At 34.9% G+C, this 72089-nt stretch overlaps 5 protein-coding genes across 7 annotated transcripts; 4 read left to right on the forward strand and 1 right to left on the reverse strand.

The window, feature by feature from the left end:
• Positions 1-34887: 34887 nt before the first annotated feature.
• On the forward strand, positions 34888-40983 carry LOC139850104 (serine/threonine-protein kinase BLUS1-like). The gene is made up of 22 exons (XM_071839694.1): positions 34888-35297; positions 36458-36712; positions 36797-36921; positions 37010-37054; positions 37176-37257; positions 37461-37529; positions 37608-37778; positions 37869-37934; positions 38108-38176; positions 38270-38427; positions 38591-38833; positions 38945-39066; positions 39168-39262; positions 39328-39366; positions 39456-39512; positions 39606-39710; positions 39795-39846; positions 39927-39982; positions 40069-40127; positions 40252-40303; positions 40418-40502; positions 40594-40983. Exons 1-21 carry the CDS (start codon positions 35133-35135, stop codon positions 40481-40483), a joined length of 2151 nt encoding a protein of 716 aa, XP_071695795.1. The 5' UTR covers positions 34888-35132; the 3' UTR covers positions 40484-40502; positions 40594-40983.
• A 1600-nt stretch (positions 40984-42583) lies between these two features.
• On the forward strand, positions 42584-44573 carry LOC139850314 (uncharacterized). Its single transcript, XM_071839900.1, has 6 exons — positions 42584-42819; positions 42937-43152; positions 43272-43351; positions 43872-43947; positions 44035-44139; positions 44225-44573. The coding sequence occupies exons 1-6, from the start codon at positions 42706-42708 to the stop codon at positions 44363-44365; spliced, it is 732 nt and encodes a 243-aa protein (XP_071696001.1). The 5' UTR covers positions 42584-42705; the 3' UTR covers positions 44366-44573.
• Positions 44574-46420: 1847 nt separating this feature from the next.
• Positions 46421-55331, forward strand: LOC139847542 (uncharacterized). Its single transcript, XM_071837221.1, has 6 exons — positions 46421-46739; positions 53492-53792; positions 53906-54064; positions 54488-54783; positions 54866-54994; positions 55086-55331. Exons 1-6 carry the CDS (start codon positions 46536-46538, stop codon positions 55092-55094), a joined length of 1098 nt encoding a protein of 365 aa, XP_071693322.1. The 5' UTR covers positions 46421-46535; the 3' UTR covers positions 55095-55331.
• A 106-nt stretch (positions 55332-55437) lies between these two features.
• LOC139850475 (uncharacterized) lies at positions 55438-56736 on the reverse strand. Of its 3 annotated transcripts, none has more exons than XM_071840047.1 (3): positions 56395-56736; positions 56026-56320; positions 55438-55676 (listed from the first exon to the last, which is right to left on the reverse strand). In XM_071840047.1, exons 1-3 carry the CDS (start codon positions 56689-56691, stop codon positions 55477-55479), a joined length of 792 nt encoding a protein of 263 aa, XP_071696148.1. In that variant the 5' UTR covers positions 56692-56736; the 3' UTR covers positions 55438-55476. The 3 variants fall into 3 exon arrangements, with proteins under 3 accessions (XP_071696148.1, XP_071696150.1, XP_071696149.1); XM_071840049.1 differs by having other exon boundaries at positions 56026-56304; positions 56391-56736; XM_071840048.1 differs by having other exon boundaries at positions 56026-56311; positions 56395-56733.
• Positions 56737-60187: 3451 nt separating this feature from the next.
• LOC139847648 (MYG1 protein C694.04c) lies at positions 60188-62968 on the forward strand. The gene is made up of 7 exons (XM_071837369.1): positions 60188-60513; positions 60652-60798; positions 60978-61076; positions 61522-61713; positions 61818-61937; positions 62021-62092; positions 62561-62968. Exons 1-7 carry the CDS (start codon positions 60274-60276, stop codon positions 62783-62785), a joined length of 1095 nt encoding a protein of 364 aa, XP_071693470.1. The 5' UTR covers positions 60188-60273; the 3' UTR covers positions 62786-62968.
• The last annotated feature ends 9121 nt before the right edge of the window (positions 62969-72089 follow it).

Raw genomic sequence — 72089 nt, forward strand, 5'->3', positions numbered from 1 at the left:
TCATTCGACGAGCTTTGTAATTACAAACTCGGTATTTTTAATCACTTTTCTACGCTAATCACCCTCATGAATTTAAATTATAGTATGATTTCATGTAAATGAGGGCATTGCATGATCTTAAGTGTGGGGAAGGGTTATAAATTCTCTCAGGTTTATACTTGGTTTATTTGCCAAATTTTGTGAAAATTTGAAAAATTTTCAATTAAATGAAGTCAAAATCATGTTTATACATATTTATGAACGGTGAAAACTAGGTGATAATACCGAAATTATCGTTACCTCGAAAAGGACATAAATTGAGAAACAACCCAAAACGCTTGAATTCAGTTAAAATGGGATAGAAGAGAATAAAAAGGCAAAGAAAGAAACTAAGTGTGGGAAGAATGTACCAAGTTATTCAATTTAAAACATATATCACATATTTTTGTACAAGATTATTGCAGGTACTTTTGCTTTGGACGATACTAATCAGTTTTACCCGGTTTACTGTAATACATTTGAAAGAAAGATGGATCTACACGATGAATCAATTCCATCATTAAAAGAAAGTAAAGTCTTCCGAAAAAGACACGCGCTTCTTGATTTAGGTCATGAAGTTGTCGTCCAGACCAGCTGTAGGTTGACGAAAAATCTAGAAAAGTCATCTCTAAAATCAGCAGGAAATCCACGGACCTCAGCATCAAACAGGGTTGCCAAGTGGTCAGATTTATCCTAACCATGAGAAGGATTTATCTCGTACAATGGGGAGGCACCGTGCAAATTATCTTGATAAGACTAATGAATCAGATCCCCAGAAAAGGATAATCTCCTTAAAGAATAAAAATCAGCTTTTAAGACTGATAATACTCAATCCTAGAGATTGACCTTAAAGATTGAGAATTCAAACTCATGGAATTCGATGATATCTAAACTCGAGCATGAACGAGAAAATATTTTGATAAAAAATACAAACCGATTTGTTTTCTGAAAAACCATTTTCAATGCGTTCATTACCATTGAACGTAAAATCCTAGGAATTCAACTGGAATTCATTAGGTCACCTGAACCAAATCGGGTGTCAACCGTAAGAACGGTGGTTGCATAGCATGGTCGGAGACAGGACCTTGTGCCAGACCGAAAAATTATAGGATGATCTTTACTATTGCTCCTACCAAGGATAGTACTAGCATCCGACACGTTAAAAGACCATAATCAAATGCATGTCATTAGACATTGCCTTAACAGTTTCTTGTTCATCGCTTTCCTTTACAACCGGACGGTAGTTTACCGAAAGGTAATATACGGAACAAGTAAACTGGATGTGTGCTTTCCGATACCGGGATAGCAGTGGATTACACGAACCTAAAAGTTTTAGCCAAAATATTGATCCACAAATATATTTTGCAACACCGATGATGGATCAAATCAGAAAACTTATCTAGGGTAAAAGCTAGAATGAATTTTCAAAAGATCAAATGTTTTCATAAAGATCCAATTTCCTTAATGGATCTAAATTTTTATAGTCATGTGGGACTGTAAACCATATCGTTACTACCATTGTTTATACCGCCATATCAAAATCACTGATGTACAAAGTGTGAAGAATAAAGAAGTGATTCTAGTATTTCAAGACTATATTGCTTGAGGACAAGCAACGCTCAAGTGTGGGGATATTGATAAGGCTAAAAAGGAACATATATTTCATAGCATTATCCCCCAAGAAAGACAAGATTTTAGTTGCAATTGTTCCATTTTCAAGTGATATTCGTTTATATTAAATAAGTGCGAAGACAAAAGGCAGATTCGACAAATTGAAGACAAAAAGGTCCAAAAAGCTCAAAAGTACAAGATACAATTAAAAAGGTTCAAATTATTGATGAAGAACGTCTAAAAATGACAAGAGTACAAGTTGCGGAACGCAAAGTACACGATATAAAATAGTACGAAAGGACGTCCGAAAATCCGGAACCGGGACCCGAGCCAAGAAGAAACGCCCGACGCAATGGACCAAAAATATCTAGTCTACTATGCACATAAATATAATATAATATATAAATAATTATTAAAATTATTTATATTTTATATATATTTAATAAATATGTCGATGAACAAGAAGACAAAAGATATGTGAGCTGTCCAGCGTGGCCATGCGAGTCGCATGGCAAATAGGCATAAACCCATGCGAGTCGCATGGCAGTAAAAATCTAGCCAAATGCCTATAAAAAGGCAATTTATGCACGAACTCAAACACATCTTTTTCTTTTCCTTCTCTGTAAACATATAACATAAATAAATAATTATAATTTTAATTATAATTTTAATAATTATGATTTAGTTTAGTATTGTAACAAATGATTTACGGGTTTTAAGTCAAGACTCTGCCCGTGTAATACTACGATATTAATACCCACTGTAAGTTATGTCTTTCCTTTTTAGTTTAATGTCTCGTAACTAAGTTATTATTATGCTTATTTGAGCCGAAGTAATCGTGATGTTAGGCTAAAATATTAAGACGGGGTTATTGAACTTTGTACCATAATTAAGGTTTGGGCAAAAGACCGACACTTGTGGAAATTGGACTATTGACTATTAATAGATGGGGGGTATTGTCTAATTGAGTGACAACTCATTGGAGTCTGTCGAACCTATCTTCAAATTAATTAACCTAATAATTAATAATGATTATGGTTGTCCTATTTAGTGACGTTCATATGGAATCTGTTATAATCATTTAATTAATCAATTGGGTTGGGTAATTGATTATTCATTCTGATCAAGTGGATGAATTAATATTCATAAACTAATTAAAACAGGGGTAGATTACATACAGTGATAACTGGTGTAATTGTTGATAGAAGTGATAACTGCGTCACAGTTTAAATCCTTAATCAGTTGGAATATTTGACTTCGGGTATAAGGGTAATTTGACGAGGATACTCGCACTTTATATTTATGACCGATGGACTATTATGGACAAAAACCAGATAGACGTATCAAATAAACCAGGACAAAGGACAATTAACCCATGGTAATAAATTAAAATCAACACGTCAAACATCATGATTACGGAAGTTTAAATAAGCATAATTCTTTTATTGTATTTCTCATCGTATCTTTATTTACTATCATTTTAATACTCGCAATTTTATTTACTGTCATTTTATTTATTGTCATTATTTTACGCACTTTAATTATCGTCATTTATCTTTACGCTTAAAATATAGAATCGACAAACCGGTCATTAAACGGTAAAACCCCCCTTTTATAATAATATTACTACTTATATAATTATATATATTTTATATAAATATAGTTAAAAATATAGTAAGTATCACCAGCTCCCTGTGGAACGAACCGGACTTACTAAAAACTACACTACTCTACGATTAGGTACACTGCCTATAGTGTTGTAGCAAGGTTTAGGTATATCCCATCCGTAAATTAATAAAACTTGTGTCATATTTTGTAGTATTTTGTATTAAAAATAATACTATTTCGTACCCTCCCGCTGCACACATCAGTGTTCATCGTAATATATTTTAGTTTTTGTAAGTCTTGCTTGAGGACAAGCAAGGTTTAAGTGTGGGGATTTGATAACGCCAAAATTATACATATTTGCTGTCGTTATTTCGATCCGATTTTGTATCATTTTATATGTAATTGTTGTACTTGTGTATTGTAATAAGTTAAAATGTGTGTATAATCCATTGCGAGTGTTGAAGCGAAGATTTATGGAAAATATTGCTGATTTTAGAAGATTATGCGCACCTGCACCGTTTTGGCCATAACTCGGTCATACGAACTCGAAAAAGGGTTAATCCGGAGCCCAGACATCCGTAACTCAGAGCTCTACAACATCATATTGGAAAATTAACAATAAACAGTACCAAATGCAGCTCATCTGCTATAGATGTGACGCATCTGAGGCCAAAATAGTCCCGACAGCTTTAAATGCGGCGTATCTGTGCCAGATGCGGCGCATCTGAGCTAGATGCGGCGCATCTAACTCAGATGCGGCACATCTGAGGTCCTGCCGACAGTTCTGGGTCCTAAAACGAGCTGGAAACCACTAAAAATAAAGGGATGCGGCGCATCACCTTTAGATGCGGCGCATCTGATGCATTTCTGGCCATTTTACCTAACTTTTGAGCCTATTTAAGAAGAGCTTTGGTTACACATTTGAGACACCACAATATAGATCAGTAGTAGTTCGAGAAAGGGGTTTCCCCAGCCATTCTAAAGGGTTCTTCACCCTTTTGAGCATCAAGATTGAAGAAGGGATCATACGCTACGATAGGTACTCTCGGTTTCATTTATTTTAGTGATAAGATTATGAATTCCTATTGTTTTGATTGTATCGTTGTAACCTTCATTATTATGATTGGCTAAAGCCTTGTGTGTTTACTTTAATGTAAGATTTATGGTTTGGGATTGTTTTATCTTTTAATGTTAGTTACTATGATGTTTGATTGATTAAATTACCATGTCCAACCAAAAAAACCATAGTTATGCTAGTTTGGTACTTTCCTTCAATTACATAGATTGTTAACTACATGTGACACTAGGAACACAATCTATGCTTCAATACTTTTAGTAATCTAGACGGGTAAACATATACTTAATTGACGACTTTGCTATATGTTTAGATCGGTAATTAAATAAGTACTAGAACTACATAGTCATGAATTTACCTTAAGTGATTGTTGTAATTTAGGTTTTACGTGAGTTTAATCGGGTTGGGTCTAATTAATCTAATCAATCTAAATCAATTATGTTCTTCCATAGATCCATTGTTGTAAGTATCCATTTACTCTAGTTCAATTATACAAGTTATGAATTGGTTTATGTGAGTTTATCAATGTTCATGGCTAGTACTTCAACACCTAGTAATTTAGACATCTACATGTGAGTGTAGGATGGTAATTGAATGGTAACTAGATTTTACAATAGTGTAGTTTATTTAGAGTGATCTTAATAAACTAGGTTTTATGTGAATTTAACCAAGAAAGAGTCTTATTGATTAAACATAGGTAAAGAAGAACTAATGACAAGGTTTATGTGAATTTACTAAGTTTATAGTTCTCGGTTTATAGATATTGTGAGATTGATATGAACCATTTTCTTGTAACTACAAAATAACATGTTTAAGTATAAAAGAACAATCCTTATCATTTATCAAGCATTGAAGTAAACATCGCCTTCTCATCCTTGTTATTTATCTCATTTTATTTTCCGTTTGTAACTTAACAATTCTACAATTAAAACTCCCCTTTTTCTTAGAATAATTAACTGTTTTTGAAGTCCTTAAAACAAACTTCTCCCTGTGGATCGAACTGGTCAATTTACTTGCTAGTTACTACATGATCGGGTTTTAGTTGCCTGTATTATGTGTTAATTATTAAGCATATTGTCTACATTTTAAAGGTTACGTCTTAACACATCAACTTTTTGGCGCCGCTGCCGGGGATGTTCAGCTATTGGAACTCTCACCTTTTGGTGGATGTTCAGCTTTAGGGTCAACAACCTGAGAATTCAAAGTACTACTATCCTTAACAAACTTAACAGGGGTGAGCTGAGTGTTTTTCTTCCTAGATTGTTTCGGTTTTCTAACACTCCTTTTCTCAGTCTTATGAATCTCACTCATATTTGCCTCATTCTTTGGATTCTTCAAAATAGTAATGGGCTTAGTCACAACCACAAAAGGTTTCTGTCTTTTTTGGTGTCGACATCGGTGTCGGACTCCGTCTCATAAACTACATATAAGGGCTTCTTATCCTCACCATTCTCACTTTTAATCTCAACATGATTTTTCTCAGGCTTACCATACTTTGGTTCTACAACCGGATCCTTACACTTCTCAACAGGCTTATTGACAAACTCTCCCAAAAGCGGTGGTGCAACCTGATTATAGCCTATCCCTTGATTTTTAGGATGTTTCAAAGTTTGTGTCACGTATGACATTCTTTGCCAATTATCAATCCTAGCCTTTTCTGACTCATATTTTAACTTGTATGAATCTTTTTCTGCCTTAAGTGCTTCTATCTGGCTCAAATACAGGTGAACCACTTTCTCATCATCTACAATAGTTGATTTTAGATGACCTACCTGATTCTCTAAGGACTTAATAACATCAACATAATCTTTCTGCTTATTAAGGTAGTAGAGAGCATCATCATAGTTCTTCCTATTTGTCTGATTTTCTATATCCAAGTTCTTAAGTTCAAGTCTAAGTTTCGGACAAGTTTCACAAGTAGCAGGTATCTAATTAAGCTTAGAAACTACACATTCAAGTATAGCTATTTCCAGTTCAAGGTCAGCGCATTTTAAACAAAAAGAATCTGAATCATTACATACCTTGTCATTACTGGATGTGTTAGTCATGAATGCGTAATCTTTTCTACCAACTTGTGAATCTGCATCTGATTCTGACTCTGATTCTGAACTTGTACTGTCCGAATAATCAGCATCATAGCCTCCTTTGCTCTCAACTTTTGCAGGACTATCCGAACTTGTCACCGTGACTACCTTCTCATCAGTACCTTCAACATCATCCTTGATCAAGTGTGCAAGATCTTTTCTAAACCAGGTACCCGTGTGACAGCTTATTCCTGAGGATTCATCATCATCTGAGGAATCGGTAGTGAATTCAATATCTGACAAGTCCTTAGCTTTGCGGAACTTATCATACAACTTATCACTAATTCTCTTCCTAAGATACATCTTCATTACTGCTTCTACCCTTTTCATTCGTGCGTCACATTTGCATACGTAACATGTGCAAGCAGGATCATCTTTACCTATACAACCAGCATTTCTTATGATAATCCTTTCTTTTTCTATTTCAACTTCACTCTTACCGACAAAAACCACGTTAGCTTTCTCAGAATCAACAGAGATCGACCAATCACACACTTCATCAGCATAAGTAGTAGTCAAAGCTTTGGATTGACCACTATAAGTTGCTTCCTTGTTCACTGTTGGACCAGCATGTCCAGGAGTCACCTAAATTGAAGTATTATGAAATGGAATATGAAAACCAGGCTTAGGTGGTCTTGTACATGTCCTCTTGAAATGACCAAGCTCATCACAGTTATGGCATCTCACTTTTGACATATCAAAACCAAATTTAGTATTGCGGTTCAAACTCAAAGTACTCTGACCCGTCCTTTTCAAATACTTTCTAGCACGTCTCACAACACTTCCCATAGCATATAAGATATTCATTCTCTCAATCTCATCCTCATGGATCTGATCATAGTCTTCATTCTCCAGATGACCATTAGTTATCTGCCCACTGATCATATCATTGTAAGAGTTAACCACGATAGATGCTAAATCCATATCCTCCTGAATCAGTTCTAGAGGCCTTTTCTTGATATTTTATATCTTAATCACAGGTGATTGTGTCTGTTGTAGAACGCCGGAATCAATCAATTTAGCAGTTGACTTTTGTGCTTGAGATTTGGCATTGAAATAACCAGATTCTGATACTGGAGCCGAGGTCTGTGATGCATTGGTGGAAATGTAAGCTGTTTGCAAAGGAGCATGATGAAAGGACCCGTTCATATACATTATAAATGATTCACAATAGTTGATTACATCGCGAGGTATTTGACCTCTATATGATACATTTTACAAACATTGCATTCGTTTTAAAAGACAAACTTTCATTACATCGAAAGTTGACAGGCATGCATACCATTTCATAATATCCACTATCCAACTATAAATTGACTTAATAATAATCTTTGATGAACTCAATGACTCGAATGCAACGTTCTTTGAAATATACCATGAAAGTGTGACGATCGCTCCAAATCCATATGGACAATACGTCATTCATTGATTTCATTGCGAGGTATTTGACCTCTATATGATATGTTTTGTAAACATTGCATTCTTTTGAAAAGGAACACCATAAATGAATATTTAAATCAAAGGTTTTCGACATCTGATGATTTCTACATATAGACAATCACCGTAAATAATAGTTTACAATAGTACTTCCGTTGACAATGCAGTCAAAATAAGATACATGGTGATAATTTGGTGAATGCAACGTTTCCTTGGAAAGTATGCCATGTAAGACTCCATGCACATAGCTTGTCTAACATATAAGCAACAGCGGAAGACTTCTAGGAAACCTGAGAATAAACATGCTAATAAGTGTCAACACAAAGGTTGGTGAGTTCATAGTTTTAATGTTTCGCATAATCTGTGTATAAAGGTGGATCACAAGATTTCAGTTGTTTCATCCAGAAACGTTTATCAAAATATTCTACAAGATTGAGCACCCTGGTAACTAAACTTAACGTATATATAATTTGTACCCTTTGTATAATCATCTTAATAATACACGCAAACCAACGTGTACGCTTCTCAAATAGCATACGTCCGTTAAAAGGCTAGTGCTCTAGCTCGGACGGGGATATCAAGCCCTATGGATCCATATACTACTACTCGCGCCCACCAGTTCTTATAACCGGCAGTTACTAGTTACCAAAGCTAAGGGATTTTTGGTTCAAACTCAGTGTAGAATTTAGTATGTACTTGTATCCATTGTGTTTAAAATAAATTGCATGTATTCTCAGTCCAAAAATATATATTGCAAAAGCAATTAAAAAGGGATCAATGAAACTCACCTTAGTAGCACATAAAGTTGTTCACCAAAACGTGACCGAAACTCGGAATATCAAATAACCGTAGATCTCAACCTAGAGAACATATATTGGTCAATAAATGTCTATCAAGCTAGGTCAGGTCATAGTGTATAACAATCCTAATGCTCGAGATTGACATACAAAAGTTATCCAAATCGTTTCAAAAAGTCAATTTTGACAATAGTTCAACAAAATGAGACATACCTTATATAAGGATTCATTTACTCGGTTGGTAATATTCAAAAATCCAAATTATCAATCTCGTAAACAAGTTGTTTAAATCTTAATTGTAGATTCAAAAGCAATTTCAATTAACGTTAATCATAATTCAGTTGATCATATCTTTTAATCCGTTCATCGAAATTATTCGATATCTAAATGAAAAGTTATTGATTTTTCGCCAGCTTTCCAAAAACATGTATATCATATACCTTTTACCAGTAATATATGTATTTACTTCATGATTCATCATAACTGTTTAACGACAAAATTTAGCATACAAGCATGCATAAATATATATACTCGAGCACTAGACATGGATACACAATTAATGTATAAAAGATAAAATATGAGTGCTTACGTATCAATATTGAGATTCAATATTGTAGGAAAGTACGTAGACGCAACAGAGATGATAAACACTAGATTTGATTCACAAATATACCCTCAAACATTACCCATAACCTCCTTGACAATAACCCATAATTTCGGAAGCTCTATCCCGCTCAAAAACCCATTTTGAAGGTGACACGCTCATAACCTCGTCGTAGTATTTTAGGTATATATACTACTAATAATAATATTATAATAAGATTAATAATAATAATATTAATCTTAATAATAATAATAATAATAATTGTGACGCCCCGTACTAAATCATCATGTACGGACCATCATCAACAGGATCATTACAAGGTTAAGTACTATATGCGTTTTCAAAACAGAGTTTGCATTCATTAATAAAAGTGACGTCATAACAAACGTCGAATGTTTTACAATCCAAAAGTAAGCTTCACTAAGTAGAAGCATTAAACAAGTGTACGTGACCACAAAGGTCGTTACATAACATAGTTCCAAAAGTATATAAGTTTGAATGCAAGATAAGTAGTCATGCGATAACAACTCTAAGCAGCGGGTTCTACAGCACGACTAGTATGATAGCGGAAGCGACTTCAAGCACCTGAGAAATACACGCTTAAAAAGGTCAACACAAAGGTTGGTGAGCTATAGTTTAAGTATAACAGTAATGTAAGTAGGCCACGAGATTTCGGTGCTACAACGAGCGTTTCAAAAGTATGTAAAAGTATATGCTTAACCGCGGGCACCCGGTAACTAACTTAACGTTTATGTACCCCCTGAAAGTGCACTTGGCAAGTGCGTATAACCTCGAAGTATTAAACACTCGTTAAATGCTAGCGCGACTAGCCCGAGTGGGGATGTCACACCCTATGGATCCATATCTAAGATTCGCGTTCACGGTTCAAAAACCAATGACTAAACGTTACCGAGCTAAAGGGAATGTTTCTGCCGTTATATAACCCACACATATATAAAGTTTAAGTACTCGTGCCTATTATGTAAAACATAAAATGCGCATGTATTCTCAGTTCCCAAAATAAGTTAAAGTAAAAAGGGAAAGCTATAACTCACAATGATAAGTAGCGGTAAAATAGTAGTAATGTAGAGTCGGGAAAGTGTGCAAGTAATCGGTCCAAAAGTCCTCAACCTAAGTCAAATAGTACTAAGTCAGTAGCTTGTCTTAAAAGGTTTATAAGTATGTAAATAAGGTCATAAGGGTCATCATCAAACATCATCAAATGAAAGGTATAAGTATGTTTTGTTCATAAAGGAAGTTTTAAAACGAAGGCTGACTTCGGTCAGTCACCACGGTCTCTATACCTACTGAAATAAGGTGAGACCAGTGGCCATGGCTCCGTATATGAGTCCCTTAAGTGTGGTAAAAATCTAAGAAGCAAACTCGTCTTAGTTTGACCGTGGCGACGGTTTAAGTGCGAGTAGGTCAGAATTTTCTGCACAACGTTAAAGGACCTAGTGACGATCGGAGGGCCATAAATCCTAAACCGTAACTCGTATTAAGACGAATCCTAAACGAAAAATTATCTACTCGAACAGAGATAACTGAATATCACAGTTACAGTAGCCCAGGTGTTCGGGTATGACTCAGAAAACAGTAAACAGAAAACAGGAACAGGAAACAGAAAAGTAAATGGACCTAGTGACGATCGGAGGGCCATAGACTCTAAACCGTAACTCGTATGAAGACGAGTCTTATATGAAAAGTTATCTACTCGAAAAGTTCTATCCAAAAATCAAGGTTAGATCAGCCCAGACCTACTGGTCTGTTACGAATTCAGCTGATCAGAAAGTTGGACAGAAACAGTAAGTTAAGTGAGTTCCGGTGGTCTTGGTGCTTGATGTTCATCATGGTTCTCATCCTTGATGCATATAGCTTCAAGTGTACAACTCATGAAGGTGTTTACATCATCTTTAACCAAGTCTTGACCATCATAACCCACATGCAAGTTTATGTAAAGTCATTAAGTTAAATCATAAGTACTAACACTTGAATCCTTACTTTAGTGAAACCATAAGTTACAAAACTTTGATTATCAACTAGTAAAGTGTAATTAGAGTGCAAGAATGAAAGTGATAAACTAAATAAACAAGTACCAAGTTCATGAGTTCCATACTTTTAAAGATTCAAGCCTAGGTCTTGATCTTTAGAAAGTAAACTTTAAGTTTACTAACATGGATGCATGTATGATTTTTAGAACTTATGAACTTTAATTCTTTAAAACACTAATTGTAGAACCATAAACTAGAGAGTTTAGATCCTTGGATGTTCTTGAATAACAAGATAATATGAAGAACAAACTAGGAAGTTTGGTTCTTACAACAAGTAAGTAAACACTAACTAAGAACATGTAACAAAATAACAACAATGAACAAGTAACTAGTCAACAACATAAAACAAGTGATGATGATGATTATGCATGTGTGTGTGTTCGGTTTTAGGGAGAAAAAGAGAAGGAAAAGATGTCTTGCAACTTACCAAGTTAGAGAGAAAGAGAGAAGAATGAAAGCAAGTAAGAGTGTGTGTAATATGAAAGTGTAATGCTAGTAATAAGGTGGTCAAGATTTTTGAAAACCAAACCCCACTCCCCTAGGCCATATGGCCGTGATTCCCTCACCACCAATGGGGAAGGTGGTGCCCATCATGTTTATGCATGCTTCCTTGACTCAAATTTGGTAATTAGGGGTGTTTTATGGAAAAAGAATGGGTAATTAACATGCATTTAGATTCCTTACTAGTTAGTTAATCCAATTAAGTCTAAGTGATACCTACATAAATAAAATGGGCTAATAAGTCCATTAAGGTGAGGTAGGGTGGGCTTATAAGCCTTATTCATGAGTCCATTAGCTTTGTTAAGCCCAAGTTCAAGTATTTAACAAATAAATCCAATTAAAGCCCAAATAACTAACTAGTCACCATAGTTAATTAAAATAATTAATAAAATTAATTATGAATGTAAATAATACTTGAAAATATTATTCGTGCAAGTTCCGGGTGTCACAAAGACGTTTCGGGCAATTAAAGTCAAGTTCGGGCAATCATGGAAACAAGTAAATGTAATAACATACATTTGTTTAATCACAAGTATTAATAATAATAATTATTAATAAATAAAAGTTGGAAAAATTCAGGGTCGTTACATTACCCACCTGTTAAAGAAAATTTCGTCCCGAAATTTTAAGCTGAATCTGAAGGTGATGGAGGAGGTGGGAAAAGGTGAGGATACTTCTGTCTCATTTGATCCTCTCGTTCCCAAGTAAACTCAGGTCCTCGTTTGGCATTCCATCAAACTCGGACAATCGGAATCCTATTGTGTTTCAACTCCTTGACTTCACGTTCCATAATTTCAACAGGCTCTTCCACAAAGTGAAGTTTGTCGTCAATAGTAAGTTCCTCCAATGGTATGATCAGTTCAGGTGGAGCAAGACACTTCTTCAAGTTTGATACGTGGAAGGTAGGATGAACTGAGCTCAATTGTGTTGGAAGGTCAAGACGATAAGCAACGGGTCCAACACGCTCCAAAATTTCAAAAGGACCAATGTACCGCGGGTTTAACTTTCCGCGCTTTCCAAAACGAATCACACCCTTCCAAGGTGCAACCTTCAACATAACGCGGTCACCAACGTTGAATTCAAAGTCTTTACGTTTACTATCAGCATAACTCTTTTGGCGATCACGAGCTACCTTGAGTCTGTTTTGAATTTGGGCAATCTTCTCTGATGTTTCGTGGACTATCTCGGGCCCGGTGAGTTGCACTTCACCTAGCTCGGCCCAACAAAGAGGATAACGGCACTTGCGGCCATACAATGCTTCAAAAGGTGCAGCTTTAATGCTCGAGTGGTAACTGTTGTTGTAAGAGAATTCGGCGAGTGGCAAATGCCTTTCCCAGGCCTTTCCAAAATCAATAACACATGCACGTAGCATGTCCTCCAAGGTTTGAATTGTTCGTTCACTTTGCCCGTCAGTCTGAGGGTGATATGCAGTGCTCATGTCGAGACGAGTTCCCATGGCTTCTTGCAAAGAACGCCAAAATCTAGAAGCAAATCGAGGATCGCGATCGGAGATGATCGATAAGGGTATACCGTGTCGTGATACAACTTCTTTAATATAAAGTTGAGCAAGTCTCTCCATTGTATCGGTTTCTTTCATTGCTAAGAAATGTGCAGTCTTGGTAAGACGGTCAACAATAACCCAAATGGTATCGTATCCGCCCACTGTCTTTGGCAGTTTGGTGATAAAGTCCATAGTTATCATCTCCCACTTCCATTGTGGGATTTCTGGCTGTTGAAGTAACCCAGAAGGTTTTTGATGCTCGGCTTTAACCTTTGAGCAAGTCAAACACTTACTAACATAAGCTGCAACGTCTTTCTTGAGATTCGGCCACCAATATTGTTCTTTAATATCATGGTACATCTTGCCCGCTCCGGGATGAATCGAATACCTTGACTTGTGGGCTTCATCCAATATGAGGCTCCGTAAGTCTCCATAGCGTGGTACCCAAATTCTTCCGGCATAACATCGGAGTCCGGATTCTCTAACCTCGAATTTAGAGACGAGAATGTTCAAATATTCATATCGTAAGTGCTTCTCTATGAGAGCCTGTTCTTGGGCTGCTCGGATTTGGTTCTGGAGATTGGAATGAATCGTGATGTTCAATGCTCGAACGCGAAGAGGTGCCGATCTCTCCTTTCGGCTTAAGGCGTCAGCAACAACGTTGGCCTTACCCGGATGATAGCGAAGTTCACACTTGTAATCATTTAGCGTCTCAATCCACCTTCGTTGTCTCATATTCAAATGTTTCTGATCGAATATATGCTGGAGACTCTTGTGATCGGTGAAGATAGTGCATTTAGTTTCATAAAGGTAGTGCCTCCACAACTTGAGCGCGAAGACAACGGCTCCAAGTTCAAGATCGTGTGTAGTATAGTTTCGTTCGTGGATCTTAAGTTGACGAGAAGCATAGGCGATGACCTTCGTGCGTTGCATAAGCACACAACCATAACCAGTTTTCGAGGCGTCGCAGTAAACAACAAAGTCGTCATTACCCTCAGGAAGTGATAGGATAGGCGCGGTGGTTAACTTCCGTTTCAAGAATTGAAACGCTTTCTCTTGCTCGTCTCCCCAAACAAATTTCTTTCCTTTATGAGTGAGTGCGGTTAGCGGACGTGAAATCAGAGAGAAACCTTCGATAAACCTTCGGTAATAACCGGCAAGACCCAAAAATTGGCGGATGTGAGTCGGAGTAGTGGGGGTCTCCCACTTGCTGATAGCTTCGATCTTGGCGGGATCAACTTTGATGCCCTGGTCACTCACAACATGACCCAAAAACTGAACTTCCTTCAACCAGAATTCACACTTGGAAAACTTTGCGTAAAGTTGCTCACGTCTCAAAAGTTCAAGTACTAATCGGAGATGATGCTCGTGTTCTTCTTCGCTCTTAGAGTAGATGAGGATATCATCTATGAAGACTATAACAAATTTGTCCAAGTACGGCTTGCAAACACGATTCATAAGGTCCATAAATACAGCAGGTGCATTGGTCAGACCGAATGGCATTACAAGAAACTCATAATGTCCGTAGCGGGTTCTAAATGCAGTTTTCATCACGTCACTTTCCTTCACCCTCAACTGGTGATAGCCGGATCGTAAATCGATCTTTGAGTAAACACACGATCCTTGCAGTTGGTCAAAAAGATCGTCAATTCGTGGGAGAGGATATCGATTCTTGATTGTTAATTTGTTGAGCTCACGGTAGTCGATACACATTCGGAAGGATCCATCCTTCTTCTTTACAAACAACACAGGCACGCCCCACGGCGAAGAACTCGGTTGAATAAACCCTCGATCAAGTAACTCTTGTAGCTGGCTTTGCAATTCTTGCATCTCGGAAGGTGCAAGTCTATAGGGTGCGCGAGCTACAGGTGCAGCTCCTGGCACTAAGTCGATTTGAAATTCTACTGCCCTCGGTGGCGGTAATCCCGGCAATTCTTCGGGAAAGACATCGGGAAATTCGTTCACAATACGCACATCTTCCACTTTCTTCTCCTCGGTTTCTACGGTTTTCACATGAGCTAGGACAGCAAGGCGTCCTTTCTTCATTATTTTCTGTGCTTTAATGCAACTGATGAGGTTCAATTGAGAGCTATATCTCTCTCCATAAATGATCAATGGCTCGCCATCTCCTTGCGGTATACGAAGAGCTTTGTCTCCACAAATAATCTCGGCTCTTATCTTAGTCAACCAATCCATGCCAACAATAACATCAAAACTTCCCAACTTAATGGGTATCAAGTCTATCTCAAAGTCTACACCGGCTATGTTGATAATAGCCCCTCGGCCAATTTGGTCAACTTTTTCAAGTTTTCCGTTGGCTACCTCGACAAGCATACTTTCCTTTAAAGGAACTAACGACCAATCTAACTTATCACAAAAATGTCTACACACATAGCTCCTATCGGCACCAGTATCAAATAGGACAGAAGCTAAAAGATTGTTGATTTCGAATATACCTGTCACCAAGTTGGGGTTGTCACGTGCGTCCCTTGCATTAACATTGAAGGCTCTAGCACGTGGTGGTCCGCCATCTTTACGCTTGTTTGGGCACTCGTTTCTGAAATGGCCCGTCTTCCCGCATTCATAACACTTCTTAGGCCCATTGTGGTTGTGGTTTGGCTTCACATTCAATGTAGTAATCTTGCAATCCTTGCCAACATGCCCGGTCCGTTAGCACTTCTCACAAACAACATTACAATACCCGGTGTGGTGCTTGTAGCACCTCTTGCATTGTGGTAGGGTTCCCTTGTAGTTCGGGTTAGAGCTTGTGCCGGGGTTGGTGTTGTTGTTTTGCCTGAAACCTTCATGTTGCTTCGCTTGGTTTTGATCATAGTTTCTACCTCGGTTGTTGTTGTTGTGGTTGTTGTCCCATTTCCTCTTCTCGCCACTACCAGTTTCAAACTTAGCCTTCTCCGGCTCGTCAAGGATGATTTGATTCAAGAGAGTATGCGCCATGCGCATTGCTTCGGGAACACTTGGTGGCTTGGATGAGGTAACATTGCCCTTGATGGACTTAGGAAGTCCCGAGAAGTATTTTTCCAAGCGCTTAAATTCGGGGGTGACCATGGTCGGGCACATAAGAGCCAACTCCAAAAACCTACGATTGTAACTGTTAAGGTCGTTCCCTACGGTCTTCAATTGCATAAATTCAATTTCCATCTTTTGGATTTCGGTCCTCGGACAGTATTCCTCGATCATAGCAGATTTAAATTCTTCCCAAGGCGTAGCATACGCCTCATCAATTCCTTGCGCTTGGGCCATGGTATTCCACCATGTAAGCGCGCCATCGGAAAGCGTGCAAGATGCAAATTTCGTTTTGTTAGCCTCAGAGCAATTGCTAACCCTGAATACCGATTCTAACTTTTCGAACCATCTTGTGAGACCGACTGGTCCCTCAGTGCCACTGAAGTAGTGCGGCTTACAGCTTTGGAATTCCTTATATGTACACCCAATTTGGACGGGTGGAACAACCGGTGGTGGTGGTGGTGGAGCTTGGGGTTGCCTTTCAGCTAGAGCAGCAGCAACATGCTCGTTAATCATTTCCTCAATTTGTGCTGCGGTAGGGGTTGATCTCCCGTTGGCCATGATGTTCTAAACAAACATTTTGACTCAAGTCAAAATCCAGTATGCAAATAATAATAATATAGTGTATAACAATCAACATGAAAACAGCACAACACATGTTGATTAAGTAACGCAAGCAGATATAAGTACCACAAAACCATGATAATGTAAATAGAACACTTGTGCAAAAAGTAAACAACACAAATTTCCATTCATTAAAGATAATAAGTTCCATACATTACAATAAGTTCATACGATACATAAGTGAAATATGAAATTCCAAAAGAGATTACAATACAGAATCTAATACAAAGTCCTACGGTGATGGTGGGTGCAAGATGTCCAAAACCTGAGCCAACTGCTCCTCAAGCTCAGTAACTCGGGCCTGAAGAATCTCAATCTCCCGCCTCAGTCCCTCATTAGAGGAAGATGGTGGGGCAGGTGGTGCTGGCGGTGCAGGTGGTGCTGGTGGTGCTGAAGTAGATGGTCCGGCTCTGGGTGGAGATGGTAATATCAGTGGGTCAGTAGGGTACGGCACCAGCCGTTTACGAGCAGTAATCCTCTGACGCCGACCAAAAGCGTCAGTGATAGTACGACCCGGAATAATGCCAGCGAAGCGATACCGCTTCTTCGGCGGGGTTGAAGGTGCCTGAATCGGTCTGTCAGCGGGATCCTCCTCATCACTGGAGTCATCAGATGAGGTGTCGTCTGAAGGAGCATCGGTGGAAGACCCGTCGTCTGAATCATGTGGTGGTGACACGGGTGGCTAAACTGGATATCCGAAGGCGGCCAACATCTGTCGGTGTCGGCCTGGCGTAATCACGGCTAGGTATCCGTCGGGAGTGCGTCGGCAGGGAGTGCGCCAGTGATTACGAAAAGGACCTTCCCCGAACTCCGCGGGGATCTCCATACCACCAATGCGAGCCAGTTGCCTCGGGGGTCTGGAAGAAGACGCTGGGGCAGGTGCACTAGAGCTAGCTCCGGAAGTGGAAGCACCGGGATCGCCAGTGGGTGTCGGGGCCGGAATATCGGCAGCAGCAGCAGCAGCAGGTGTAGCAGTAGGTGGGACAACGGGGTCTGAGCCTGTACTGCCCGGAATGCCAGCAGGTGGAATGTCCGACATCTGAACAAGGAAAAATAAATTTTCCATGTCAGTAAGTCATAAAGCACGCAAATAATTGGCCAATAGTTTAAATCATGTATAACAGTAACTAGCATGGCAATAACAGCAAATCGTATGAAAGTAGCATGCAATCGAAAGCAAATAATAGCATGCAGTAGTGAAAACATGTAGTAACATACGGCATATAGCAGTAAAGGTAAGCAGCAACATGTAGTAAACACAGCGGAAACAAGTAAACTAGCAAGTTGTAGATTAGTCCTATTAGTGAATCCTACTCGGGTCGGTCTTAGACTCACTAATGCATCCTAATTCCCTACAACCAAGGCTCTGATACCAAATGTGACGCCCCGTACTAAATCATCATGTACGGACCATCATCAACAGGATCATTACAAGGTTAAGTACTATATGCGTTTTCAAAACAGAGTTTGCATTCATTAATAAAAGTGACGTCATAACAAACGTCGAATGTTTTACAATCCAAAAGTAAGCTTCACTAAGTAGAAGCATTAAACAAGTGTACGTGACCACAAAGGTCGTTACATAACATAGTTCCAAAAGTATATAAGTTTGAATGCAAGATAAGTAGTCATGCGATAACAACTCTAAGCAGCGGGTTCTACAGCACGACTAGTATGATAGCGGAAGCGACTTCAAGCACCTGAGAAATACACGCTTAAAAAGGTCAACACAAAGGTTGGTGAGCTATAGTTTAAGTATAACAGTAATGTAAGTAGGCCACGAGATTTCGGTGCTACAACGAGCGTTTCAAAAGTATGTAAAAGTATATGCTTAACCGCGGGCACCCGGTAACTAACTTAACGTTTATGTACCCCCTGAAAGTGCACTTGGCAAGTGCGTATAACCTCGAAGTATTAAACACTCGTTAAATGCTAGCGCGACTAGCCCAAGTGGGGATGTCACACCCTATGGATCCATATCTAAGATTCGCGTTCACGGTTCAAAAACCAATGACTAAACGTTACCGAGCTAAAGGGAATGTTTCTACCGTTATATAACCCACACATATATAAAGTTTAAGTACTCGTGCCTATTATGTAAAACATAAAATGCGCATGTATTCTCAGTTCCCAAAATAAGTTAAAGTAAAAAGGGAAAGGTATAACTCACAATGATAAGTAGCGGTAAAATAGTAGTAATGTAGAGTCGGGAAAGTGTGCAAGTAATCGGTCCAAAAGTCCTCAACCTAAGTCAAATAGTACTAAGTCAGTAGCTTGTCTTAAAAGGTTTATAAGTTTGTAAATAAGGTCATAAGGGTCATCATCAAACATCATCAAACGAAAGGTATAAGTATGTTTTGTTCATAAAGGAAGTTTTAAAATGAAGGCTGACTTCGGTCAGTCACCACGGTCTCTATACCTACTGAAATAAGGTGAGACCAGTGGCCATGGCTCCGTATATGAGTCCCTTAAGTGTGGTAAAAATCTCAGAAGCAAACTCGTCTTAGTTTGACCGTGGCGACGGTTTAAGTACGAGTAGGTCAGAATTTTCTGCACAACGTTAAAGGACCTAGTGACGATCGGAGGGCCATAAATCCTAAACCGTAACTCGTATTAAGACGAGTCCTAAACGAAAAATTATCTACTCGAACAGAGCTAACTGAATATCACAGTTACAGTAGCCCAGGTGTTCGGGTATGACTCATAAAACAGTAAACAGAAAACAGGAACAGGAAACAGAAAAGTAAATGGACCTAGTGACGATCGGAGGGCCATAGACTCTAAACCGTAACTCGTATGAAGACGAGTCTTATATGAAAAGTTATCTACTCGAAAAGTTCTATCCAAAAATAAAGATTAGATCAGCCCAGACCTACTGGTCTGTTACGAATTAAGCTGATCAGAAAGTTGGACAGAAACAGTAAGTTAAGTGAGTTCCGGTGGTCTTGGTGCTTGATGTTCATCATGGTTCTCATCCTTGATGCATATAGCTTCAAGTGTACAACTCATGAAGGTGTTTACATCATCTTTAACCAAGTCTTGACCATCATAACCCACATGCAAGTTTATGTAAAGTCATTAAGTTAAATCATAAGTACTAACACTTGAATCCTTACTTTAGTGAAACCATAAGTTACAAAACTTTGATTATCAACTAGTAAAGTGTAATTAGAGTGCAAGAATGAAAGTGATAAACTAAATAAACAAGTACCAAGTTCATGAGTTCCATACTTTTAAAGATTCAAGCCTAGGTCTTGATCTTTAGAAAGTAAACTTTAAGTTTACTAACATGGATGCATGTATGATTTTTAGAACTTATGAACTTTAATTCTTTAAAACACTAATTGTAGAACCATAAACTAGAGAGTTTAGATCCTTGGATGTTCTTGAATAACAAGATAATATGAAGAACAAACTAGGAAGTTTGGTTCTTACAACAAGTAAGTAAACACTAACTAAGAACATGTAACAAAATAACAACAATGAACAAGTAACTAGTCAACAACATAAAACAAGTGATGATGATGATTATGCATGTGTGTGTGTTCGGTTTTAGGGAGAAAAAGAGAAGGAAAAGATGTCTTGCAACTTACCAAGTTAGAGAGAAAGAGAGAAGAATGAAAGCAAGTAAGAGTGTGTGTAATATGAAAGTGTAATGCTAGTAATAAGGTGGTCAAGATTTTTGAAAACCAAACCCCACTCCCCTAGGCCATATGGCCGTGATTCCCTCACCACCAATGGGGAAGGTGGTGCCCATCATGTTTATGCATGCTTCCTTGACTCAAATTTGGTAATTAGGGGTGTTTTATGGAAAAAGAATGGGTAATTAACATGCATTTAGATTCCTTACTAGTTAGTTAATCCAATTAAGTCTAAGTGATACCTACATAAATAAAATGGCCTAATAAGTCCATTAAGGTGAGGTAGGGTGGGCTTATAAGCCTTATTCATGAGTCCATTAGCTTTGTTAAGCCCAAGTTCAAGTATTTAACAAATAAATCCAATTAAAGCCCAAATAACTAACTAGTCACCATAGTTAATTAAAATAATTAATAAAATTAATTATGAATGTAAATAATACTTGAAAATATTATTCGTGCAAGTTCCGGGTGTCACAAAGACGTTTCGGGCAATTAAAGTCAAGTTCGGGCAATCATGGAAACAAGTAAATGTAATAACATACATTTGTTTAATCACAAGTATTAATAATAATAATTATTAATAAATAAAAGTTGGAAAAATCCAGGGTCGTTACATTACCCACCTGTTAAAGAAAATTTCGTCCCGAAATTTTAAGCTGAATCTGAAGGTGATGGAGGAGGTGGGAAAAGGTGAGGATACTTCTGTCTCATTTGATCCTCTCGTTCCCAAGTAAACTCAGGTCCTCGTTTGGCATTCCATCGAACTCGGACAATCGGAATCCTATTGTGTTTCAACTCCTTGACTTCACGTTCCATAATTTCAACAGGCTCTTCCACAAAGTGAAGTTTGTCGTCAATAGTAAGTTCCTCCAATGGTATGATCAGTTCAGGTGGAGCAAGACACTTCTTCAAGTTTGATACGTGGAAGGTAGGATGAACTGAGCTCAATTGTGTTGGAAGGTCAAGACGATAAGCAACGGGTCCAACACGCTCCAAAATTTCAAAAGGACCAATGTACCGCGGGTTTAACTTTCCGCGCTTTCCAAAACGAATCACACCCTTCCAAGGTGCAACCTTCAACATAACGCGGTCACCAACGTTGAATTCAAAGTCTTTACGTTTACTATCAGCATAACTCTTTTGGCGATCACGAGCTACCTTGAGTCTGTTTTGAATTTGGGCAATCTTCTCTGATGTTTCGTGGACTATCTCGGGCCCGGTGAGTTGCACTTCACCTAGCTCGGCCCAACAAAGAGGAGAACGGCACTTGCGGCCATACAATGCTTTAAAAGGTGCAGCTTTAATGCTCGAGTGGTAACTGTTGTTGTAAGAGAATTCGGCGAGTGGCAAATGCCTTTCCCAGGCCTTTCCAAAATCAATAACACATGCACGTAGCATGTCCTCCAAGGTTTGAATTGTTCGTTCACTTTGCCCGTCAGTCTGAGGGTGATATGCAGTGCTCATGTCGAGACGAGTTCCCATGGCTTCTTGCAAAGAACGCCAAAATCTAGAAGCAAATCGAGGATCGCGATCGGAGATGATCGATAAGGGTATACCGTGTCGTGATACAACTTCTTTAATATAAAGTTGAGCAAGTCTCTCCATTGTATCGGTTTCTTTCATTGCTAAGAAATGTGCAGTCTTGGTAAGACGGTCAACAATAACCCAAATGGTATCGTATCCGCCCACTGTCTTTGGCAGTTTAGTGATAAAGTCCATAGTTATCATCTCCCACTTCCATTGTGGGATTTCCGGCTGTTGAAGTAACCCAGAAGGTTTTTGATGCTCGGCTTTAACCTTTGAGCAAGTCAAACACTTACTGTAGCAATAGTGTTTTACTGTAGCAAATAGTGTTTACTGTAGCAAATAGTATTTTACGGTAGGAAAGTCGTTTTTACTTGTACATATATATATATATATATATATACATATAATTGTTCATGAATCGTCAAGAGCAGTCAAATGTAATTTAATACATGAAATAGTTCTAAAATTTTAAGATTCAACTTCATAGACTTTGCTTATCGTGTCGGAAATATTAAATCATTTAAAGATAAAGTTTAAATTTGGTCAGAAATTTCCGGGTCATCACAGAAAGACTCCAAGTAATATCTTTAAAATGGGCAAATGCACAGCGGAAGATTTCTTTAATACCTGAGAATAAACATGCTTTAAAGTGTCAACCAAAAGGTTGGTGAGTTCATTAGTTTATCATAATCATTCATTTTCATCATTTTAATAGACCACAAGAATTTCATTTCCAGTTCTCATAAATATACGTCCCATGCATAGAGACAAAAAGCATTCATATGGATTGAACACCTGGTAACCGACATTAACAAGATGTATATAATAATATCCCCTATCATTCTGGGAAATCCTTCGGGCATGATAAAAACAACATCGAAGTACTAAAGCATCCGGTACTTTGGATGGGGTTCGTTAGGCCCAATAGATCTATCTTTAGGATTCGCGTCAATTAGCAGATCGGTTTACTAATTCTTAGGTACCAAGCAAAAAGGGGCATATTCGGCTTCGATCATTCAACCATATAATGTAGTTTCGATTACTTGTGTCTATTTCGTAAAACAATTATAAAAATTTCGCATGTATTCTCAGCCCAAAAATATAAAGGGTAAAAAGGCAAATGAAACTCACCTATTGTATTTCGTAGTAAAAATACATATACCGTCATGGAACAAGTGCAAGGTTGGCCTCGGATTCACGAGCCTAAATTAAATATATATATATATATATATATATATATATATATATATATATATATATATATATATATTTTTATGTTTGTCAATATTTGTCTAATAAATTAGGTCAGGTCATAGTGTACAACAATCCTAATGCTCGAGACTGATATGCAAAAATCAACAAAAATTAATTTGACTCAAAATGATTTCTAAAATCTATACATGATTATAATATATTTTAAATATCATCGTTTTATATTTTTAAATATTTTTAAAAGATTTAATAGAGTAAATAATATAATTCATTTATTAATAAATAAAATTTTATATTAAAATTTATATAATAAAATTTACTTTTATATATATTAAGTAATAAAATTTATAGAGTTCAATTAATATCATAAAGATAATATGATAGGTATTATTAAAGTAATTTATTACACGTAGTAAAATATGTTTGTATCACATATTTATTTGATAAAATAATATCTATAATAATAGTAAGTAAAAGTTGTATTATTTTGTAATAATAATTATTATTATAAAAATATCCATATTTATAATTACTAAATGACATTATGATAAAACGATAATTCTAATTATGATAACTTTAATATTTACAATACTTTTTAATATTATTTTTAAAATAATAATTCTATTTAAAATGATAATAATAATGATATTTTATAGTAACAATGACATTTTTATTAAAATGATAATTTTTGTTAAAATGATAGTTTTAATACTAATGATACTTTTAATAATAATAGTAATAATAAACATAATAAGAACGATAATTTTATCTAAATCAATATCTTACAATATTTTAATTTCATCAAGATACTCATACTCATTATTTCCTAATCTTTTTATTTAATAGTTTTTAATCGACTTTTATATCGTGTTCATAATAATGATAATAATAGTAATCAAAATAATTAGGTGTTACTAATATTAGTTTTAATAATACTAATAATGATAATTACTATGATATTATTAACGATAATACTAATAATTATTTTAATGATAATATAATAATAATAATAACAATAACAATAACCATTTTTAAATAATGATATATATATTAATAATGATAATAATAACAATGATAATAATAATAATAATAATAATAATAATAATAATAATAATTATTATTATTATAATTTTAACGATAATAACGATAGTAATAATAATAAAAATAACAATTTTTAATGATAAATCCTTTTATTGATAAAGATAATAATAATAATAATAATAATAATAATATAAAACTAGAACGGCGATAATAATAATCATTTTTTTAATAATAATACAAAAATTCGATTGACTATAACTTCAAATTCGTTCATCGAAACTATTCGATATCTAAAGGAAAAGTTCTTAATTTTTCGCTAGCTTTCCAACGATATGCATATCTTATACCTTATCTCAACCGCATATATAACTAATTCAGGATTCAACATAACCTAACTAAAGGCAATATCAAAAGTACAAGCATGCATAATCCTAAATACTTGAGCACTAGTCAGGGATACACTATTAATAAAATAAAAATAAGTTATGAGTGCTCACGTATCAATATTGAGATTCAATATTGCAGGAAAGGTATGTAGACGTAACGGAGATGATAAACACTAGATTGACCTCATGAACATACCCATGAACCATACCCATCACCTCCATAGCTATAACCCATAATTTCCTTAGCCCTATCCTACTCGCAAAACTCATTTTGAAATCACGCGGGCAGAACTTCGTCGTAGTATTTTATGTATAATACATAATAATAATAACACTTAATATTCCTAATAATTATAATATGATTAATAATAATAATAATAATAATAATAACAGAGGGAGTAATATATATCGTGTATATGTGTGTGTGTAAAATTGAATGAATTCGTTTGCTTTAAAGACTTGGCCACCAAAACCACCCCATGCGACCGCATGAGGTTCCTTCAATAAATTCATGCGATCGCATGAAGGAAAGTTCCAGCTCATATGCACTTCAAAAATGTTGCCGACACTTTTATTATTATTATATATATATTATATTTAATTTATATAATTACTTATATATTATATTATATTTACGTTTATGGTAAAAATATAATTTTTACAAAAATGACTCGTACGTTGTCACTCGACTCATGTACCACTTTCAGTTTTTCGAGCGCATTTTTGTACGTGTAGAAAACTGATACTTTGTGTTTTGTGTAACGTACCTTTATATATGACAAGACTCAAATCAATGAAAAATTATTTTACTCTAAATGTAACTTAATCATTTAAGCGTTTTGGTCATTTACTTTTATAAATCAAAGTCTCGTTATTTATTAAAGCATATTTAATATTATTAGTTTAAATCAAAACGTTTTATGACTAAATTAAAATATACATAATATATAGGTTTGAAATATTTATCTAATAATACAATATTTAGATTTTCAAAACTAATTATATTTCAAAGTATAATTTAAGATCGTTTACATAATCGAAAATATTATATCATATAACGTTTACGCTTTAAACTTAATTTGATAAAATTCTTTTATGCGCCAACGTTTATTTTAATTTCCTTAAACTTTCTAAATTATATATCTTAATATCAATCGAATTAAATAAACAAGTGTTACAATCGCTTACTTAACTAATTTGAAATCATATATATTTAATATACATAAACACGTTTTAAATACACGTTGCACGTTATTTATATATCTAATAACCAATATTCTAACTTACGTTATTTAAACAAAGACATTTTAATAATCAAGTTATATTATATCGAAAATCGTTTTTGCACGTTTGAAAATAGATCAAACAAGTAGTATGAAATTCAATTCTCCACTAACGTTTGTCTGACACTTGATAAGTGATACTTTGTTCTCATTTGTAAATCACTTTACCAATTATTTCGAATACAGTTAAAAAGTAAGAGTTTCCTAATTCAGAGTGGACCTCATAACAGAGACTCGTAATCATAATTCAATGTATCTGATAATTCAATCGTATGATATTATCTTTTAATTCCGTTGATAACTATAATAATTTTATATTGAAACAAAATACGTTCATGTAAAGTATTATGCATCTAATACTTTGTTAAGGTTTTCACTTAATAAGTAAATATTATATACACATATCTATATACACATAATGTTCGTGAATCGTTGAACATAGTCAAAGGGTAATTGATTACATGAATATAGATTTCAAACTTTCAAGACTCAACATTACAGATTTTGCTTATCGTGTCGGGAACATATAAAGATTAAAGTTTAAATTTGATCAAAAATTTCCGGGTCATCACACATGACCTCCCGAAGATGACCCAATAATGGACGAACAAGGTACTATACCAAGTCTCTTCCTCTTTGCTTTAACCTGAATATCCTTTTCCATCAACTTGGATGTAAAGGCCGTCAAAGTTAACGTGCGACCTGATGCAATGTACATGTTCTGAATCTTTTCAATTTCATTGTCCCATTTCTCAAGAAGACCATCTTTCAAAACTCTGACAGCTTTATCATCAGATAAATCTATTCCATAATTTGTCATTTTAGCAACCAGTAGACGATATCTCTCCAAAGTTTGTCCAAGAGTCTCGGAAGGAAGAGCAGCAAACACTCTCCATTCATCTTTGAGAACCTTACCCTTAGTGGCACGGTAAGTAGCTGTACCATCTGTGGCTGATTGAAAAGCAAGCCAAAGGGTATGAGAGGTCTTATTTATGTTCTTGAACTGTGAGAAAATCTCCTTTGACAGTGCCTGAGTAAGTTGAGCATAGCACCTACATTCTAGATTATACTGTTCACGCTCAGCAGGATTAAACTGAGCGGTCTCTTTAGGTTCACCGTCCGCCCTATTTGGCCATGCGAATTCAGTCTTAATAAACTCCCATAGTCTAGAGTCAATACCATTCAAATATATCATAAAACGCTCCTTCCAGTCCAAAAAGTCCTTTAGGTTATCACGCTTGGGGACCTTATTGGAAGTTCCAGACTCATTCTCGGAAAGTATTAATTTGTGAAGTCCTGGTGAAATCACTAAAGCACTGAGTTCATTAGCCACTTGTTCATTAGTGTCCGACATTTTAATTAATTATGTATGATTTAACTGATTCTGTATTAAAAGACTGTCGGTCGATGGACAATGATTGTCGGCCGACGGTCAGTTACGGTCAGTCGAAGGTCGTGGACGAACGGTCGATGGTGTAAACTTAAGTAACAGATTGCAAGTATCAAGTCCTTCGGTCGATGGAAGTTACAATCGGTCGATGGTAAGAGACGATCGGTCGATGGTCTTTAGACGAACGACCGAAGGTAAAGACAAACTGCTTTAAGGTATGACAAACTGTCCTCCGGTTCTGTATGAGATGATCGGTCGTAGCAAGGATGACTAACGGTCGATGGTCTAGACGAACGGTCGATGGTCAGAGACGATCGGCCGAGGGTAGTTCTTACGAAAACTGGGCAGAAAAAGCTAGGGTTTTCACCAAAAACTTCGATTTTGACAGAATTTTGACGTTCAAAACCCAAACTAAACCGATAGAAACTTAGTAAACTCACCCAGAAACACTAATGACCACAAAAACACAAAATTAACACGTAAAGATTACAACTTTGAATTAAAAAACCCGTTTTGACCAAAACCCTAATGTCAAAAACTATGAATTCGACTCAAAAACGTTTAAATCAACAAGCCTCAGCTCTGATACCACTTTGTAGACGTACTAAAGATCTTAGATCAAATGATATGACCAGATTAGAGGCGGAATACACTAATCTAGGATGAATAGAATACTAGTTCACCTTAGGATCAATCTAACCAACAATATGTTGATATAATCGATGCCTTAGAGATTGTATTTGGTTGGGGTATGGTCTTGGACGACTGCAATAGCGAAATACGACGGCAAATAGGGTGTAGGGTGTGTAACCTAACAATGTTACCCGACTTCCCTATATATATATATATATATATATATATATATATATATATATATATATATATATATATATATATATATATATATAGTTACAGTGACCATCGGCCGGTGGTCTCTGACCTACGGCTGATGGTGTTTGTCCCTCGACCGATGGTCCCTACCATCGGTCGATGGTCTGAGCTGCCAACCAATCAGCTCTAAACCATTTCATGTCATTTGATTATTCAACTCAAACACAATGTATCAATGACAATATTCATACACGACTGAAACATTAACGACAATACGAATAGAACATATTACAATTATGGAACTCGGGATTATGCACTAACAATAACTTTTAAAAATACAACCATACCTTTTTTAGTCTAATGTGATTCTGAATAATATTTGAAACATTAATAAAATGATTTCTCAATTTACCAACACTTAGCTTTATTTTTCTTGATATTGTAACGTTTATATAATTAGTATAAGCTGCGACAATTTTAACAAAATTCTCCAAGTCAGGTAGTCCGTAGTTGTCTACCAGGTAAAAGCTGAAAACTTAATTAAAAAAAGCCACAGTTACCCAAATAAAAATTTTACATGCGAACCCACCCTTGTGGTCAAGTGGTTCACCCCTTTGCACTTGTGCATTGGGATGGGGGTGGGGGAGGTCTCAAGTTCGAGTCTCTCCCCTTAAAAATATTCGTGGGATTTATTTCCTGAAAGCCGAATTGCCCCGGGGAAGATTTTGCCGACCCGTATTCAGGACCCAGGTCCGACGGCCTGCCCCTCGGGATGGTATAAGTTTCAGATCCCTGTAATACGGTTCAGGTTTCCTGCCCGAAAGCGCGTGCGTGCGTGGCAAATGAGAGTATTCGATGCCAACAACTTGCCTTCACAAAAAAAAAAAAAATACATACGGTTAAATAAAATAATATAAAAATATAATTATAATTATAAATATAAATAAATATTAAATATTAATATTAATAATAATAATAATAATAATAATAATAATAATAATAATAATAATAATAATAATAATAATAATAATAATCTATCTATCTATACTATACATTAAAAGAAAACACTAATTGAGATATATTAAAATATCAACTTCTAATCTAGACCATTGGATCTAAAAAAAGACAACTATTACCCTTACCTCATCACCATTAGATCTAATTATAAGCTTATAACTATTTTCAATACCCATTTTTCCCTAAATGCCCTTGAGTAATCAAACGCGGGCAAGAATTCTGCAATGCAACACCCTTTCATTCGGGCAAAACTCTCTCTTTTTTGCCTAATCAAATTTTTGCCTAAACAAGGATTTGCTATTATTAATTCATCAATAAGGATTCGCTATTGTTAATTCTATAAAACTTCTTCTTCTCTGTAATCTAATTTTGTAATTAATTCAATCAATAAAACCCTAGCGTTCCAATTTTGAAGCCTTTCTTCAATCTAAGATTTCAGGTTGTATACGCGTGAATCCTCGATTCAATTGAATTCAGGAATCACACAATATTCTGTATCGAAATTGCGGGTTGAACACTAATGAACAAGGTATTCTGCTATCATTGTGCAGTTGTATTTGTTTCCGAGTAATGATTTTTGCAGATTACAATTTCATTCTCTTCTTTACAATTTCAGGCGCAGTATCGCCAGTTGAAATTTTAATGTTAGTATTTGTTTTTTTTGTTTATGCGACTATGATTTCGGGTTAGGGTTTTGTTATTCAGTGGGTTTCTCTTGGTAATTTTGAGATTTGGAAGACGGATTAGATAGAAATTCGTTACGTTTGTTTGATTACAAACAATAAATTAGGGTTTTTTCATTGCATTACGTTTGCTCGATTACAAACAATAAATTAGAGTTTTGTTATAATATTGTTTCTAATTAGTTGTTATGCAGTTGTATTATGTGAAGCTGCTGCTATTAACTCATTCAGTTTTTGAAGGTATTGAAATATATTTTGTTATTTTTTGTTGTTTATGTTTTTCGATTATTTTGTGTAATATTTATTGTGCTTTACTGATTATTTCTCTTGACTGTACAACTGCTGCTGTTTATTGATTGTTGGGGTTATAAGAACTGGTAAACTTCCGTTCCTTCTAGATTTGTGTTTATATAATTAGTGTATTTTCCTTTTAGTGAATGTTAACCATTTGTTTCATCTCTATAGATGTTGCATCTATATACCATGTCATACATTTAATTGTGTAATTTTGTAATTGTAGCCTTTCATTAAATCTGCCAATCAACTAAATTCAATGGATTCTTCCAATAATTCTATCGTTTACTTGTATAGTATCGTATTTTGTAGTATCATTGTGTTGTTTGATGTTGTAGAGTTTTTTTTATACATATATGAAATGCATAAGTTAATACTAAAAGGTATAATGCTTAATTGTTTAATAACATTAGTTAATATCAGTAATTCATATCATCATTGTATATTATGTTTTAATTTATTTCATATATAACCTGATAGTCTTAATTATAAAAACTATGATGTGTCTTTCATTATGTGCAACTTCATAGCGTCTATTGTTGTCTCGGTCAATTTACCTAAAGGAATATTGTTATTCTTTGCAAGGCGTTTGTTTGAACTATGATACTTTCTTGTGTGCCTTTAGGAAAAGCAATCAAGTAATTTATCTGTAAGTAACATCTATAAGTTATGAAATGGAACTAGAATTGAAAAACTTTTTTTACAGTTAATGATTGATTCTTGAAGTGCTTTCTTTGTTGAAGCTTTTAAAGAGTCTGAAGAAGAGCAGTGATCCATTTGTTGAAGCCGTTTTAAAAACGAAAGAAGAGCACGAGGTATGAACAATTATATCAAAAAAATTCTTGATGTTAGTTTTCCTTCAACCTATCATTATTGGTTTTATGCTTCTTAGAATTCTTGATAATTGGTGATTATTTTTTGTTCATAACAGTTGCTTTGTTTTGGAGAATATGTCCTATTATCGGGCTATATCTATCTACTTTTGTGGGTTCATTTACTTGCTTGCAAATCACCACAATCCAAAGTTCTCCATTGAGGTGTTAATTAACTGTATTTATTTAAAATTCACTTTTGAGTTCATATAATTAGATGATTATAATCTTGACATCATTAGTTGTTCCTTTTTTCTAATTGATATCATATGTTTGTAAGCATTTCCTTTATTTTCTTGACCCACGTCTTTGACCATGCCAAAAGCCATATAGTATCACCCTTTTCTATCTGCAGTCCTGCTTAGAGTGGCAATCTTGACCCATTTTCTTGAATGGGTCGAACTCGATTATGCTTTATATGATGATGCGATACTTTCTATAAACATTAATGGTTCCGTTTTTTATATTCGTTACTAATCTCATGTTTATTTGTATGCAGTCTACCTTTTACTTACCCCGCTTATTATCTCACGAAACTCCAGTGTTTTAGGATCACTGTGGTTAGGAAAGTACACATAGGTTGTCCCTTCTACTTGTGAGTTTTTTTTATATCTACTTTGAATGCTTTTTAAACATTATGTACTAACTTCGAGTCTCTTTTGCAGTGATGATGTGTTCTCACCTGATATGATCCAAAAAAAATCTGAAGATGCTCTTACTATGTTCTCATAAACTTATGGTTGCAAAGTAAGTCAACCCACATAGGCTGTAATAATTTTGAATGCCTACTTCATTTATTTAGTACATACATGAGTAAAATATATTACAATAGCAGAAGTACAAGAAAGTTTTGGGAAGTAATAAAAGATGGCTGGAGGTACTTATTTTAAATATGATGGGCAACTCTGCAATTCAATAAAAAAACATCGTCTACAAAGAAGTTTTGCAACATCTTTTGTCGTTCAATACGTTAATTACGTTGACTTGTATAACAATAAATAGAAATAGATATATAAATTCATTGGATTTTTAAGATGATCAAAATAGGATCCTAACTTCGGAAACGAATAAGTTTGACCATCAAAAGTCAAACTGTTAAGGTCAGTGGACCGTATTCAGAAATAAGTGGTAGTAGTGCCTGATATAATGAGCCATGAAGAAATCTGAATAAACTTACCTTTGTATCTAGGATATGAGATTGGGATGCTGACTTCGGAAACTAATAAGTCTGACCTCAAACGTCAAACTGTAAATTTCAAAGTACCATATTCTTTGAGGAGTTGTAGTTTTAGCTGATATAGTGAGAAATTAAAACAACCAAAATACCCAATAACTTGGTAGTTGATAGTTAGACCTTTCTAACACCTATAACTTGGTTATATACTATCAACCACCAAATCGTGCTCATTTATACCATAATTTTTTTTAATCCACATTAGTTAGAGTTATCAACCACATTCAAATGAGGCAGATATTACCCCTTTAAGAGCAAAGTTTTCCAATATAAGAAGGATTCGTACCTTATATTGAGATACTTTGTTAACACATAATACTCCATTTAAATGTCTTCTTTTACAATTGATCATGCAGGTGCTGAAATACTCTGCTGTTAATGTATTTATCGCAGCATCATTCGATATTAAATTGTCTCCGACGTCTGTGCCGACAAGGTAAAAGATGTTGGAAGAATATTATAGTTCAATAAACATTTATCAAGTTTATCATGTATCTTTGAATCTCTTGTGGCCCGTGAACTGGTGAAATATCTAGAAATAGGGTGGATTTTTCGTTTCGGGAAGTAATCAAGTTATGTTGCTTATTGTAGATGAAATAGGAACTGCTTTTGGTTCGTGTGTTAGATTGGGTAGCTGATAAGGTATGCGTTCACTCTTTCAGAAGTTTACACATTAAAAAATAAGATGTGAAAATTGGGTGGGTCAAAATGATTGATTTCCTGTTATGATAAGGGTCGGGTCGAGTTGATTTCGGGCCACCTTTTGTCGTAGTCATAATCTGTTTCAAACAATAATTGTCTTCAATATGATTATAGTATCTAAGTTTTCCAAACAATCTTCTTTAGAATAAATAATATAAGAGGTTTTATACCTCGAAGCAGCAGTTTGGTGAATGGAGTCGTTCAACCCAATCTATGGAATGTGGTGAAGTGGGCCAACAACTCCAGGTACTCAAAAATCTATCTTATGACTCACATTTGTTTTGCAGTCAATAACATTTATTTTTAATAGTCATATTATGCATATGTTACCTATGTTTTGCATATTTTTTTTGACTTGTGGGATTGTTTATGTCTAAGTGTGATTAATCATGGCTAATTGCGACCATCTAAGGCTAAGCACGAACTAGAGTGCCTAAGTGCGAACTAAAGTAGCTAAGTGGGATTTAAAGGTAGCCTATGGGATAATCTACTATGAATAAGGAATATTAGGTGTCTTAATAATTGGACACCACAAGCCAAGGTGTTATGTAGACTCTTGGATTTGGTTATTTGATATGTTATGCTGCGTATGATTACTAACCATATTATTCACTAAGCAATTGCTTATGTTTAGTGTTTTCTCTATGTATAGGTACACGTAGCCAAGATGAAGGAAAACTTCCCATGTATAGATACAAGTGATTTTTTGCGGAAAGGTGATACAAGTAACCACTTGTGCTTATAAAACATAAAAAAATAAAATAAAATGGCTTCTTTGAAAATGCACAACGTGACAATGTTAATGGAGGTAGATAGTAACCTCTTGTGCTAATGCATGAAAGTGGATTATTCAACGATATTATCTTCCTTTTAACCACGTCAGATCTGTTGTAAGTTAGTAACACATACATGTATGTTTAATCGTTTGATCCAATTTGACACATTTTCAAAAAATTCTCATATTGATCTTTTATGTTTAATTATTTGAATTATATACTGAAAAGGTATAGTAGGGTCAAGTAATTAAAATCGGAAACTTTTACTGGATTCAAAATTTATCATCATTCGCGTCTTAATTGTGATTTATTTGTTGTTAAATCCATATATGCTTTGAGTGCATGTTTTAGATTTAATTTTTTAAATATGTGTGTCGTGTTCCCCTCATATATATTTTACACGTTAATTTATTTGAAGAAAAATATCAGATAAAAAAGTAAAATAAAATATTATCTAAACATGCATAAGATATTTTGAATTGGATTTGTGTTATAACATTGTTAAATTTTGATTTGATTAGTATTTCACATTATTTCAAGTTCAGCAATTCAATTCAATATTCATATAATGTGTATTCTCATATAGGAGCTCTGTTTCTACTCTAACAAAAATTCCTTAAACAATCCAATGAAATTCGCGGGTCTAATTGATGTAAGATATATTCAGTTTCTTTATAAAGGTTCATTAATTAATAATTAATTACTACAATTTTTGTCAACTTCATGCTTTCCCTTGGTTTGCTTCTTATATACACATTTTTTGTCGATTATATTGATATGCTCATATATAATAATTTTTATTGATGAAACCCGCAAATTTTGCGGGTCTTAATCTAATAATAATAATAATAATAATAATAATAATAATAATAATAATAATAATAATAATAATAATAATAATTAAAATAAAAAGATAAAAAGATGGAAATAATCAACGATGAGAAGAAATTGTCGTGAATCCCCGGGTGACGGAAAACGGGTTGTCGCTCGGATTTTGTAGTCAATCAATAATAATAAATAATAAAATAATAAAAATCTAAAATCAAATCTAAAAAAATCTCATCATCACCAACTTATCATTATTCACCGTCGCTCGCTACTACCTTTTCTTACACTACCGTCACCGACCATCACCACCACGTCACACCACAAAATTCATTTTCTTTATTTTATTCTATATTTAATATTACTATATAATTAAATATTTTATTATTCAATTTAAAATTAAAAGGTCTTGTTCATAATAGTAGTCCATGCCTCCGTCAACTTGTTTCCAGATCACCGTTTAACTCCGTGTCTGTTTTTCCGATGGGTGGCGGTCAGAAAACCTTCACCACCAATCCAACCGATTACAACCTTCTAGAAGAAATTGGTTACGGTGCAAGCGCCACTGTTTACAGAGCCATCTATCTTCCTTCAAACGACGTCGTCGCCGTTAAATGCTTGGATCTCGAACGCATTAACAGCAATCTCGTACTATTTCTACTTCTAATTCTATCTATTTGATGTTTCTTCCATTAATTGAGTTAATTAAATAACATCTTGAAAAGGGTTTTTTTTTTATTATTTGTGGATTTTAATTTAAATATATAATTATCTTGAGAAGTGTTGGAATTGAGCTTGATCTTGAGGTCAAACTGTCAAATGGATATCAAAGAAACAATAAAGTTTACAACTTTATATGTTGTGATCTGTATATATTGTGGTCCCTTAATGCTGTGATGATTTTAACCTAAATGTAGAAGCATTAGCTGTTTATAAATTAGGGTTAATGGAAGAATGAGTTATAGTTGAATTTGGTTTAGGTATTTATTTGAGTTCCAATTAACTTTGGGGCTACATTTAGTTTGTCCAGCTAATAATCTACAGTACATTGTAGGTATGGTTATATGTGTTAGTAAGTAATTATTGAGGACTAAGGTTAGCTGTATTACTGTTTTAAGGAGGAAAGTTCGTACTTGGTTAAACGGTTAATTCATAAATAGTGTAAGATCACTAGCTTGGCTAATTTGGGCTAAATGGGTTACTATTCCATTTTCATTGAATATCTGCAAGATATGATGCCTGTCATAAATTATAACCCTCTAGGGTTACTAAGGGCTTGTTTATTTTCCACTTATTGATCTGTTTATGTAATATGCCTCTTAATTCAGTAAGTAAAATCATTATTTGTTTGTCACTTAATCTGTCACTTAATATGAAAATTGGTTTGTTTCTAGGAGACATAGAATCAGACACCCTTCTCAAACCGAGGAAAATGGAAACATGACTTAATACAGAAAAAAGTAAACAACCCCTAAATTTGGAAATGATAAGTATGGTTGATACCTTTTTAAATTAATATAGATATATAAGCATGAATGGTTGCCTTTATGTAATCTTTATAATTATTATGATTATTATGATTATGCTTATGATGCTACATGGATGTTAAATCCACAAACCTTTTACTTACAGAGTAGACACATAGGCCGAGTTTAGTTGCAGTAAACTTATCATATTTTCCGCCGAAATCGTAAGTGTTCGGAAAATGATTAATCATTAACTTAAAAAATGAAGGAAATTTTGTTACAACCTAATGTGATCTCTAAAATTTAGTAATGAAAAACTTATGTAAGAACTGATGGTTACAGGATGATATTCGAAGGGAGGCGCAAACAATGAGTCTGATAGATCACCCGAATGTGATACGCGCGTTTTGTTCATTTGTCGTTAACCAAAATCTTTGGGTCGTTATGCCATTTATGGCTGAAGGTTCATGTTTACATCTCATGAAAACAGCATATCCAGACGGGTTCGAAGAATCTGCGATCGCTTCGATTCTCAAAGAGACTCTTAAAGCATTAGAGTATTTGCATCGACATGGACACATACACCGTGATGTTAAGGTCGTGTTTTTACAAATTGTTTATTAATTCAGTTTTTGTTAGTTAAATTGTTGTTTGTTTCCTCAACGTTATTTTTTGATTCAGGCTGGAAATATTCTTCTTGACACAAGTGGAGTTATAAAGCTAGGTGACTTTGGTGTGTCGGCTTGTATGTTTGATAGAGGTGATAGACAACGTTCTCGAAATACATTTGTCGGAACTCCTTGCTGGTTAGTATATCATCTTTGACCGACTTTGACCAACTTTGACCTGGCTGTTTATTGTTGTTTATGACTTAATTTCTGTTACCGATTTCAGGATGGCACCAGAGGTGTTGCAGCCAGGAAGTGGATATGATTTCAAGTGAGTAAAATGGTGTCTCTAATGATCATTATTTATGGTGAAATTATGGATTTATTATTAGTAGTTTGTACAAATAATTGCATATTGTTAGTTAGTATAATGGCGTAATCATCTTTTATAGGGCTGACATTTGGTCATTTGGAATTACTGCTTTGGAGTTGGCTCATGGTCATGCTCCTTTCTCAAAGTACCCTCCAATGAAGGTTGGTATTCTATAAAGTAAACGTGCATTAGAGTGTTGTACGGTACAATTCTAAAAAGCACATTTGGTAGTGTACAGATCATCATATGCTAGTTCATACTTTTCAAGTTTCTAACTTTTTTAAGATAATATAATAATGAGTGTTATTATACTTTATTATTTATTTATTTTTTCTTTCTTCTATGCTATGTATTTGTATTGTAGGTACTCTTGATGACCATACAAAATGCACCACCTGGACTTGATTACGATCGGGATAAACGATTTTCTAAGGTATCAATTTCTTCTTATTTGTTTTGCGTTTGTATCTTTTTACTTTGATAACTGATAAAAAAAGTTAGCTGTTATCAGTCTTTTAAAGAATTGGTTGCAATGTGCTTGGTGAAAGATCAAACAAAAAGGCCGACCGCTGAAAAGTTGTTAAAACATTCATTTTTCAAGCAAGCTAAACCACCTGAAATTTCCGTTAAGAAACTTTTTACCGATTTACCGCCACTGTGGCAACGTGTAAAAGCTCTACAGGTGATTTTTATCCTAATTTTACGGGTTGTAATTTTTTTGTTTCTCTCTTTCTACTTATTTGATATGTAATTCAAAATATTGGCTTCGCAGATTAAAGATGCTGCCCAATTAGCTCTCAAGAAAATGCCTTCAGCTGAACAAGAAGCCATATCTATGGTTAGATCCACTGTTCTATAACAGTCGTTAACTATATATATATATACATACACACACACACACATATATAATATAATATAATATATATATATATATATATATATCATTATATATATATATATATATATATATATATATATATATATATCGTTTCTTCTTTATGATGTATACAGAGCGAGTACCAGCGAGGTGTTAGTGCCTGGAACTTTGACATTCAAGATTTAAAATTCAAAGCGTCCTTGGTATAATTATTACTTTTTAATACTCATTATCGTTAACGTTCGGCGTCTATATAACTTTGAAATTTATATGTTTGACTCTATAATTGATTGCAGGTGCAAGATGATGACGAAATTCAAGACATCATGGAAGACAATGTAAATTCAACTTCATACGTCAATAATGTAACTTTATTTTCAAAATATTATGCTACATTTTTTAACATGTATATTGAAACTACGCCTTCATATTCACGTAAACAATTAGAATGTAGGTAAGATATTGTTCTCTGCTGCAGGATGCACCCGATTCAAAAGCTACTACTGATGAACGATGTTCTACAAGTGAGATTGTTAGTAGGTCAGTCATTATAACAAGATTTTTCTTTAGTTAATGCCGTTTTCTTTCTATTAACCGTTTATTTTTAAATTTGTCAGTGACGAAATAATCGTGTCCGAAAGTGTGATCGATAAGGGAAATACTACAGAACGTAATCAACCAGATGACAATAAAGTTAACGTTGCTGTAGAAACAAATACAACAAAACAGGACCAACTACCATCAACATCAGATAAAGATGCCAAAACCAGAATTCTAACAGCAAAAAATCGCCAAACGCAAAGTGGGCCCCTTGTGGTCTTAAATCATTCAAAGTCTGAAAGAACTCAGAATGTAGAAAGGTTTCATCTTTTTTTATTTTCTTCCTTTTTTTTTTTTTTTTCTTCTTATTCCGTATAATATTATTATCCTAATTTGTTCCATTTTTTTTTTGTCGGGTACGAAAATGAAAGCTCACAAGCAGTTGATAAAGCTTATAAACAATTAAGACAAGCTCCCAGCTTTAGCGGTCCGTTAAACCTTCCAAACCGAGCTTCCGGAAACAGTTTATCAGCTCCCATAAAACCAACTGGAGGTATCGTTCATTTTGACCTTTTACATAATATGAACGTCAGGTAAATCCAAAAAGACAAAAAAAATAAACGAGAAGACTTGCTTATAATTTGATATCAACAGGTTTTCGGGATTCATTAGATGACAAGTCAAAAGCAAATTTGGTACAAATAAAAGGACGATTCTCTGTGACATCTGAAGACTTCGATCTTGTAAAGGTACGGTGCATTGACATTTTATTGGTCTACAAATTTTACGATTCTGACGTATATATTTACTTCAGGATATTCCGTTATATACGGTGCCCAAACGGTCATCACAGGTACGAATCACAAATCCAAACATGCAATGATCAACAAACGATTAATATTATGTGCAATATTTATTTAAATATTTTGTCGTGTAAATTAGGAGTCACTGAGGAAGTCTGCAAGTGTAGGCGACTGGGTATTCGATTCAAATAAAATGGTTTGTAGCTTACTCAAATTTTTTTTTTTTTAATTTTTACAAGTATACAAGATTTGTCTTTTTGTGAACTGAACCGTATCGGCTGTTTTACAGCCTATACCTAGGGAGATTAATAGTAGTTCTGTAAATAGCAATTTACCTGCATCAATGCTTATGCCCCACCTTCAAAATCTATTTCAACAGACATCGATTCAACAGGTAAACGGAACGTACTACAAATACTCCTATCAACTAGACTAACGAAGTTCTTATAGATCGAATGTTTTTTTTCCTCTCTCGCAGGATCTTATCTTGAATTTGTTGAATAGTTTGCAACAAAACGAGGTTGCAGAAGGTAAATTATAATCTTCATTGGTTGTTATTCTTTGTTAGAAGAAAATTTCACATAGCGTACGTTGTCTGCTTTTATTTCAGTTTCTCAAAACGGGAAGTTACCGCCACTGCCTCGCAGCTCAGAGAACAATGGATCCGTATGTACATGCATTACTTACGTATCATATGATTATTTAATAAAACATTGTCATGTTATATAGTAATATCATTACTATTTTTTCAGGTTGAAGTTTCTGATAGAGAACGGGTACTTCTTACAAAGGTTTCTGAGCTGCAATCCAGGTTTACAAAATATCAATATATTTGAATTAATTGTATTTACTGTTTATTGTGGGTTCATGTTGCAGTATTTTGTACTTAATCTGGTTTATCGTTTGTAATTTTATTTTATATCTTTCATGTGCAGGTTAACAAGCTTGACTGAGGAATTGACCGCTGAAAAATTAAAATACGTACAGGTAAATTTCAATAGTTCTCTGGTAATAAATTATTTTTGTTTATTTATAAACGTTAAAATTTCTCAAACATGATTAGAGCAAGAGTATTAATTATAGTTCACCGCGTGTATCTAGTTACAACAGCAAGTTGATGCTGTTACCAGCCGGCAGGATGGGCAGAAAGGTGAAACTGATGCTTGATATAATGTTGTATATTCTGGTATGTTAATCAATCCAATCCGCTTATGTTTTCATTTTCATTAAATCGTAGTTTTATATTTAAATCTAATAAGTTGGATGTTGTTCGTCAGATGTGTAATAGGTTTTCGTGAATGCAAACAGTCGGGTGATGAGGAAACCATTTGTTTGATTAATTTTCTGTATGAAGAGAGAAAGGGGAGAGTGGGTATGAAGTTAGCTGATAATTAGCAGCAAGCGCGATTGGTTGATTTTTTGGGCTATATCCCTTGAAGCTCATATATACTATATATATACGTATCATATTTTGTGATGTATGTTCAATGTTGTAGGACACAACAACTGTCATTGTCAAAAATGATAAAAGTATGTTCTTTTTTGATATTTTTAATGTGCAACTGATATAGTAGCAGAAATGTGAATATCACAATAAACAGAGGTACTACTTGATGTATGTTATTTTTATAGTGTTTTGGTTTTGGGGGAGTATCCCAGCTTTGTGAACGCATAAATGTATTCGATTTCAATAATGTATAAAATATGTAATATTTTCTTTGTTTTTTATTGATTAGGTTGCGGATCATATTTTTAAAGAAGATGTGATTTAAAGGTTTGTAAGTTTAACAGTGAAGATTGTTTTTTTTGTCTGCAAAATAACTTAAATTCTGTCTGTACTTAGACACATATTTTTAAGTCTGCGGGGTTGTAGACGGATTGAGACATTATTTTATCTTTATGTCTTCATAAATACAAACTATTTGCGGTAAAAACGTTTGCGGACATAAGACAAACATATGTGCATAATGAAAAATAAACCAAACCTTAGATTTCTCATCTGTTATCATTACATGATTTGATTTCGCATAACCAATCTTTTTTTGTGAAAATACAATAATATAAATAAACATATTTGAAGATCAACAAGATTCAAACAAAATTAGCAGAAGATAGAAAAATTACCAAAAACAAATCGCAACAAACTCGTACTAAGCAAGCTAACCCAAAGTAAACCTAACCAGCAACAAGACGGGAAAATTAATAAGGCCTGCTAAACCAAGGATACAAACTTAAACTTGAAAACCGGAAGGCGGAAACAATTTAATCATTTCGGGCAAAACACCAAACCATCGGAAAAAAGCCGAAGGCCGGCCGCTGTAACACCAAAAATATGAAAACCCCGACCGCCAGTGGCGAGTCCACCTTTGGGCATGTGGGGTCCCATGGCCCCATTAAAATGAAATTTTTATACACTATTTATACTTCAAATTGTACGGGACACCACTAAATTTAATTATAGGACCCCATATATGTTTAAATATTATGGGTTTTTAGAGGTAAACAACCACTAAAATACCCTTTTTATATAATTATTTTTTAAAAAAAATATTAGGACCCCATTGCGTTTTCATCCTAGATCCGCCACTGCCGACCGCCACGAAACATCTTGAGCCGCCACAAAAATGATCCCATCGCAGAGAGCTTCGACCTTAGCGAACAACAATGTAAGTTTTGGTTTGTTTTAGACTTCACTATAACTATTTTTGCCCTTGATAGTACGAAATATTGATAGTGCGAAATCTTGAATTCGTCACTAGTCATTATCAAACATAAATTTTTCTTAAATGTAATAAACATTCGTGCTAACTCATACTAATTAAATTTGAAAAAATAATCATTGTACATGAATCATCTTATTAAACGTAGGAAAATTGAGATAAAAATCCTCTGAAGTTATTATCTCTTAACATGAATAGACATGTTATATGATTTGTGAAGAGAAAAAGTAGCCAATAATCAATGTGATTTGGGAAGATATTTAGGGCTTTACTGTTAAAATCGGCGTGAATTAAGTTTCATTCTAACGCGCATGTGGATAACAAATAAGAGAATTCGATGTCGATATTGTCATTAAAAAAAGTGATTATTTTATTGAAAATGATTTGTTACTATAAATGTAGAAATGTATGTCTAAATCTCTTGAAGCTGTAGATAAAAAATGTTAAACATAATTGTCTAAAGATTTTCTTCATTTCAATACATAAAATTGCAAAAGGAATATTGCCACGTAGGAACAAGTGGGGGCGTTAGACCTAACTAAACGCTACCAGCCAAACCGCGCTCAATACGGCACACTCTCCGAATCATACGACCCCGAATCAGAAACCGTGGTTCCACCACCGTCATCTCTTTAGTCGCCGCCGTTTCTTTCTCCGCCGTCTCCGCCAATGAATTCGCTCTCTCTCACTCCTCTCTCCTCCGCCCACACCTCTTCTTCTATCCTCCCTAAACCACCGTTGAACTCACCTCATCATCACTACCATCATATAAACATCAATCACGTACCTATCTAATCTATCTTCTAATCAGTATTATTAATTATAAATTATCAATCATTATATTATGATTTCAAATTATTATTATAGTTTAACTTTAGCTTATGTATCTTTGATTAATAGAAGCGAAGAATAAGGAGGGATGGAAAGTGTAAAGTGGCGTTAGCACACGAGGCGCCGTTTGTGATAGCGATGGGCGCGTGTGTTTTAAACTCGTTAGTATTTCCGTTACCGGTGGGTCCCAACGATAACGAAGATGGTGAGTCAATGATTGAGTCAGCTGATGCAAGGTTTGCTGTTATGGGGATCATTAGCTTCATTCCTTATTTCAACTGGATGGTAGGTATATTCATATATTTATACTGATTACATTCTTAATTATTCCTCTGTTTGATTAAAAGTGTAATTAGTACTCATATGTTTAATTAATTGTTGTGATATATTTTGGTTGTGTGTAGAGTTGGGTGTTTGCTTATATGGATACTATGGACAAGCGTTATGCTGTATACTCACTTGTATACTTGGCTCCTTACATAAGGTCTTTTAAGCTTCTTCCTCATCTTTTGAATATGCTATTTATAATTGAATTGTTTTATGTCATTCATATATGGTATCGATCTGTTTTTTGTCATTATAAAATTGAATATGTTATTTTAACCAGATTGAACATTAATATGAATTTTAAAAGTAAGTTGTTTTTCTGTATATAGGTTATGTTAGACAGCTAAACTATCTGATTAAGATTGTTCCACCATACATTTAAGTATTTGATCCTTATTGTGATTGAATTTTGAAACTAGTATGTTAAGTTCATACCTAGACACATCACACAAGTATGGTTGTAAGGTCACGGTTATATATTCTTTTTGGAACCATTTTGTGGGCGTGAACAAAGGAAGAAATATAAGGCTAAATGGATTACAATGATCTATGTCTAATGAACCGACCTTTACCGAGCCAGAACCTTTTTGTCTTCAGCTTTTTTTTTTTAGTCTTCATGGTCAATGGTGCATATCAAGTTTCTTATGGTTGAACATGGTTAATGGTTGTGATGACAGGTCAAAGTTATCTCTATCACCTGATGAAAGCTGGTTGCCTATCACTAGCATTCTTCTGTGCATTCTTCACATTCAGGTCAAACCTATTCCATACTTATTTTTAAGACCAAGTTCAGTTGTAATAAGATGTTGGTATTTAAACGATTTATTATAACATTGGCAGCTTGAAGCAAGCGTAAAAAACGGAGATCTTGAGAACTTTCAGTTATTTAAAAGAAGTTCAAGGAAAGCGACTACAAAGAAAGATGCTAGTATATCTGAACAAGAGGTACTAATAACAATTTCATCTGATCAAATTTTCATCATGGAAATTTGCTTATCGGAATGTGTTTTTTTTATATGTTTATTATCAGGAAACAAAAAAAGATGAACAAAAGTTGCCGTCTGCAAATGATGAATTAAGAAATAAGATTAGGGGATGGGGAATTCCTAAAAAGCCAGCTAAAAAAGATGAAGAGTTGGATAAAGACGAAACGGAAGGGAAAAATCACTAGGTGAGTTTATATAGTAGCCACGGCAGCAGAGATAGGATACGACTGTAATTAGCTTTGCGTTTCGCTAATACCACATTTGTATTACTGATTTTCAATCATTTTCGAATTTCAATCATTTAAAGTATTTTGATTGGACATGTGAACAAAAATGTTCCATTTTGAACATGGTTTATGACCAGGAAATTTATGATTACCATTGAGAACCCACAGCCTCGACTTTTATTATGAACATGTCATATGCCATTTATGTATGTATCCATTATTTAGGGTTCAAGGAAAAATCACTAGGTGCGTTTGTATAGTAGCTACTGCAGCAGAAGATAGGACACGGCCATACTTAGCTTTGCGTTTCGCTAATACAACATTTGTACAACTGATTTTCAGTTTGTTTCGAACTTTAATCATCAAAGCATTTTAATTGGACATATGAACAAAAATTTTTTATTTTGAACATGCTACGGATTCTAGGCTTTATGTCAAAGTGTAGAATTCTTGTGTTACAAACTTGGTGCAGGTACTTTAAACCTCAGTGCAATCCCCTTAGTGTCTTGAAACAATGTGTTACAGTCCAAATGAGAATCATTACTACATTGAAAATTATCCAATAATAAACCGTTTGGCATAAACTCGTACACGAGTGCCTTAATTTTTTAATTTAATCAAGGATGTAAAAGTCTACGTTGACATGAGAAATATTACCAATGCTAGCAACTTCGTTACCGAAATCTTTTTCATCTCTTGTCCTAACCAAAAGGGAGTGATTCGTATGAGACCATTTATTATCCGTAGACAACCGAGAATATGCATTATGATATTGTATAGTACAACAAATTAAAGCGTAGTTGGTTGTCCCTTTTTTTTTTCCTTCTAATTTTGAAAAGCCAAAAACTTCGTATTAATAATAAAAGATACTACATCAAAGGGCCCAAAGGAACCCGAAAGATACATAACAAGATGTTATAACCTGTACAAAGCTATATAACAGTAATCACGAAAGATGAATAAGCAGGAAAATACTCAAGTCTCTCAAAATATCATTGCGGCTAATAAGGAACTTGCAAAGGCAAGCTGGGACCGCGATCACAGTGCTGAAATTCAGCGACAAAGCAAAACCGGATTCACCCCAATTAATCTCAACCGAGATGGTCATTTGAGGGGCTAGAGAAAAAACTCGCCTTTTATGTGCAATCGATGTGATCTTATACATGAGATTAACCGATTCCTTCTTGGATTGTAGGAATGACATCGAATATCTTCGGGTTTGTTAACCAATTCTGTCAATTCAAGTTGCCTTTTTTTCAACGACAAGAGATCCATTAGAAACTTTTCGATTGGAATCGAAACATGTTTGGTTGAGTATGACTAAAATTTAGTTGTGTATAAATCATCACCCGGTAATATGCATTATTTACTTTAGAAATTTCCTCCATCACGATCTCGAATAAAACAATCCATGAAGTCGTGCGCTGTGTGAATTAATCGAGACTCGGATTAAGCTCTGTCTCGAAACCTTGTAAGGTTAGGAGTAAAGCATTTCGAGGTTGACGTATCTCGTTGAGCGTTGAGAAGCATTGGTTTTTAGGAATATTCTAATATGCATAAAAGTATTTAATTCTAGAGTTATAGTTAGTTAACTGTAAAATATTTTGTTTATGTTAATGACAACCTAAAAGTTAAGTTTAAATTTATTTTTATCTTCTTTCACATTATTTTGTGAGTGAGAATTACCTCTTATTTCATAATCATAACGGAAGGTGATATTTCCAAACATATTTTTGATAGATCCACATATTTTTGTTGTTACTTTCCAGTTATGCCCTCCAATATTTTAAAATGAAAATTTTATATAACACATCATTAAAGGCAGTTTAGTGACTTTGTGTGGATTTATCAAAAACAAGTTTGGAACATAACACAAGAACAAAGTAAACCGAAGCTGCCGAAAACCCCCTAACTTTAGTGTTTATGAGAGTGTCTAATTGAGAAATTTTTTTTTTTTTTTTTTTTTTCTTTCAAAAAATACACTACTTCATACATCCTACAAAAATAGTTATGCCTAACGTATTTATAAAAGTAAAATAAAATTATTGATCGATAACTTCCGATTACAACTATCAACAAACCTTTCCACCTGTTTGAATATACAAGAAGAACCCTAGTAGTAATAGTAATGGCGGATGAGCGTAACCCCAAAATGAAAATGATACAAACCCTAATTTGGTACGCTGCGAGCGCTGCTGTTAGTACGTGGGTTATACTCGCAGGCTTACGTCATCTTGACGTCAATCGCGAAGATAACAAACGAGCAATTGAACAACGTAAACAGCTTTTCAAACGATTAGGCCGTACACCAATTGACACCAATCCTTACGAGGCAAGTTAATTACTCCTACTTTACTCTTTCATATGACTTTCTAATTTTTTTTTCTTTTTCTACGAGTATATATTTTAATCTGTTTTTAGTTGTATGAAAATGTTCTACACATTTAAATTTGATATATAGGGCTAACAAATTGGGATTTAGGTCACATAAATGCCACATATTTTGTTGGAAGCTTCGACGAGCCCAACACACCCACTATAGAGGACCTAGACTATACTAGACTCACTACACTAACACTTTGACGTTGGTTAGCCTTTAATTTTATAAATCCTTAGTGCACAATGTACTTAGGCGACAGTGTCGACCATATATCTTTAGGCGGTATAACCGACCATATATTACTTAGGCGGCAGAGCCGACCATATAATAAGAACAACAAAAGTGCACTAAGAACTTAAACACAAACTAAGGCTTGATCGGGAAACTTAACAAAAACACTTATATTAAATTACAATTACAATATTACTTACAAGCTTTCTCTTCTCTACTTTCGCTAACTCACACTCTTCTTCTCTTCTTCACAACTCACTTCTTATTTCACTCTTACTCACAACTCTCACAACTTTCACACAACACAAATGAAATCTCCTCCCATATTTATACTACTCCATGGAACATTCTAGAACCTAGATATTTCCATGGATATATAAATATCTAGATATTTCTACAACCTACAAATATCTAGATTTTTCTTTTACATTTCAATTTCTAGATTTTTCTCTCATATTCTAATATCTAGATATTTTCTTATACATATTAATATCTAGATATTTTACCCATATACATTTACTAATTCCATAGTATTCTAAATTTGCATTGTATTTTAACACTCCCCCTCAATGCAAATTTTCTTCCAACGATGTCTTGCAGACCATTCCAAGTGCTTCTCTGAATTTTTCAAACTTTGATTTACTTAGGCTCTTGGTGAAAATATCTGCAACCTGTTCATCTGTCTTTGTTGGCATCATCTTGATCTCTCTTTCAAGGACCTTCTCGCGAACATAGTGATAGTGCACTTCTATATGTTTTGTTCTCGCATGAAAGACTGGATTTTCTGCTAGGCGAATAGCTGATAGGTTATCGCAGAAAAGCTTTACTTGATAATCTGTTGATTGATGAAGATCTTCCATTAGTTGCTTCAACCACATAATTTCTTGTGTTGCTGATGCTGCCGATCGATATTCTGCTTCAGTGCTTGACAAGGATACTGTTGGTTGTCTCTTGCTGCACCATGATATTACTCCCGATCCAAGACTAAACATGTATCCAGTTGTTGACCGTCGTGTATCATAGTCTCCAGCGTAATCGGCGTCACAATATCCAGTTACGTGACATTCTTTTGTTTTCTTGTATAAAATACCAAAGTTAATAGTGCCTTTGACATACCTTAAGATGCGTCGTACAACATCAAGGTGAGGCTTCTTCGGATTGCTCATGTATCGACTAACCACTCCAACTGCATAAGATATATCTGGCCGGCTTAGTGTGAGATAAATAAGACTTCCGACCATCTTTCGATACATGGTAACATCTTGAAGACTTTTTCCTTCATCTGCTCGTAGTTTTGTATTCGGATCCATCGGAGTTGAGATAGGTTTTCAATTAAGCATTCCGTACTTTTGTAAAAGATCTCGCGCATATTTCTGTTGTCCCAGAAATAATCCTTCTCTTTTCTGCTCTATTTCGAGTCCAAGAAAATGTTTGAGTTCTCCAAGCTCCTTCATATGAAATCTGATAGACAGATTCTCCCTTGTTCTTTGAATCTCCTCATAGTGATCTCCCGTGATGATTAAGTCATCCACATATACTAGCACTATGGCTAGTTTTCCTTGATCTTGTTTCACAAATAAACTAGAATCTGAAGGAGCAACTGTGAAACCACTTTTTACTAAAAACTCGCCAATCTTCCCGTACCAAGCTCTTGGAGCCTGCTTCAAGCCGTATAGTGCTTTCTTTAATTTGCAGACATGGTCAGGATGGGACTTGTTCTCAAAGCCTCTTGGTTGCTCCATATAAATTTCTTTGTCAAGTTCTCCATGTAAGAAAGCGTTCTTGACATCCATCTGCCACAGCTTCCAAGATTTGCTAGCGGCTAAAGCTAGTAGAGCTCGAATTGTTGTGATCTTCGCCACTGGACTAAACGTTTCTTCATAATCCAGCCCATATTGTTGAGAAAAACCTCTAGCAACAAGTCGAGCTTTATACCTTTCAATGGAGCCATCTGATCGAGTCTTCACCTTGTAAACCCATTTACAAGATATTGGTTTTACATCTTTTGGCTTTGGAACTAAACTCCATGTCTGGTTTTCTTTTAGTGCATTAATTTCTTCTTCCATTGCTTTCTGCCATTCTTGACTTTGTGCTGCTTCTTCATAAGTGGAAGGCTCAATAGGTATTGATTCATCCACATGAGCAGCATTGGCATACCTCGGATTAGGTTGCCTCGGCCTTGTTGATCTCCGTAATTCTTGCACATGCTCCTCGGCATCCATTTGGCTTGGACGAACCTTTTCGGATGTAGATTGATGTACCCCAGTTTTCCATGGACTCGTTTCCTTAGAGTACGATCCATCTCCTTCTTTAATTGGATCCGATATGTGCTCTTTATGTTCTTCTTTCTCTTCTGGACCTTCTTCTAATCCATGAGATTCTGGAAGCTCTATCTTTTGAGGTGACCACCATGAAGAAGCTTCATCAAATACCACATTTCTTGTAGTATGGCACTTTCCAGTATTTGGATCACAACATCTCCATCCTTTTCTTGATTCATCATAACCGACAAAAATGCATCGAATTGCTTTCTTATCAAATTTGCTTCGTAGATGATCTGGTACGAAGACGTAACATACACATCCAAAAACCTTGAGATGGTTGACGGTTGGCTTGATCTTCCATAATTTTTCATAAGGTGAAATATACCCCAACTTTGTTTGTGGGAGTCTGTTAATCACGTACGACGCCGTCCTCATACATTCGGCCCAAAATCTACCTGGTACATTCTTACCATGAAGCATACTTCGACAAGTTTCGGCAAGGTGACGATTCTTGCGTTCCGCCACTCCATTCTGTTGTGGAGTATTGGGACAAGTTAATTGTCTTCTAATCTTGTGCTTCTCAAGATAGATATTGAACTCAGTCGATAAATATTCTCCTCCATTATCTGTGCGTAAGCACCTAATCTTATTATTGAGCTCACTTTCTATCTTCTTCTTGAACTCTTTAAACTTCTGAAAAGTCTCCGACTTTTCCTTCATGAAGTAAACCCACACATACCTTGAGAAGTCATCAATGAATGTCACCATATACTTCATTCCTCCAAGTGATGTTTGTTTCACTGGGCCAAAGACGTCTGAGTGTATGAGCTCTAGTGGTGTCTTGGACTGATGCTCTGACTCCTTGAATGGCAATTGGTGAGCTTTGCCAAATTGACATCCAGCACATATTGTATCTGTTCGGATATCAATTTGAGGAGGCTCATTTACTATGCGTTTCACCATCATGTCCTTTAACTTATTGTATCCCACATGCCCAAGACGTTCATGCCACAGATCAGCCGTCTCATTCTTTCGAGTCTTATCCACATATGCTGTTTCAGCAGATAGTACATAAACCGACTCTATTCTTCTTCCTTGCATAATTGGATTGCCAACCACCTTCACTCTCTTGAATATGGACACATCTTCTGGTCCAAAGAGCACATAATTCCCTTCTGCTGTCAATTGTGGTACTGACAGTAAATTCCTCTTTAGGCCAGGGACAAGATACACCTTCTCGAGTTGGAGCTTATGAGAGCCGCCTTCATTTGGAATTATTGTCTTTCCAATGTGAGAAATAGATAACCTTGAATTGTCTGCTGTCAACACGACTCTCTTTCCTTTGTAATCATCAATTTCTTGCAGGTTTGTCTCATCATTGGTCATATGATTTGAGCACCCAGAATCGATGATCCAATCATCTTTGTAGTTTATTTTTGACTTTAAAGTTGTTGTAAGAGCTTGATCATCTATGTCAGCTTCAACAGAGAGTCCAGCTTCTGCATCCCATGTTTCCTCATTAATGGTTGCTTCGAATGTGACATCTTTCTTCTCATCTCTTGCAGCGGCCACATTTCCTTCGAAAGTTCGCCTTCTGGGGAATCTACAATCTCGAGCAAAATGACCCTTCTTGCCACAATTGAAGCATTCACCATTCTTTCTCTTATCATTTTCCCCGTATTGTTGGCGATGATCTCTTCTTCCTTGTTGAGCTCCCCCTGAAGCGCTGCCTTTTGATTTTAGGTGACCCTTCCACCCATATGTCTTACTTTCTTTCATCGCCTCTTGTTTTCGAAATGTTGCTTTCTTCTTATTAGTGAAGAGTGCATATTCTCCGTCTTTTATGGTTACTTCATTCATCTGCTTGGCTAATGCCTCTTGATTAGCCAATAGATTCTCCAGCTCTATTAATGATGGTTGAGTAGGCCATCCTCTCACAGCGGCTATAAATCCATTATACTCGGATCTTAAGCCATGGATGATAATTCTCTTCATCCTTGCATCACTCACTTTCTCTTCAGGAGCAAGCTGAGATATCTCACGACAAATAGATTTCACCTTGGTGAAATACTGAGAAATAGATAGACTTCCTTGTGAGATACCTGCGAGCTCATTTTCCAAGAGCTGGAGGCGTGCTTCATTCTTTTTTGAAAATAACTTTTCAAAAGTTTCCCAAGCTGCCTTTGGTGTTTTCTCGTCACGAATATGCTCCAATAGATCCTCCTCGATTGTAGTTTTCAGTATAAATAAAGCCTTCCCGGCCTTGATGTTCCATTTTCTCAAGGCTTCGGCATTTTCTTTCGGTGGAGGCGTTGTGTCACTGCCAGCAACTATTTCCCACAAATCCTGTCCTTGTAGGTAGGATTCTATACAAGTCCACCAATAACCATAGTTGTGGTTATTGAGACTCTTGATTCCACTGCTCGTACTTGCAAGATCTGTCATCATGACGTCCAACGTCCAATAAGCTTGGTCCCTGACCGATGAGCTTTCACAGTTCCTAACTGTGCTCCGACAGAATCTTCCTTAGAGCCTTGGTGAAAACAAGCCGATGTAAACGTCCAACGTTTACCGATTTTCTCCACTAGAAATGATCCCGAACAACCTGGCTCTGATACCAATTGTTGGAAGCTTCGACGAGCCCAACACACCCACTATAGAGGACCTAGACTATACTAGACTCACTACACCAACACTTTGACGTTGGTTAGCCTTTAATTTTATAAATCCTTAGTGCACAATGTACTTAGGCGACAGTGTCGACCATATATCTTTAGGCGGTATAACCGACCATATATTACTTAGGCGGCAGAGCCGACCATATAATAAGAACAACAAAAGTGCACTAAGAACTTAAACACAAACTAAGGCTTGATCGGGAAACTTAACAAAAACACTTATATTAAATTACAATTACAATATTACTTACAAGTTTTCTCTTCTCTACTTTCGCTAACTCACACTCTTCTTCTCTTCTTCACAACTCACTTCTTATTTCACTCTTACTCACAACTCTCACAACTTTCACACAACACAAATGAAATCTCCTCCCATATTTATACTACTCCATGGAACATTCTAGAACCTAGATATTTCCATGGATATATAAATATCTATATATTTCTACAACCTACAAATATCTAGATTTTTCTTTTACATTTCAATTTCTAGATTTTTCTCTCATATTCTAATATCTAGATATTTTCTTATACATATTAATATCTAGATATTTTACCCATATACATTTACTAATTCCATATTATTCTAAATTTGCATTGTATTTTAACATATTTGTCCAGAAATGTAACCATGAATTCATTATACGTGTAACTTTGTTATTTAACATTTATGTTCCAATTACTGGTTCATCAACTAAACCGGTTAACAGGTTAGCAGTGTGTCCACTAATCATGATAGCAGATTAGCAGGTGATATAATTCCATCACCATATGTGTAGATAAAACAGTACTAAAGACTAAAAAGAGAGCTTTTTAGATGAAAACAAGCAAAGAAGCTGGTAATCTATTAAATTCCAAGCTTAATTTTCCAAGCAAATAAGCTCTGAAAAAACACCCCCTAAGCTTCACATAATTGTTTTTATGAACAAGTATGCAACATATCTGTATTATCTTAACCTGAAAAGTTGTAAGAAAACGGGTATGAAAACAGATAATCTTGGATTGGTTCCTGAATCGTGAAACACTTTCCTAATCAAGTATTTCGCCCCTCACAAGCCTTGGGTTTACACGAAATCCTAATTGGGATAAGACAAGAACGATTTTGTTTCCAGGCAAGAAGAAATCAAAATCACGTATGAGAGAATCTGTGTGTTTCTATTTGTTTGACAATGAATGCAGAAAACTGTTGGAAAAACCGAAATAATATTAATTTCCAACAGTTAACATGAAGAGTCATAACTCTTCATTTTAGGCGAAAAAATCGGTTGGAACACACCTTTTAGGATGCCCCTTGGACCCCGCAAAGGGGCGCAACCCACTTGACCCCCGCAATTTGCGCACCAGTTGCTAGCTAACTCTTACGGGCGTGTACTCCACACTCTCCAAACCCGTTGTTAAGTATATTTAGCTAACTCTTGCATTCAAGTAAATCCCAATTAACTTAAATTAATGTTAGATGACACTAAAATCACCAACAAAAGTTACCATAGTGAGTACTAAAAAAATATATTTTAAAATCAACTTGATACAGGATATGATAGCTTGTGATGTTGTAAATCCAGACGACATAGACGTGGAATTTGATTCAATCGGAGGATTAGACAGTACTAAACAAGAACTGTACGAGCTGGCAATTCTTCCTTTACGTAGGCCCGAGTTATTCGCTAATGGAAGACTTCTCGGTCCACAAAAAGGGGTGTTGTTATATGGACCACCAGGTACTGGGAAGACAATGTTAGCTAAGGCAATTGCTAAAGAATCTGGTGCTGTTTTTATTAACGTTAGGGTTTCTAACTTGATGAGCAAATGGTTTGGTGATGCTCTTAAACTCGGTAAGATTACCTATTTCTTTTTTGAAATGGTGTTTTTTTTAAATTTTTTTTTTTTTATATGTGGGATGTGATGTGATTATGGTTATTGATATGGGATTTATATTATATATCAGTTTCAGCTGTTTTTAGCCTGGCGTATAAGCTACAGCCTGCCATTATATTTATTGACGAAGTTGATAGTTTTCTTGGACAACGTCGTTCGTCAGATAATGATGTTTTGACCAATATGAAAACCGAGTTCATGTCTTTGTGGGATGGGTTCACTACAGACCGTGAGTATTCTCACACTAAGGTGTTGTTTGTTTTTCAGTTTGCAGATCTTATTATGTCTTATGTCTACGCACCCGCAGACATTTTTAATGTAGACGGTTTGTTTTTCTGAAGCCATAAGATAAAATAATGTCTTATTCTGTCTGCAATCTCGCAGACTTAGAAATATGCTTCTAAGTGCTGCAGACAGAATTAAGTTATTCTGCAGACATAAAAACAAACAGTATTCACTATTGAGCATACAATTGAGCATACAGGCCTTCAGACCACATCTTCTTTACAGACGTGGTCCGCATATCTTTAGACAAAAACATCTTAAAAAAACAAACAACACCCAAGTGTTTAGTCTTTGTACTAAATACTTAATTTAATTATTCATCTGTCATGATGTTCATTTGTGTGTGTGTGTGTGTGTTTTATATCAGAGAATGCTCGAGTGATGGTACTTGCAGCAACAAATCGGCCTTCAGATCTCGACGAGGCGATACTTAGACGGCTTCCGAAGGCTTTTGAAATCGGGAAACCTGGACAGAGTGATAGAGCAAAGATACTGAAAGTGACTTTGAAAGGAGAGCGAAAAGATACAAATATCGACTTCGATTACATAGCTAGTTTATGTGGAGGTTTTACGGGTTCAGATATATTTGAGCTTTGCAAGCAAGCTGCTTATTTTCCACTTAAAGAATACTTAAAAGATGAGAAAGACGGGGAAAAAGCCTCTGTGAGTACAATATTCTTATAAAATTTTCTTCTTTTTATTGATTCATATTTCATATTTTATCTGATTACTTTTTTTTTTGTAGGCACCAAGGCCGTTGTCCCAAATGGACCTAGAAAAAGCTGTTGCTGCATCAAGAAAAGCAAAGATTCCAACATATGAACCTGGTGGGTCAACCATTTGGTCACCGCGTGTTGACCCTGATGATTATCAGGTAAAGCTTCTTTTGCACTATGACTTACTTATATCTTCAGAGTATGTTGGTTATTAGTCACATGGTGTATGATACTGCAATAAATTTTCAGGATTTTTGAAGGTGAAGGCTAACATCTGTATGTGAAGTTCTGCTTCTGGTATTGAACCTCATGATGTTCATTTACAGCTTATAATGATTCTTTTAACACGGATGTTGTATAGAAAATTAGGCTATAGTATAACAGTTGCGAGTCAAGTACTACATATTATAGCCTATAATTTATAGGTATTCATTGTTTCTATGAAGTCCACTTCATTGTATGTCTACATTTATTCATCAATTCATATGAAGTTAGTTGATCAAAGATTTCTTTCGTCTCTATATGCTTGCTTCATATTTTTTTTTTTTTTTTTTTTTTTTTTTTTTTTTTTTGTCATTGTATTTGGTCGAATTATGATCTAGAAAAGCAATATGGCTTCTAGTATATATAAACTTATTTGTTACAATTTTGTTGTCGAAACTGATGATTCAAGTGGAAATGGACTTAATATTCCCATCTTATAGCATATGTCTAAACCAGCAGCAGCAAGTAGAAATACTATAACATTTTCAGAAACACAAACTGCACCACTTAAACCATGTGACAAAAAGCTTCCATCTTCATGTCCTAAAGACGATCGTCCATCCAAAGTAGCCATTCCTGCATTACATAATATACTAAATTATAGCTTATCGCAGTGATTTGTATAATTAGAAAGTTTCATTTATGAACAAGCTGGTTAATGGGGCAAAATGAGTTTGGGCTTAAATGAGTACCCTTTTGGTGAGGGTCAAAATGGGTCGATCTGCCTAGGCCAACCTGCAAACAGTTTTTATTTTTTTATCCCAAAATACTGTCGAACACAGTATTATCTAAAACAAGATTGAGGTTTTTATACAATTTGGGCAACGTTTAGTCTATTTGATCCATATCCAGTTTTGGTTGACCTCTTAACGCTGAACCTGAGGTTGTTACCCAAATTGACACATGTAATGGTTTCTTGAAATACCTTTGACAATGCCAAATGCTGCAGCAGTACCAGTCTTGAGATGAAAATCATCTAAGTCCCTTCGAATAATATACCGATAGATTGCACCGTACAATACACAGCTAATTACGGTGATTGCAGTTGAAACAGTTAGCCCGTAACTATCGGTAAAATGAGTTAAGGATACCGGCAAGCTTGCCAAGGTGCCAACAATGGCAGAAACAATTGCAGCTTTTACAGATTCCAACTTTTCTTTGTTTTTGTTAATGTTTTTTGCTTCTGATTGTTGTTTTTGAACTTCTGCAAACTTAAAATACTGAATTTCACATTTCCATTTACAATGAAAAAGTCAAGATTTTTATGATAAAAAGGAAAAAGAAACAGACCGACCTCGGAGACTTTGGATTCGAGCTGATTGATAGTTTCCATCATCTTCATGGCTTCTGTTTCTTGCATAATGTTATCTTTATTGACCAGTTCAACTGTTTGTGCAGCTTTATTATCCAATTCATTTACCACAGCCCTGTTTTGTTCTCTGTTTAGCAATCCATTGTTTAATCCGCCATTGTTATTGTTATTAAGGGGATGGCTACTGCATTTTAGGATGAATGAATGTGATAATGGAGGTCTTAATTTGGTGTGAAATGGAATGGTTGCAACAAAAATGGGAGTGGGTGTGGTTGCCATACTTTGTGGATAACTTTGTTATGTGCCTTTTATGGTTTGTAAGTTTTTACCCCATTTCTATTTTTCTTTAATTTCTTCTTTTTTTAATTTTTTTTATTTTATCATACAAACTCCCATAACTTTTTAGTCTATAAATAGAGAAATTTTCTATTTTTTTCTAACAACTCTAAGGGTGTTGTTTGCGTCTATAAAGGATGTTGATTTTAAAGTGACAATTATTGAATTGTATAATATTTCAAACTAATTTCTAACTATCTTAATGAAAGAGTTTATAATTAACGTTAAAAAAATCCCGAAAAATGAAAATAACTTGATATCAACATCAACATTTGCTTGAATGGTACCCGTCTCATAAGATCCCCGGGCCCATTGTTGGATGCCCTTTGGAAATATGGGCCCAGGTTCGGATTCACAGGCTAAGATTTAATTGGTAGTGCCAGTCGGAAGTCGTTTTTTCAACATTTAACCGTACTGTTAGGTTTGTTGTGATTTGAGTTTCCTCCTAATGTGTGTGTGCGTGACATATGATCACGAAAATGGTTAAGCCCCTCTGTCGGTGATGACGATACTTCCGTTAAATATAAAAGGAATGATATTAATGGTGTAATCTCAAGCAAGGGAAATTGTTCATGTGACGATCGCTCCAAATCCATATGGACGAACACGTCATTCATCGATTTCATTGCGAGGTATTTGACCTCTATATGATACGTTTTGTAAACATTGCATTCTTTTGAAAAGGCACACCATAAATGAATTTTAAATCAAAGGTTTTCGACATCTGATGATTTCTACATATAGACAATCACTGTAAATAATAGTTTACAATAGTACTTCCATTGACAATGCAGTCAAAATAAGATACATGGTGATGATTTGGTGAATGCAACGTTTCCTTGATAAATATGCCATGTAAGACTCCATGCACATAGCTTGTCTAACATATAAGCAAACAGCGGAAGACTTCTAGGGAACCTGAGAATAAACATGCTAACAAGTGTCAACACAAAGGTTGGTGAGTTCATAGTTTTAGTGTTTCGCATAATCTGTATATAAAGGTGGATCACAAGATTTCAGTTGTTTCATCCAGAAACGTTTATCAAAATATTCTACGAAATTGAGCACCCTGGTAACTAAACTTAACGTATATATAATTTGTACCCTTTGTATAATCATCTTAATAATACACGCAAACCAACGTGTATGCTTCTCAAATAGCATACGTCCGTTAAAAGGCTAGTGCTCTAGCTCGGACGGGGATGTCAAGTCCTATGGATCCATATACTGTTATTCGCGCCCACCAGTCCATATCCTATGTACTGGCAGCTACTAGTTACCAAAGCTAAGGGATTTTTGGTTCAAACTCAGTGTAGAATTAAGTATGTACTTGTATCCATTGCGTTTAAAATAAATTGCATGTATTCTCAGCCCAAAAATTTATATTGCAAAAGCAATTAAAAATGGAGCAAATGAAACTCACCTTAGCAGCATATAAAGTCGTTCACCAAAATGTGATCGAAACACGGATTACCAAATAACCGTAGATCTCAACCTAGAGAACATATGTTGGTCAATAAATGTTTATCAAGCTAGGTCAGGTCATAGTGTATCACAATCCTAATGCTCGATATCGACATACAAAAGTTATCCAATGTTGTTTCAAAAAGTCAATTTTGACAATAGTTTAACAAAACGAGACGTACCTTATATAAGGATTCATTTACTCGGTTGGTAATATTCAAAAATTCAATTTATCAATCTCGTAAACAAGTTGTTAAAATCTTAATTGTAGATTCAAAAGCAATTTCAATTAACTTCAATCATAATTCAGTTGCTCATATCTTTTAATCCGTTCATCGAAATTATTCGATATCTAAATGAAAAGTTATTGATTTTTCGTCAGCTTTCCAAAAACATGTATATCATATACCTTTTACCAGTAATATATGTATTTAATTCGTGATCTATTATAAACTGTTTAACGACGAAATTTAGCATACACGTATGTATAAATATATATACTCGAGCACTAGACATGGATACACAATTAATATATAAAAGATAAAATATGAGTGCTTACGTAGAAGTAACGGAGATGATAAACACTAGGTTTGATTCATAAATATACCCCCGAACATTACCCATAATTTCCTTAGCTCTATCCCGCTTGAAAACCATTTTGAAAGTGACATGCTCAAGACCTCGTCGTAGTATTTTATGTATAATACTAATTAATAATATTAATAATAATAAGATTAATAATAATATTAATCTTAATAATAATAATAATAATAATAATAATAATAATAATAATAATAATAATATAAATATAATAGAGAAAGAGATCGAGATAGATGGATGTACATTGGAACCAGAATTCGCGTTTTATAGTATGTGACCTGCTACAGTACCTCATGCGATCGCATGAGTTTTCAGTGTTTTTGCCATGCGATCGCATGGCCGCCTTATCCGTTTTGTTTGCTAGTTCGTCGACATCAAATAGTGTCACTGTAGCAAATAGTGTTTACTGTAGTAAATAGTACTTTACTGTAGCAATTCACTGTAGCAAAGTCATTTTCAATGTAGCAAAATACGGTTTCACTGTAGCAAATAGTGTTTTACTGTAGCAAGTCATTTTTACTGTAACAAATAGTGTTTTACTGTAGGAAAGTCGTTTTTACTTGTACATACATACATATATATATATATATATATATATATATATATATATATATATATATATATACATACATACATACATATAATTGTTCATGAATCGTCGAGAGTAGTCAAAGGTAATTGTATATATGAAACAGTTCTAAAATTTTGAGATTCAACTTCATAGACTTTGCTTATCGTGTCGGAAACGTTAAATCATTTAAAGATAAAGTTTAAATTTGGTCAAAAATTTCCGGGTTGTCACAGTTCAAAATACATTTTTTTTAAGTCTGCAAACAAAATACACTTTTTTAAAAAAAATTGTCTTTTTACACCATCCGGTAGACGGGATTTCTGTCTACCACCTTTATCTGCCGTCTACTACCATTTTTACAAAGTAGTCGACGGTGAGATAAAGGTGGTAGACAGAATTTACAAAGTAGTCGACTGTCTACTGCCTTGTTGTTGCTGTCTACTGCCTTGTAGACACTAACAAGGCAGTAGATAGCAACAACAAGGCAGTAGACAGTAACAACAAGGCAGTAGACAGTCGACTACTTTGTAAATGTCTGTCTACTGCTTTGTTCTCACTGTCTACCAACCCTGCAGAAAATTGACAGTAGACGGGAATTCTGTTCTACCACTTTTATCTCACCGTCGACTACTTTGTAAAAAATGGGAGTAGACGACAGATAAAGGTGGTAGACAGAAATCCCGTCTACCGAATGGTGTAAAAAGATAATTTTTTTAAAAAAAATGTATTTTGTTTGAAGCGTAAAAAAAAAAAAAAAAAAAAAGTGTATTTTGATCAATTTCCCATCAAACAATTTCAGGGTTGAATGAAAAAAACCAATTGTAGACCCAAAGGAAAATAAGCCCATATAAAATGCATCGTTCACCTCTTTGAAACCACCTCCAAAAGGCATGTTTACCATCGCTACAAAGTTACTCACTCCCACAAGACTTCTTATTTCTAATAAAACCTTCACCTTTTCACTCATGGCCGCCGCTAATTTCTCCGCAAACTCACCATCTTATGCTCCTTTGAAAAAGGTCGGCACGCACAATGGAAGCTTCCATTGTGACGAAGCCCTAGGCTGCTTCATGATTCGTCTCACCAACAAGTATTCTGGAGCTGAAATCGTACGCACAAGAGACCCTCAGGTCTGTTATCATTTACTATTGCACACCAACTGTTTGTAAAAATGCCAAAGTTAAAAACTTTATTTATTTATTATCTTCTTTTTTTATTAATATAGATTGTACTGTATTGTTGATGGAAAATTGGGTTTTGGGTTGTAGGTGTTGGAAAGTCTTGATGCTGTTCTTGATGTTGGTGGGGTGTATGATCCTAGTCAAGATCGATATGACCACCATCAAAAGGGCTTTACTGAGGTTTTTGGACATGGGTTTAATACTAAGCTTAGTAGCGCAGGTCTTATCTACAAGGTAGAATGAATCATTTAAATAACAGTTATACATAATTAATTGCAACTTATGATATTAGACATATGGCCTGTTTTCTTAAGTAGAATGTACTTGTTGGTAGACTTGGTTCTTGATATAATGTTATTTTTTTTTTGGTTTGCTACTTCAAGTGATTTAAATTGATTGTATACTCTTTATAGCATTTTGGGGCAGAGATAATTGCAAAAGAGCTCCAGGTTGATGATGGTCATCCTGATGTTCAGAGGTTATATGTAGCTATTTACAAAAGCTTCATGGAGGTGATGTTTTATACTTCTATATCTTAATGAATCGTATGTTGGTTTCTCGGTTCTTAAAAAAGCTGAAGCCTTTTCCCTTTCATTCATGTTGGTTAGTTATAACATACTACTTGCCAAAGTAAGGGGTATGCAATAGGTCACTTGTGTCTTTGCCTTCCCTTATAAAGGGCATCATGCACAAATCAATACTTACATTATTTATTGTGATTAAGCATCTCTAAGTTGTGATCCGAATCTTGGAGTTCACACTCAAAGAAAGTGAATTGAGATCATCAGAAGTTGAATGATGCTGCTTTCACCTGATTATAAAGTTAGAGACTTGCTAATATAAATAGTCTTACACATGTCTTGGGTAGATACAAATAAACTTAAGAATTGTTTACACTATGAATTGAGTATTGCTGATCTGAGCCTCATTGTTGGATCTTTTTATTACTTGTAATAGGCAATAGATGCAATCGACAATGGAATCAATCAGTACGACACTGATCAGCCTCCAAAGTATGTGAACAATACCCACTTGTCATCTAGGGTTGGAAGATTTAACTTAGATTGGACTGATCCCGATCAGTCTTCTGAGAAGGAAAATGAAGCCTTCCAACGCGCAATGGCTCTTGCTGGTACTGAGTTTCTAGATGTGAGTGATTTATTCATTTCTGAAACCTCACTGTTGCTCTCTGTAGTCACACTTATTTATTGCTCTGTGTAACGGGATACATATTTATTGCTTACATTACGCAGAGTGTTCGATTTCATGTAAGATCGTGGCTCCCAGCACGCTCAATTGTCATGGAATGTATTGCAGCAAGGACTAATATTGATCCTAGTGGTGAAATTATGGTTTTGGATAGATTTTGCCCTGTGAGTATTCCAACGTCTTTATCAAATAGTGGCAATTTTATTAACTGGACCTATTTATAATTAAATCATCTATTTGTTGACAGTGGAAGCTTCACCTTTATGAGCTTGAACAGGAGTTGAAGACAGAGCCTTCTATTAAATATGTTCTTTACCAGGTATTCTTATATGCATATGCATATGTCAAATATGCAAGGTTGTCAAAGTCGCGAGTCTGGAACGAGTCGGTCGGGATGTTGGAGGGACAAGACGGGGACAAGTCGGGCGTTGACCAACGTTGACTTTAGTAATAAATAAGTTAAAACATTTATATATTGCACATAAATATATCGTACATAAAACATAAATATATCAACCATAGATATTTGCACACAATCTAATTTAAGAAAATCTAATTCTTATAACCTAAATTTGACTTTGCCCGATTCATACCCGACTCAGCTGATTCAGCCTGACTTTGACCCAACTTTATTGTATTGACCGACTTCTAAGGCGTTTTTGGGCGGTCGCACGGGCTCAAAACGACGCGTCGGCCGACTTTTGCAACACTGTAAATATGCTCAAGCGTTTATTGCTATTGTGCTCTTTTAGTATTGAAACTTACGTATTACGATAAAAATTGACAGGATGAAAGGAGCAAAAGCTGGAGGGTGCAGGCGGTGGCAAAATCGCCGGATAGTTTTGAGAGCCGCAAGGCTCTTCCGGCTCAATGGAGAGGTCTAAGAGATGATGATCTGTCAAAAGAAACCGGGATCCCTGGTTGTGTTTTTGTGCATATGAGTGGCTTTATTGGCGGCAATCATACCTATGAAGGTGCACTGGCTATGGCCAGAGGCGGCTTAAAGCTCTAATCAAGACTATAAAAACTACAGAAATGGTCCCATTCTCAAAAATTTTACTTTATGCACTATTACAGTAGCTCCATTTTTCAGTTGAACAATTTATTTGTCTGGCTATGTTTACTCTTCACTATGTACCATGTGCCTCATATACATGTTATGTTAACATTGATTCAACTAATACCTTTTTCAGAATTGGTAGCGTATCGATATTCTCATGTTTTATATGTGTAATGTGTTGTGATGTTTGTATTATGGTGTCAACCACTACGGCTTTCACGTTCCGTTTCCTTAAATTAGTGGTCTTGCTGTGCTCTTGTTGCCAATGCTTCCGACTAACTCCCAGGGTAGTGGCGACGCAAGTTCAATCCTCATGGATTGTACTTTGTAGCCTTGCGGTCTTCGTTTTCCAAAAAAGAAAACAGATTGATATTCCTGCCTTAAAAAACATAAGATGATGAGAGGTGATATGGGTTTACGATAGGATGAAAACTAGCTGACTTTTAATCTCGCAACTCGAGCTTCTATCGAGCTCGAGCATGAAGTATATATCGAGTCGAGGAGGTCAAACTTTAGTTCAGATCGAATTACAATCTATTTTTTGAGTATTAAAAAACAGGTCCGGTCCCGAGAATTTATGGGCCTAGAATGAGGTGGAGAAAAAGGCCCTTGGGTGCTAACGCATAATATAAACTATTTAAAAAGGCCTTTTCGGCCTTGCTAAAATGTTAGTGGACTTTGATTTTTCTTTTGTCTGAGACCTTTGATTGTTGATTTTGGACCTATTGTGCTTTGTCTTCGCTGCTTCAGTTGTGTTTTCCTTGTTTCACGACTTCTCAAATCTTCGATTATATCAGTATATATTTAAAAAAATTGACCCCTAAAAATCCTTGGCTCTGAGCGGTCGATCACTTTGCTCCCCTCCGGGCCTCCCTGTTAACAAATATGTATGCACATATACATATATATACAAATATACATAATGTTGAATTTGTAAACGATATTGTAACTTAACTAATTCTATAAATAAACTCTTTTGTTTTGTTTTAATTTTATATTTATATGTCATATGTAATTTGAAACAAATTTTGTATTGACATTGATTTTTACTTTTTTAGAAATAAATTTGAGTATTAAAAATTATTACTGTATCTTTTATTTATTAAAGTTCGACCTCTTCGAGTCAAGCTTGAGACATTTTAAATCACTAGTTCAATCTCATATCTCATATTTATAATTATAAAACTAACACATGTATATGGAAATATTAAATGTAACCCTTAGTTATATCGTTTTCGAGTGTGTGTCGAGTAGAAGTAAACAGCTTCGGTTGACAAAGATTAATTTTGTGGCAAAATTTGTTTCAGTGGGTACAAAACGCAAGTGGTGGACTCGGCCCAAGTTGCTATTCTTATTTTGGATCCTTAATTTGCTAGCATTGCTTTGTTGTCGGGCTCAAAATCATCGAATAGCGAATTTTTAGTGGGTACCGCACCAATTTGTACTCCGTTTGTGTATTAAGATAACGTTCTTGAGTTTGACTATGAAGTGGTTACTCCTCCCATTTTGTTGAATGGTTCTTCTTCTTCGACGGAATTGAATGGCTTGGTTTCCTCCGAATCTATCCCGGTGGAGGATTATGTTAATGGTAAGATGGTTAATTCCAAGACAGTCGCATCTAAATTTGGAAAACCATGTGATACTACGGTTTTATTACCTTCGGCTACAGACGAGGGCGTTTTGGCGTCGGTTCATTCTTTTGTTGATTTTGATGCAATGATGACTAACATGACGGCCGACACCAATAAAACGTTGATAATGCCCCCTTTTCTTCCGGTGTGATACCATCAAAGGCGACTAAGGTGAGGGTTCCTAGAAGAATACGTCGGGTTCAAGGAGTCGAGATGGAGAAGTTTGGAGAATCATCAAGGATGTTTGATGGTTGAGTTCGTTCTCTCCTATGCGCGGTTGTATGGTTGGGTTGAAGATGGTCTCTTATCATTCGTCCTTCGTTTGATTTGGCAACCTCTTCATTTTGGTTCTTGTTTGTTTATTTTTGTATTCTCGCTTGTTTAGTAGTTGTTTTCCTTGATCTTGTAGATCGGTACGAGCTAGGTTAGTTTTAGGCTATAGTTTTGAACTCGGTTTCATTTGGTTGTATGTTTCTTTGAAACTACAATTTTTGTTGGAAGCCTCATTTGTTTAATGCAAGTTTATGTTTTTGACAAAAAAAAAAAAAAAAAAAAAAAAAAAAAACAAAACAAAACAAAACAAAACAAAAAAAAACAAAAAAAAAGTTAGTAAACCTCGTATTGTATCAAAGTCAAAATTATATAAAGAAATATCAAAAAGTATTACGGAGTATCTACTAAATTAATTTAGCTGAATTTAAAACTTTTAGTACGGAGGAATACAGTAATACAGTTTTAGAGTCAATGAATGTTGAGAAGGCGGTGAAGATGTTAGATGGTACTTGTGTGTTTGGTAGACCCATATATGTGGGTTGGCCAAGACGTTCACGGTTCGGTCAGAAAGCAAGCATGTTCAGTCAGAAAGCGAGCAATGTCAGGGATGGTCCGGTTAATTCACTTCGGTGCAATTTGGAGTTAAACGACGCTATGGTTACGAACGCGAGCTTGAGCATTTTGATTGTGGACCAAGTGCCTTTGGACGAAGGTAAGGTTAGAGACTTCTTAATTCGTTCTAATGTTTCCGTAGTGTCGATTTGCAAAAGCGATATGTTTGGGTGTGTGGTCGTTTGTTCGGATTTTCACAGTTTCAACAAGGTTTTGGGGGCGGATAATGAAGCGGCTGGGTTTGTTTTGATCGCACCTTATGCGAATTATGTCTCGAAGTATGCTCGTTTTGTTTGGATTGAAATCAGGGGCGTTCCGACTAAGTTTATTTCAGTTTCTAATATTCATAAGGTGGCTAGTTTGTTTGGGGATGTTGTGTCTATTGCTAATTCATCTAAACACCTAGGAAACATTGGTTCGTTGTTTGCTTTTGTTTGTTTTCATTATGTGAAACACATTCATGAACTTGTGATGGCTAATTTGGAAGATCAAGGGAGTGTTTCGAAGCATCTATGGGTTAATGAGTTTGGGCATTTGTGATGACCCGGAAATTTCTGACCAAATTTAAACTTTATCTTTAAATGATTTAATGTTTCCGACACGATAAGCAAAGTCTATGAAGTTGAATCACAAAATTTTAGAACTGTTTCATGTATTAAATTACATTTGACTGCTCTCGACGATTCATGAACAATTATATGTATGTATATATATATATATATGTACAAGTAAAAACGGCTTTCCTACCGTAAAACACTATTTGCTACAGTAAAACACTATTTGCTACAGTAAACACTATTTGATGTCGACGAACTAGCAAACAAAAACAGGATAAGGCGGCCATGCGATCGCATGGCAAAAACACTGAAAACTCATGCGATCGCATGAGGTACTGTAGCAGGTCACATACTATAAAAGCTCGATTCATTCCTCTGTATTATTATATTTTTTTATATTATTATTATTATTATTATTATTATTATTATTATTATTATTATTATTAAGATTAATATTATTATTATTAATCTTATTATAATATTATTATCAGTAGTATATATACCTAAAATACTACGACGAGGTTATGAGCGTGTCACCTTCAAAATGGGTTTTTGAGCCGGATAGAGCTAAGAAAATTATGGGTTATTGCCAAGGAGGTTATGGGTAATGTTCGAGGGTATATTTGTGAATCAAATCTAGTGTTTATCATCTCTGTTGCGTCTACGTACTTTCCTACAATATTGAATCTCAATATTGATACGTAAGCACTCATATTTTATCTTTTATACATTAATTGTGTATCCATGTCTAGTGCTCGAGTATATATATTTATGCATGCATGTATGCTAAATTTCATCGTTAAACAGTGTATAATGAATCACGAATTAAATACATATATTACTAGTAAAAGGTATATGATATACATGTTTTTGGAAAGCTGGCGAAAAATCAATAACTTTTCATCTAGATATCGAATAATTTCGATGAACGGATTAAAAGATATGATCAACTGAATTATGATTAACGTTAATTGAAATTGCTTTTGAATCTATAATTAAGATTTAAACAACTTGTTTACGAGATTGATAAATTGGATTTTTGAATATTACCAACCGAGTAAATGAATCCTTATATAAGGTATGTCTCGTTTTGTTGAACTATTGTCAAAATTAACTTTTTGAAACGACTTTGGATAACTTTTGTATGTCGATCTCGAGCATTAGGATTGTTATACACTATGACCTGACCTAGCTTGATAGACATTTATTGACCAACATATGCTCTCTAGGTTGAGATCTACGGTTATTTGGTAATTCGAGTTTCGATCACATTTTGGTGAACGACTTTATATGCTGCTAAGGTGAGTTTCATTGATCCCTTTTTAATTGCTTTTGCAATATATATTTTTGGGCTGAGAATACATGCACTTTATTTTAAACGCAATGGATACAAGTACATACTAAATTCTACATTGAGTTTGAAAAATCCCTTAGCTTTGGTAACTAGTAACTGCCAGTTATAAGAACTGGTGGGCGCGAGTAGTAGTATATGGATCCATAGGGCTTGATATCCCCGTCCGAGCTTGAGCACTAGCCTTTTAACGGACGTATGCTATTTGAGAAGCGTACACGTTGGTTTGCGTGTATTATTAAGATGATTATACAAAGGGTATAAAATATATATACGTTAAGTTTAATTACCAGGGTGCTCAATTTCGTAGAATATTTTGATAAACGTTTCTGGATGAAACAACTGAAAACTTGTGATTCACCTTTACATACAGATTATACGAAACAATAAAACTATGAACTCATCAACCTTTGTGTTGACACTTGTTAGCATGTTTATTCTCAGGTTTACTAGAAGTCTTCCGCTGTTGCTTATATGTTAGACAAGCTATGTGCATGGAGTCTTACATGACATACTTTTCAAGGAAACGTTGCATTCACCAAATCATCACCATGTATCTTATTTTGACTGCATTGTCAACGGAAGTACTATTGTAAACTATTATTTATGGTGATTGTCTATATGTAGAAATCATCAGATGTCGAAAACCTTTGATTTAAATATTCATTTATGGTGTGACTTTTCAAAAGAATGCAATGTTTACAAAACGTATCATAAAGAGGTCAAATACCTCGCAATGAAATCAATGAATGACGTATTGTCCATATGGATTTGGAGCGATCGTCACAGTTGGTATCAGAGCGTTGGTCCTAGCGAACCAGGTCTTGCATGAGTGTGTCTAACTGATAGTTGTTAGGATGCATTAGTAAGTCTGGACTTCGACCGTGTCTGCATGTCAAAAGTTTTGCTTATCATTTTTGTCAGAAATTACCTGCTTATCATTCCTAGTCTAGACACGTTTTACCGCAATGATTGCATGAATAGTGTATAGACAAAATTCATATCTTAGCGTATCTGTTACTGTAAACTTTTCCTGACATCTTACGAAAATTTCTCCGTGATTTATGGAATTTGGTATTATATATACATATGTAAATTATGTATTGAAGAATACCAAACTAAATTCTATAATCTAATTCATATAATAAAAAAAATCATCTCCCTAATTATACAAGATGGATCCCGTATCTAGTTCAAATTCCTTAAATTCTGACAGCTATTCCTATATGGATATTCACCTGAACTCCGAAGACAGTGTAACCGGAATGGATCAACCAATTAGCCATCATCTATTATGGATGAATTGGGGATGGGTTCGTAGCTTGATCCCTTCCATCCACCACATTGCCCTCTTGGCGAAGAACCTGAAGCACTTACCGGCGAACCTGTTCGTAATACCATTTTTGAAATGTCCCGTTCTTATTGATTAAAAACGTTCCATATTAATTGATTTCGTTGCGAGGTTTTGACCTCTATATGAGACGTTTTTCAAAGACTGCATTCATTTTAAAACAAACCATAACCTTTATTTCATCAATAAAGGTTTAAAAAGCTTTACGTAGATTATCAATTAATGATAATCTAAAATATCCTGTTTACACACGACCATTACATAATGATTTACAATACAAATATGTTACAACAAAATAAGTTTCTTGAATGCAGTTTTTACACAATATCATACAAGCATGGACTCCAAATCTCGTCCTTATTTAAGTATGCGACAGCGGAAGCTCTTAATAATCACCTGAGAATAAACATGCTTAAAACGTCAACAAAAATGTTGGTGAGTTATAGGTTTAACCTATATATATCAAATTATAATAATAGACCACAAGATTTCATATTTTAATACACATCCCATACATAGAGATAAAAATCATTCATATGGTGAACACCTGGTAACCGACATTAACAAGATGCATATATAAGAATATCCCCATCATCCTGGGACACCCTTCGGATATGATATAAATTTCGAAGTACTAAAGCATCCGGTACTTTGGATGGGGTTTGTTAGGCCCAATAGATCTATCTTTAGGATTCGCGTCAATTAGGGTGTCTGTTTCCTAATTCTTAGATTACCAGACTTAATAAAAAGGGGCATATTCGATTTCGATAATTCAACCATAGAATGTAGTTTCACGTACTTGCGTCTATTTTGTAAATCATTTATAAAACCTGCATGTATTCTCATCCCAAAAATATTAGATTTTAAAAGTGGGACTATAACTCACTTTCACAGATTTTTACTTCATCGGGAAGTAAGACTTGGCCACTGGTTGATTCACGAACCTATAACAATATATACATATATATCAAAGTATGTTCAAAATATATTTACAACACTTTTAATATATTTTGATGTTTTAAGTTTATTAAGTCAGCTGTCCTCGTTAGTAACCTACAACTAGTTGTCCACAGTTAGATGTACAGAAATAAATCGATAAATATTATCTTGAATCAATCCACGACTCAGTGTATACGTATCTCAGTATTGATCACAACTCAAACTATATATATTTTGGAATCAACCTCAACCCTGTATAGCTAACTCCAACATTCACATATAGAGTGTCTATGGTTGTTCCGAAATATATATAGATGTGTCGACATGATAGGTCGAAACATTGTATACGTGTCTATGGTATCTCAAGATTACATAATATACAATACAAGTTGATTAAGTTATGGTTGGAATAGATTTGTTACCAATTTTCACGTAGCTAAAATGAGAAAAATTATCCAATCTTGTTTTACCCATAACTTATTCATTTTAAATCCGTTTTGAGTGAATCAAATTGCTATGGTTTCATATTGAACTCTATTTTATGAATCTAAACAGAAAAAGTATAGGTTTATAGTCGGAAAAATAAGTTACAAGTCGTTTTTGTAAAGGTAGTCATTTCAGTCGAAAGAACGACGTCTAGATGACCATTTTAGAAAACATACTTCCACTTTGAATTTAACCATAATTTTTGGATATAGTTTCATGTTCATAATAAAAATCATTTTCTCAGAATAACAACTTTTAAATCAAAGTTTATCATAGTTTTTAATTAACTAACCCAAAACAGCCCGCGGTGTTACTACGACGGCGTAAATCCGGTTTTACGGTGTTTTTCGTGTTTCCAGGTTTTAAATCATTAAGTCAGCATATCATATAGATATAGAACATGTGTTTAGTTGATTTTAAAAGTCAAGTTAGAAGGATTAACTTTTGTTTGCGAACAAGTTTAGAATTAACTAAACTTTGTTCTAGTGATTACAAGTTTAAACCTTCGAATAAGATAGCTTTATATGTATGAATCGAATGATGTTATGAACATCATTACTACCTTAAGTTCCTTGGATAAACCTACTGGAAAAGAGAAAAATGGATCTAGCTTCAACGGATCCTTGGATGGCTCGAAGTTCTTGAAGCAGAATCATGACACGAAAACAAGTTCAAGTAAGATCATCACTTGAAATAAGATTGTTATAGTTATAGAAATTGAACCAAAGTTTGAATATGATTATTACCTTGTATTAGAATGATAACCTACTGTTAGAAATAAAGATTTCTTGAGGTTGGATGATCACCTTACAAGATTGGAAGTGAGCTAGCAAACTTGAAAGTATTATTGATTTTATGTAACTAGAACTTGTAGAATATATGAAGAACACTTAGAACTTGAAGATAGAACTTGAGAGAGATCAATTAGATGAATAAAATTGAAGAATGAAAGTGTTTGTAGGTGTTTTTGGTCGTTGGTGTATGGATTAGATATAAAGGATATGTAATTTTGTTTTCATGTAAATAAGTCATGAATGATTACTCATATTTTTGTAATTTTATGAGATATTTCATGCTAGTTGCCAAATGATGGTTCCCACATGTGTTAGGTGACTCACATGGGCTGCTAAGAGCTGACCATTGGAGTGTATATACCAATAGTACATACATCTAAAAGCTGTGTATTGTACGAGTACGAATACGGGTGCATACGAGTAGAATTGTTGATGAAACTGAACGAGGATGTAATTGTAAGCATTTTTGTTAAGTAGAAGTATTTTGATAAGTGTATTGAAGTCTTTCAAAAGTGTATAAATACATATTAAAACACTACATGTATATACATTTTAACTGAGTCGTTAAGTCATCGTTAGTCGTTACATGTAAGTGTTGTTTTGAAACCTTTAGGTTAACGATCTTGTTAAATGTTGTTAACCCAATGTTTATAATATCAAATGAGATTTTAAATTATTATATTATCATGATATTATCATGTATGAATATCTCTTAATATGATATATATCCATTAAATGTCTTTACAACGATAATCGTTACATATATGTCTCGTTTAAAAATCATTAAGTTAGTAGTCTTGTTTTTACATATGTAGTTCATTGTTAGTATACTTAATGATATGTTTACTTATCATAGTATCATGTTAAATATATATATATATCCATATATATGTCATCATATATTTTTTACAAGTTTTAAGGTTCGTGAATCACCGGTCAACTTGGGTGGTCAATTGTCTATATGAAACATATTTCAATTAATCAAGTCTTAACAAGTTTGATTGCTTAACATGTTGGAAACATTTAATCATGTAAATATCAATCTCAATTAATATATATAAACATGGAAAAGTTCGGGTCACTACAGTACCTACCCGTTAAATAAATTTCGTCCCGAAATTTTAAGCTGTTGAAGGTGTTGACGAATCTTCTGGAAATAGATGCGGGTATTTCTTCTTCATCTGATCTTCATGCTCCCAGGTGAACTCGGTCCCTCTACGAGCATTCCATCGAACCTTAACAATTGGTATCTTGTTTTGCTT

The sequence above is a fragment of the Rutidosis leptorrhynchoides genome, chromosome 5, assembly GCF_046630445.1.
Source record: "Rutidosis leptorrhynchoides isolate AG116_Rl617_1_P2 chromosome 5, CSIRO_AGI_Rlap_v1, whole genome shotgun sequence".
Lineage (NCBI taxonomy): Eukaryota > Viridiplantae > Streptophyta > Magnoliopsida > Asterales > Asteraceae > Rutidosis > Rutidosis leptorrhynchoides.

What these genes read in the sequence shown, in the direction of transcription:
- LOC139850475 (XM_071840047.1), bottom strand. Translation starts at nt 56,691, where the DNA reads ATGGCAACCACACCCACTCCCATTTTTGTTGCAACCATTCCATTTCAC. An exon ending in TCGAATCCAAAGTCTCCGAG is followed by an intron (nt 56,321 to 56,394) that starts GTCGGTCTGTTT and finishes TGTGAAATTCAG; the next exon opens with TATTTTAAGTTTGCAGAAGT. An exon ending in AGCATTTGGCATTGTCAAAG is followed by an intron (nt 55,677 to 56,025) that starts GTATTTCAAGAA and finishes TATGTAATGCAG; the next exon opens with GAATGGCTACTTTGGATGGA.
- LOC139847542 (XM_071837221.1), top strand. Translation starts at nt 46,536, where the DNA reads ATGGCGGATGAGCGTAACCCCAAAATGAAAATGATACAAACCCTAATT. An exon ending in TTGACACCAATCCTTACGAG is followed by an intron (nt 46,740 to 53,491) that starts GCAAGTTAATTA and finishes AACTTGATACAG; the next exon opens with GATATGATAGCTTGTGATGT. An exon ending in TGGTGATGCTCTTAAACTCG is followed by an intron (nt 53,793 to 53,905) that starts GTAAGATTACCT and finishes ATTATATATCAG; the next exon opens with TTTCAGCTGTTTTTAGCCTG.
- LOC139847648 (XM_071837369.1), top strand. Translation starts at nt 60,274, where the DNA reads ATGTTTACCATCGCTACAAAGTTACTCACTCCCACAAGACTTCTTATT. An exon ending in TACGCACAAGAGACCCTCAG is followed by an intron (nt 60,514 to 60,651) that starts GTCTGTTATCAT and finishes TTTGGGTTGTAG; the next exon opens with GTGTTGGAAAGTCTTGATGC. An exon ending in TTTACAAAAGCTTCATGGAG is followed by an intron (nt 61,077 to 61,521) that starts GTGATGTTTTAT and finishes TACTTGTAATAG; the next exon opens with GCAATAGATGCAATCGACAA.
- LOC139850104 (XM_071839694.1), top strand. Translation starts at nt 35,133, where the DNA reads ATGGGTGGCGGTCAGAAAACCTTCACCACCAATCCAACCGATTACAAC. An exon ending in AACGTGTAAAAGCTCTACAG is followed by an intron (nt 37,779 to 37,868) that starts GTGATTTTTATC and finishes TTGGCTTCGCAG; the next exon opens with ATTAAAGATGCTGCCCAATT. An exon ending in AACAGACATCGATTCAACAG is followed by an intron (nt 39,711 to 39,794) that starts GTAAACGGAACG and finishes CCTCTCTCGCAG; the next exon opens with GATCTTATCTTGAATTTGTT.
- LOC139850314 (XM_071839900.1), top strand. Translation starts at nt 42,706, where the DNA reads ATGAATTCGCTCTCTCTCACTCCTCTCTCCTCCGCCCACACCTCTTCT. An exon ending in TTCCTTATTTCAACTGGATG is followed by an intron (nt 43,153 to 43,271) that starts GTAGGTATATTC and finishes GGTTGTGTGTAG; the next exon opens with AGTTGGGTGTTTGCTTATAT. An exon ending in CTAGTATATCTGAACAAGAG is followed by an intron (nt 44,140 to 44,224) that starts GTACTAATAACA and finishes GTTTATTATCAG; the next exon opens with GAAACAAAAAAAGATGAACA.